The sequence below is a fragment of the Salvelinus sp. IW2-2015 genome, linkage group LG20 (assembly GCF_002910315.2).
Source record: "Salvelinus sp. IW2-2015 linkage group LG20, ASM291031v2, whole genome shotgun sequence".
Lineage (NCBI taxonomy): Eukaryota > Metazoa > Chordata > Actinopteri > Salmoniformes > Salmonidae > Salvelinus > Salvelinus sp. IW2-2015.
The window spans coordinates 59934546-60005594 of NC_036860.1; the positions used below are offsets into that span (position 1 = coordinate 59934546).

At 43.0% G+C, this 71049-nt stretch overlaps 6 protein-coding genes across 14 annotated transcripts in view; 2 read left to right on the forward strand and 4 right to left on the reverse strand.

Annotated features, from left to right (window-relative positions):
• Positions 1-5091: 5091 nt before the first annotated feature.
• On the reverse strand, positions 5092-6875 carry LOC111981233 (hydroxycarboxylic acid receptor 2-like). The gene has a single exon (XM_024012410.2). The coding sequence runs from the start codon at positions 6610-6612 to the stop codon at positions 5602-5604; it is 1011 nt and encodes a 336-aa protein (XP_023868178.1). The 5' UTR covers positions 6613-6875; the 3' UTR covers positions 5092-5601.
• A 400-nt stretch (positions 6876-7275) lies between these two features.
• Positions 7276-18052, reverse strand: LOC111981234 (density-regulated protein). 6 transcript variants are annotated; one of them, XM_070449533.1, is made up of 7 exons: positions 17956-18052; positions 15258-15376; positions 15013-15119; positions 14821-14908; positions 8157-8273; positions 7906-8045; positions 7276-7593 (listed from the first exon to the last, which is right to left on the reverse strand). In XM_070449533.1, exons 2-7 carry the CDS (start codon positions 15364-15366, stop codon positions 7549-7551), a joined length of 606 nt encoding a protein of 201 aa, XP_070305634.1. In that variant the 5' UTR covers positions 15367-15376; positions 17956-18052; the 3' UTR covers positions 7276-7548. The 6 variants fall into 6 exon arrangements, with proteins under 6 accessions (XP_070305634.1, XP_070305633.1, XP_023868183.1 ...); XM_070449532.1 differs by lacking the exon at positions 17956-18052 and adding an exon at positions 17582-17665; XM_024012415.2 differs by lacking the exon at positions 17956-18052 and adding an exon at positions 17449-17626 and having other exon boundaries at positions 14821-14901; positions 15015-15119.
• A 15564-nt stretch (positions 18053-33616) lies between these two features.
• LOC111980796 (RILP-like protein 1) lies at positions 33617-51597 on the forward strand. The gene is given in 11 exon segments (XM_024011785.2): positions 33617-34243; positions 40007-40051; positions 40053-40155; positions 42866-42984; positions 43384-43482; positions 43588-43734; positions 45123-45284; positions 47898-47948; positions 48037-48191; positions 48383-48490; positions 49786-51597. Coding segments are annotated over 11 exon segments (1410 nt in total). The 5' UTR covers positions 33617-33955; the 3' UTR covers positions 49919-51597.
• Positions 51598-51628: 31 nt separating this feature from the next.
• Positions 51629-52971, reverse strand: snrnp35 (small nuclear ribonucleoprotein 35 (U11/U12)). The gene is made up of 2 exons (XM_024010711.2): positions 52865-52971; positions 51629-52771 (listed from the first exon to the last, which is right to left on the reverse strand). Exon 2 carries the CDS (start codon positions 52738-52740, stop codon positions 51850-51852), a length of 891 nt encoding a protein of 296 aa, XP_023866479.1. The 5' UTR covers positions 52741-52771; positions 52865-52971; the 3' UTR covers positions 51629-51849.
• Positions 52972-54062: 1091 nt separating this feature from the next.
• Positions 54063-60150, reverse strand: LOC111981803 (N-lysine methyltransferase KMT5A-A). Of its 2 annotated transcripts, none has more exons than XM_024013247.2 (7): positions 59907-60150; positions 58052-58208; positions 57332-57611; positions 56558-56645; positions 55571-55630; positions 55184-55374; positions 54063-54994 (listed from the first exon to the last, which is right to left on the reverse strand). In XM_024013247.2, exons 1-7 carry the CDS (start codon positions 59913-59915, stop codon positions 54784-54786), a joined length of 996 nt encoding a protein of 331 aa, XP_023869015.1. In that variant the 5' UTR covers positions 59916-60150; the 3' UTR covers positions 54063-54783. The 2 variants fall into 2 exon arrangements, with proteins under 2 accessions (XP_023869015.1, XP_023869014.1); XM_024013246.2 differs by having other exon boundaries at positions 57332-57614; positions 59907-60117.
• Positions 60151-62111: 1961 nt separating this feature from the next.
• The window catches only part of LOC111980152 (protein strawberry notch homolog 1), a 27900-nt gene continuing 18962 nt past the window's right edge, over positions 62112-71049 (forward strand). Inside the window, exons 1-9 of one of the 3 annotated variants that reach the window (XM_024010807.2) lie at positions 62112-62500; positions 64001-64117; positions 64494-64580; positions 64939-65175; positions 65391-65529; positions 66006-66044; positions 66350-66447; positions 66607-66703; positions 66897-67057. In XM_024010807.2, coding sequence (XP_023866575.1) covers positions 62468-62500; positions 64001-64117; positions 64494-64580; positions 64939-65175; positions 65391-65529; positions 66006-66044; positions 66350-66447; positions 66607-66703; positions 66897-67057 — 1008 coding nt within the window. In that variant the 5' untranslated portion in view covers positions 62112-62467. The remainder of the gene's footprint in view (positions 62501-64000; positions 64118-64493; positions 64581-64938; positions 65176-65390; positions 65530-66005; positions 66045-66349; positions 66448-66606; positions 66704-66896; positions 67058-71049) is intronic. The other 2 variants (XM_024010808.2, XM_024010809.2) reach the window with 2 other exon arrangements.

Here is a 71049-nt window from a genome sequence, read left to right on the forward strand (position 1 = left end):
TTTAACCATGTTTTTGAGGCATATAGTGTTGTTTAAATTCACCGGTAGACAGTGTCCTTCGCTCCCGCCTGCTGAACACCTGCTCTCACCGTCGTTAACAGAACTGCTCAAACATCCTTACATCCTTAAACACGAGTGGGCGACATCATGTGATCGTTACTAGCTTGTTAGTGACAAGCTAGCATACGTGTCGCCCCCACCCTCCGCCTGCTGTGTAAACTGTGCCCAACAGGTGGGGGCAAAGGACACTGTTACCGATCGACACCGTGTGTTAGCTTGAGCTAACTAGCTAGCTTGCTCGCCTGCTATGTACTGTACTAAACTCACGTCCTCTCACTGTCAACTGCGTTTATTTTCAGCAAACTTAACATGTGTAAATATGTGTAAAACATAACAAGATTCAACAACTGAGACATAAACTGAACAAGTTCCACAGACATGTGACTAACAGAAATTGAATAATGTGTCCCTGAACAAAAGGGGGTCAAAATCAAAAGTAACAGTCAGCATCTGGTGTGGCCACCAGCTGCATTAAGTACTGCAGTGCATTTCCTCCTCCTCCCAGATGTGCCAGTTCTTGCTGTGAGATGTTACCCCACTCTTCCACCATGGCACCTGCAAGTTCCCGGACATTTCTGGGGGGAATGGCCCTAGCCCTCACCCTCCGATCCAACAGGTCCCAGACGTGCTCAATGGGATTGAGATTCGGGCTCTTTGCTGGCAGAACACTGACATTCCTGTCTTGCAGAAAATCACGCACAGAACGAGCAGTACGGCTGGTGGCATTGTCATGCTGGAGGGTCATGTCAGGATGAGCCTGCAAGAAGGGTACCACATGAGGGAGGAGGATGTCTTCCCTGTAATGCACAGTGTTGAGATTGCCTGCAATGACAACAAGCTCAGTCCGATGATGCTGTAACACACCGCCCCAGACCATGACGGACCCTCCACCTCCAAATCAATCCCGCTCCAGAGTACAGGCCTCGGTGTAATGCTCATTCCTTCGACGATAAACGCGAATCCGACCATCACCCCTGGTGAGACAAAACTGCGACTCGTCAGTGAAGAGCACTTTTTGCCAGTCCTGTCTGGTCCAGCGACAGTGCCCATAGGCGAGATTGTTGCCGGTGATGTCTGGTGAGGACCTGCCTTACAACAGGCCTACAAGCCCTCAGTCCAGCCTCTCTCAGCCTATTGCGGACAGTCTGAGCACTGATGGAGGGATTGTGCGTTGCTGGTGTAACTCGGGCAGTTGTTGTTGCCATCCTGTACCTGTCCCCGCAGGTGTGATGTTCGGATGTACCGATCCTGTGCAGGTGTTGTTACATGTGGTCTACCACTGTGAGGACAATCAGCTGTCCATCCATCCTGTCTCCCTGTAGTGCTGCCTTAGGCGTCTCACAGTATGGACATTGCAATTTATTGCCCTTGCCACATCTGCAGTCCTCATGCGTCCTTGCAGCACGCATAAGGCACGTTCACGCAGATGAGCAGGCACCCTGGGCATCTTTCTGTTGGTGTTTTTCCAGAGTCAGTAGAAAGGCCTCTTTATTCCTAAATTTTCATAACTGTGACCTTAATTGCCTACCGTCTGTAAGCTGTTAGTGTCCTAACGACCATTCCACAGGTGCATGTTCATTAATTGTTTATGGTTCATTGAACAAGCATGGGAAACAGTGTTTAAACCCTTTACAATCAAGATCTGTGAAGATATTTGGAATTTTACGAATTATCTTTGAAAGACAGGGTCCTGAAAAAGGGCGGTTTCTTTTTTTGCTGAGTTTACCTGGCTAAACTCCCTCCTGCCGAACATCTGCCCTCGCCGTTGTTAATAGAACTGCGGAAAAACAGTGCCTGACAGGCAGGGACGAAGGACACTGTCTACCGCTGTACGGCTAGCTAGCTACCGTTGTCGCCCCCGCCCTGTGTGGGGTTTATCTGCGGCTGGCATCCAACGTTATTGTGCATTAACGCCACCTAATGTACTGGAGCTCTCCCGTCCTAGCTTAAAAATCGACCAATAGAAGTATAAAGAGGGGTTTGTGTAGATGCTGGAATGTAGGAACGCCCGGAATTGCAGGCTGCAATTGCACGGTTCTCCCTGCATGGTGATGTAGACAGGGACGCTCCTCCCCCTCGGTGTTAGAACAAAACAATTCCAGTATGATGCTGTCAAATAGAGCTGTTATTGTCTCTGGCTGCTATTAACTCTCTGTATAACCACTCTCCAGATCGTAATACACGTATTATAACACATGAATATTGACACAACGCCAAGTTAACCGTTACTTTTAAGCTTATCTGCTGATAAGAAAAAGTAACAAAATGTAGGCACTCACTACTGTAAGTCGCTCTGGATAAGAGCGTCTGCTAAATGACTAAAATGTAAAATGATGATCTTACCATAGCATAGGTGTGTCTAAGTAAAATAGATAGACAGTGGTTCAAGTAATGATTGAGGAATGGTTTGCTTTTGCTAGTCAAATATCTAGCTAGCTGACCAAAGCATCAGTTACAGTACAGCTTTACTGAGGATGGATACAAGTTGCCTTTGCTGACCTCAATTTAGTCAGTCTCTCCAAGCAGGTGCATCTCTCTTCATCCCAGTCAACACCCGCACTCACTGCAACTTTCCATAATGGCTATAAGTTATCTAGCTATATGGCTCTTGAGTGATGATATTGATAGATATTAGATAGGTTACTTTTAATAGTTTATGTTAGCTGGGTATTTACTACTAGCCACCAGCTGGTTAGAACATAGGAATGATGGCATATCCGGGTCTGAATGTGACTGACGCCTGCTTGGCTAGCTGACAAACCTAGCGCGAGCTGCAACCTTATTGAGCAATTTTGCTTTATTGAAAGTACGTTATATGCTTTCATCCACTTATGTATTGTATTAGAGAATAATCACTTGCGGAGATAACTAGCTAGCTAACCCGCTACGCACTTCTGCTTTGGACCAGTGGATTTAATTCCCGATGCCTTCGCTTCTTTCCCTCCCTGTCGGAATTTCAGTGGCTAGCTAGGCAGCTTTCCATTGCATAAAAAGAAAAACAATGGGGATATGCGTGTTATGTAAAAACATCTATTGCTTACCTGAAGCGTTGTCGATAAATCACTGTTTGTTTTGATCGAAACGATTAAGATAACCAGGTAGATGCTGCAGTAAGCCCGACAATACCCAAACCCTGCGCCGCAAGTTTTCTTCAGCAGCCAGCCCTTCCCCCGACTGACGTCAGTCGAAGCATCCTCGTCTGAACTTTCTCCCTCCATCCCCATCCACTGTGTTATTTCCACAGGCATAATAAACATAGCCCAAATATAATCAAAGGGTGTGTTAATTAAATGTAGAGTGATCGCTAAAATCATATTGTAAATATTATAAAACAACAAGCAATGAAATGTGCTTTTATGCAAACTCTTAAATATTCCACATTATCTGTGATCTTTTTTACAACACGCATTCATGCATTGCTGAGCACTTATAAAACCCTAGACAGCCTCACAAAACACATTTGTATCACTTGGAAAGTCATTGTATTCGACAAGTAAGACTTTCATTGTAAATAATCCCTCTCGAAATATTTTGTGGAAATGACAATTCATTCACAAAGAATTTACTTTAATCATAAGCATATAAAAAAACGAATCAAAGACTAACTATTGTAAATATGAAATACTACATGAATGATTGCCGTGTTATACAGCATGCAAATTGTTAATTGTTCAAACCTATTTATTTGTACTTTCAGCTATCGAACATCAACATAACATTTGGTTGTTGGCTATATACAGCAACCAATATACAGCAACAAAAATGATTATCTTTAATGTTAAAATAGGCATTCTTCTCTGCAGACGCCTATCTCCACCCTCAGCTTCCTTCACGTCTGGTTCGAGATTCTTCACTGACCATGTTTACATGCACACCAATATCCCTTTATTATTCGGGATACTCAAGTATTCTGTTTTTGAGTTGATGCATGCCTGGGATATGCTGATATAAGATGGGATACTGTGACACGCAAACATTTTATCCCGTTTACTGTTGTTTTTGCGGTCTACTCAGGCTCAGTTTCGCATATCATGGGGTGTTGTGTGATGATGTTTTCATCTGATTGTCAAACAAATCACTTCAAAATGTAGACTACCTGCGCAGTTCGAGCCACGATAATTACGTAATAATTTTGCCTATAATTAATTTACTATAATTTACTACTGGCTACTTTCACCCCTAATTTAGACACGTTTCTGCTTATCATTTTCGACATTTGGTAAGCCATATTATAATTCCCGACATTTGGTAGGACATTGTCAATAGTTTGATACATGTAGCTTCTCTTCTGTCATAACCTTTTGCCCCAGAAGACTAAATAAAGGAGTGCTCACCAGAATAATGTCTCACATCGATAGAATGAATGCATTAGTAATCTAGTTAACACCGGTAAGGTTGTCTGTCTGTTTCGTTTAGGGACTGGGGAGAAAACTCCTAAAAAGTGGTACGATTGGTCCTGTGCAAAATGTCCAAATGTCATCAGTTTGACCGTTTTTAAGGAAATGATAAGCTGAGAAAAACTACAAAACATGTTTCTGATAAGACTTCAGTTCGTCTTGGCTGCATATTTTATTTTGTTGAAACACTATCTGCTTGCATAACAGTGTCAAAGATAACACATTACAAGCACATTAACATTTTATCAATAGATGCTGAAATAAATAAATCATATTTCTCACTTCTGTTCCCTAGACAAAATGTACATATAATATAATTATAATTTCACTGCAAGATATGCATATTTCTGCAGGGGTTAATATTATATTACTCTACATGTGAGAGGTTACAGGCTTACAGTCCGTGTCCATATTTCCATATTTCAGATACTATTCCATTTAACCCATATACTTAAATTAGGAATATTATGTTTATTCATGTTTAAACGGATACACATGACTGGGATATCAAAGGTGCATGTAAACAGCTTATCCCGAATAAGACCTTAATCGGGATATGAGCTACTGTCTGGAATACTGTGCGCATGTAAACGTGGTCACTGACAGATAACAATATTCCACTAGAACAGGAACATCAATTAGATTGAGCCGCAGGCAGATTTATTCTTGAGCATGGTCAGGGGGCCAGAACATAACTATAAATAAAACAATCATTTCAAACCTTGCTTACATTTATTTACATATGATCACATATATATTGTATTTGTCTTTTATGTGTGGGAATTCTTTGGAACAGATATCCATAATTAAAATCACTTGATTTATTTTTGCTGGTGTTTTTACAATATTTTATGTCCAACAACAATAACTTCAAAAATTTTAAATATAGATTTGTTTTGCTCAGAAAACTTGGGGGTACAAATAAATTCACCTGTGGGCCACCAGTTGGGGAACCTTGCACTAGGAGTAGAAATAACCACAGTCAGATACTTCTGGGTCCATATTCACAAAGGGTCTCAACGTATGAGTGCTGATCTAGGATCAGTTTTGTATTTTAGACCACAATGAATAAGACTTACTCTGAGACACTTTGCGAGTACATGCCCAGGCCCAGATCAGTGGTTAGAAGTGACTAACTACCACTTCAGATCCTCCCTGATACTGTGTTCGGACTGCCGATCCCGGTCCCATTCACAGGCGAGGCTGACTGTTCCTCCTCCTCTTTCCTCCCCAGCAGTCTGTTGAACAGCTTTAGGAAGGTCCCGTTGAAGGCCGGGCTGGAAAAGTAGTATACGATGGGGTTCAGCACACTGTTGAAGTAGGTGAAACACACAGAGGTGTAGAATGCCAGATTGGCCTCTTGGAAATACCGGCATTCGTTGTACCAGGCCTTGAGGATCCACACAGCGATCCGAGACACCGTACTGGGGAAGAAGCAAATGATGAAGATGAGTGCCACGGCCATGACGAACTGCACCGCCCGCTTGATCTTCCCTCCGGTGTCAATCGTCTTGCTCTTCAGCTGCCAGGTTATGCAGACGGTGCAGAAGGTGACGATGGTGGTTGGCAGGAAGAACTGGATTACGTAGAAGGTGTTGTGCCACGTAGACAGCGGGCTGAAGCCCATGCAGATGTTGAAGCTCTCGCACTGCGTCCGGTTGTTGCGGTAGAAGAAGTGTTCATTGGCCAGCAGGTACCCGGTTGCAGCGATGATCAGGCCCCACAGGCCCAGAGACACCCACAGAGCATAGTTCAGGCCCATCCGGTTGATCTTGTTCATAGGGTGAACGATCTTGAAGTAACGGTCTACGGCCACCGCAGTAAGGAAGAAGATGCCAGCGGCACGGTTGGCCGCCAACAGGAACAGCATAAGCCGGCACAGGACATCACCATGGATCCAGTGTTTGCCACGTCTGTAGTAGTCGGCTCTGAAGGGCAGACAGAACAGGACGATGGAGTCAGCCACGGCAAGGTGTGTGAGGTAGACAGAGTTGGGCTTCCAGGTGTCCATGTGGAAGATAAACATCCACAAAGCCACAATGTTCCCCATCAGCCCAAACATGAACTCCAGCACTAGGATAGGAGGCAGGACCAGGTCCAGAATGGGAGATTCGAAGGCGCAGCAGTTGTCATCCATAGTAGTGAAGTTCGCCATGGGTCAAACGATACGCTACGGACTAGAGAGCGTCTGTGTGCAACTTTTCCCCCCTCTGAAGAGTCAACCTGCAGATAGGGTGTACTACGCACCTCCTGGGATCAGGGATTTTATTGTTTGTGCTCATGCAAACGATCTTCCAGTGCCAACAACTTGGAGTGTGTTCTCTCTTGTGGGGTGCTATTTGTCCATAGGGAAATGGCTCTGCGTGTGTATACTAACAGCCCAGGGATTATGGCTTCATTATAAAACTATTATGCTGGTGGAAATATTATACTCATGGGTATATAAGGGACATCAAGGGTTCCCAGAAAACAATAAAGGTCACAAAACAGGGTCATGTTCAGTAGGCACGAAACGGAAAACACTCCGAATGATGATGTTTCAAAGTGAGCTACTCTCAGACCTTGACCCGTACCAATGTATTTTTTATCATTGTTTTAGGACAATGGATTATTGGAGAAGACTCATTAGACCATAGCCTTACTGGTAAAATGCACGAGTGGATGACCCTGCCCCTTGCCCACAGAATGACCACAGATGTGTGGAAGATGTGTCTTATGAAATTAAATTACACAAAGGCAGGATGAACACAGTGCAGACAGTAGAGTGAGACGTGTACATACACATAGTGATATGATGAAGGACTAAAGCGTGAACAAGTGATTGAGACCGACATTTATTACCCTACAAGCTTGCCGAGTGAAAAGCGTTTTGGAAGGATTCAGATCATCAGACCAGACCTTTGGCAAACAAGAGAGCAGCTATCAAAAACTGAAAAATGCCAAGTGGGGTGGCCGAGTCAACAGTTTCTATACAGTAAATAAAATAGATATAAAAGACTCCTTTTTTAATGTTAATGTGTACATTTGGCCAGGTTATTGTTGTTGTTGTAACAGGTCACATCCATTCTCACTAAAAGCACACGTCGGGTCTTCACTTCTTGACTTCTCCAAGATCATCAATACTGTCGTCATCCACCTACAACGGACAGAAAGACAGATGGCTAGAGCGTGTGTAGGGCTGTGATGTCTCATTGAGGTTTTGCACTAGTTACCACAGCCACAAAATTAAAACAATGAGCTTTTTGGGTTTAAGGTTAGGCATAAAGTTAGCAGTGGGGTTAAGTTTAAAATCACATTTTAAGAAAATAAATTGTAGAAATGGGCAGGGTTTATGACTGTGGCAACTAGTGACGGCCCTCATTGAGGTACACACAGGCTAATCTTTCTATTTACTGTAACTATTTTCCATCATCTATGTGACGTGGGAGAGTAAATGCAGCTTTCTTACCTCAGGCCACTTCTCCTGAATGACATCAATGATGTCATCTGTAAAATCTCCCTGAATGATGATTTCATCCTCCGCCGTCACAGAGGCGCCGCAGGAGAACTTCTGAGCAAAGAATCTCTGAGCCTCTTTAAGGTCAATGTCTGCAGAGAGGACATCCACAGTCACAAGCAAAAAAAACAAGGTTACTGGTCTGTCCATGTCTTTAAAGAGGTGGTTACAGTAAAGGTGTGTGTGACAGTCAGTAGTCTTACCAAATGTGTTCATTCCACAGACCCGTGTGACGTATTTCTTCTTGGCGCGGGGGATTTTAGCTATTGTTATTTTCTGAGGCACAGTCTTCTTTTTCTGTTTGATCTGTCCTCTGCCACCTGGACAGTCAGAACAAACAGATTAGAACAGGAGTCTCCAAAACCAGTCCTCAGACACCCTTAGCCGTTGCACGTTTGTTCTATACCAGCACTAACACACCGGACTCAACCAATGAACAGTGGTGTGTAGTCATGGATGCCAAGGGAAGCCAGGACTCCTAAAAATTTGACCAATAAAACAATTATAAAAAAACAAAAATATTGTCTCATCAGAGCGAGGGAAACAGCACCTCTCTGTCTCAGTAGGTGTAGCCCATGTATCTGATACTGTCTGGCCAAAAAGCATATGACATATTTTATTAGGATGCCCCATAGCTGACGCCAATGGCAACAGCTAGTCTTGCTGGAGTCCGACCAATGATGTATATTGACCCTGTATTGCTGACGCTACGTACTGGCCATTGAGAGGCTTTGAAGCCACCAGTCGGCAATATTGGCACACTCTAGTAGGAGCAGTCCGCCATAGGAATGAATGTAATTCTATACTATTTCAGTTAAAATGTGTCAAGGACAAAATTACATGTATTTAAGTATTTTGTTGTTGTAGTGGGGACAGTAACATTAGTATTCTCAGCAACAAAAAAAAGAAAAACTTAGTATTTTCTTTCTATTTATGTTTAACTCACATAATTTAAAAAGTTGCGCATTAAGGTGTCTGTAATACAATAAATGTGTCAAAAACGTATATAGACATTAGGGTTGAAGATTTTGGGGAATATTCAGAGGTGGACATTTTCCGTGGGAATTAACGCAAATATGGGAATTAACGGAAATGTATGCAAATCAATATTAATACCCTTTAAATGTAGATGTTTTTTGTATTGGATATATTTACCATATCAAATGGAGACAGAAACATAAACCTTTTACCTTATCATAAGTAGACATAATTGCAAATGATTAAATCTTTCCAATAGAAATAAAAAAACTATTTAGTTACGAATTGAACTTTAATTAAATGAGTTGACTCTTCACATGGGATGATTTCACTGAACAACAAAAGAAAGGGAATATTGAATGATCCATCGCATCTCCCAAAAACGTTTCCAACATACATCTGTAAAATGATGGTCATCTTCCTCTCAGGCTTCCATGTCTTCTCCCTGGACCTCCTCAATGTCCACCTCTTGAACATCAGACTCTGAGGCCTCATCTTCACTGTCACTTTCCAACCTTGTTGAGGATGGCTCGTTGTCAGGCTCAAAAAAACTCAAATTTGCCCGGACAGCCACCAATTTTTCAACCTTTGTATTGATCAGCCTGTTGCGTGCTTTGGTGTGTGTGTTCCCAAACAAGGACCAGTTGCGCTCTGACACGGCTGATGTTGGTGGGATTTGGAGGATGATGGAGGCAACAGTGAAAAGAGCCTCCGATCCACAAAGTCCATTTCCAATAGGTGGCTGATGAGATATGTTGGCACGACTGCCATATTGCATCTCCATCCCAAAGCCCTTGCTTGGAAGTGTACTTCGCCAGACTGCAAGAATCTTGCCCTCATCCAGGCCAAGGTGGCGAGACACAGTAATGATGACACCATAGGCCTTGTTGATCTCTGCACCAGACAGGATGCTCTTGCCAGCATACTTGGGTCCAACATGTACGCTGGGGCGTGTATGGGCTTCAGGCAGAAGTCTTCACGGTTTTTAATGTATTTCAGAACTGCAGTTTCCTCTGATTGGAGCAACAGTGAAGTGGGCAGGGCAGTATGGATTTATTCTTTTACATCTGCAAGCAGAGTCTGAACATCAGACAGGATGGCATTGTCTCCCTCAATCCGTGCAATGGCTACTGTTATAGGTTTCAGGAGTTTCAGGCTGCTTCCCACTCTCTCCCAAAATACATCATCCAGGAGGATCCTCTTGATGGGGCAGTCTATATCGGCAGACTGTGATACAGCCATTTCTTGGAGAGACTCCTTCCCCTGAACCTTCACATACCTAACCATTTCCTTGGCTCTCTTGTAGAGTGTATCCATTGTTTTCAGTGCCATGATGTCTTTGAGGAGCAGATTCAATGCATGAGCAGCACAGTCAATGGGTGTGATGTGAGGGTAGGACTCCTCCACTTCAGACCAAGCAGCCTTCATGTTCGCAGCATTGTCTGTCACCAGTGCAAATACCTTCTGTGGTCCAAGGTCACTGATGACTACCTTCAGCTCATCTGCAATGTCTGTTGTCCCTTGTGTCTGTGCTCTTGTAGAATGCTGGTTGAGGGGTGGAGATGTAGTTAATTATTCCTTGCCCACAAACATTTGACCACCCATCAGAGAAGATTGCAATACAGTCTGCTTTCTCTATGATTTGCTTGACCTTCACATGAACTCTGTTGAACTCAGCATCCAGCAAATTAGTAGATAAAGCATGTCTGGTTGGAGGGGTGTATGCTGGGCGAAAAACGTTCAGAAATCTCTTCCAATACACATTGCCTGTGAGCATGAGGTGAACCAGTTTCATACACAGCTCGAGCAAGACATTCATCCGCATTTCTCTAACTACGTTCCTCCATTGAGTCAAAAAACACTTCTGATTCCAGGAGGACCATGAGCTGTTGCTATCGATAAGGTGTCTGATTCATCATTTTCACCTCGAATAGAAGTAGAAGGACTTTTGTCAGAGGTTGCTTGTTGTGAGCGCTGAGGGAACTTTATCTACTTGGCCACATCATTCTGCATCTTTGTTGCATTCTTCACATATGATTTGGCAGAGTATTTACAAATGTACACAGATTTTCCATCTACATCAGCTGCAGTGAAATGTCTCTACACATCAGATAGTGCCCGTGGCATTTTCCTGTTAAGATTAGAAAAAAGGAGTAAAAAAAACAAACAAATACAATTCCATGTACAGATAAATAGTTCGATTAAACAACTCCTTTGTAAGATGCATGTTTTAAAATGAAACATGTATGGAAACAGGTGAATTAACACTCCTCAGTTAGCAGGCTCAAGCAAGCTAAAACCCACATGGTARCAAAAACTAACTAGCAGAAATTGTTAACAAGTTAGAAATGATTTAAACACACTTTGTTGTAGGCTACTATTTACTAGTTAACAGAAAATTATGTCATAACAAATACATTCACCCCACCCAGTATTGTAATCAAAACTTACCAGAAAGCATGTAGTCCTTGGCTCAGACAGTGTAGTAGTGTGGGTTCAATAGCATCTCATTAGTGTGCAAGATTTTGAGAATCAGCTGTACATGTGCTGGAAGAGTGCACTGCACATGTGATGGAAGAAGAGGGTTGCAATTCCATTGAATTGGGGATAGTTTAACCAAAATATGCCACAAGACCTAGAATTGCCCAATGTACATCCCACAAAAAAAGGTTCACTGTTACAAGCTAACTTTTTTGACGAATTTAATAAAAATTCCCCAAATTCCAGGACTTAACTTCCCATGAAACATTTCCGACCTTTTGCAAACCTAGTAGACATTAATAAATGGATTTCTATAGCTTCCAAAATATTTTTTTACAATGGAGGAGGAGTGCCAAGATGGCTGTGCGGTGGCTTCAATACAACGCCCCCAAATCAGTCATCCAGGGTTTATACACATCATCGGGTACGACAAACAATGAAAAAAGACATTACAGACAAAAGACTCCAATTTACACACATTTAAAAGATCAACGTAGTGTGCATGCATCTATCAGTTACACATACATGTCAGTACATACACAGACAAATAAGTTCAAATGGGGGAGAGGCATTGTGCCATAAGGTGTTGCTTTATTTGTTTTTTGAAACCAGGTTTGCTGTTCACTTGCGCTATATGAGATGGAAGGGAGTTGGCTCTGTATAATACTGTACGTTTCTTGCATTTGTTCTGGACCTGGGGACTATGAAAAGACCCCTGGTGGCAAATCTGGTGGGGTACGTGTGTGTTTCAGTGCTGTGTGTAAGTTGACTATGCAAAAAATTTCCAACACATTGTTTCTCATAAAAATAAGAAGTGATGCAGTCAGTCTTTCCTCAACTCTTAGCCAAGTTAGCGGAGAACATCACGAAAATGTTGCGCACGCTTCAATGGGGCAGAAGTACATGTGTTGTTGTGATTCTGGATGGCCAGAAAGCGAGCAACAATGACAGGAAACTGCCATGTGGGGAATCGTAAGTGGCTCATTTCAGCTAGTTTTAGTTTGTTCTTGATACCATGTCGAGGTGTTGACTGATGTCACGTCAATATGTCTAAAATTCGCTAGCTAGCTAACCAACAACTGTAACAACAGATTTGACAGACAAGTGCTCATTGTGCAACTTAATGCATTCAATGAACATTGGAAACTAAATATAGTTTACATGTTGTCAACAATCTAATCCAACCCAGTATATTTTGGCCTATAGTTTCGCACGCATCGGTTTTGTTGCTAAACAACCAACTCGTCTATTGAATTCAATACAACGGTATGAAAGTCCTGCCTACTTCCTGAATCATGTCCCAGGCTGTTTCGGAATGGCCTTCAATATTATATAATCAAATTCATGAACACACGGTCATATGTAAAATTGTATTCGTGAAATAATTTACTTCTAAATGATGCCTTTCATGAAGGTTTTCGTTTGCATTTTATTTTTATAAAACCTTCATAGGGTAGAATTTAATTAATCCACAAATAAAAATAGAATTTTACATATTACATATAACTGTGTTTTCATGAATTTGATTATATAATCTTGAAGGCCATTAAAAAATCCTGAAGGACATGATCCAGGAAGTTGGCGGGACTTTCATACCGTATAGCAAGGGAAGCCTACAAAAAATAGCCAATCAGGGTTTAGCTAAACCAGGTCCTAGCACACCCCCAAAAAGTTAAGGGAGGCCAAGCTTCACACCAATCAAATCACATAAAAGCAAAACGTCATTGACAGAAAAAAAACATATTGCTTCGTTGTCCTCCAGTGGCTAGTTAGCTAGAATATCGGCCCTTTCCTAAATGGAGATGGGGATTTGGACTTGTGGTTTTATTTGATTATAACAGTGATTCTGATCAAACCATTAAACATATATTTTGCCCCTGGCCTGAGTGGATGGAAGTTCAATATGTAACTAGATGTAAGAAGGCTAACGTTAACTAGCTGGCTCATCGTTGCCCATGAGAGAAAGTTGGCTGGCAAACATTTTACCCAGGTAGCCTAGTCTAGGACAACAAAAACTAAAAGTGTGTACTGTATGACAGTCAGACCATTTTGGAAACATGAAAGAGGGTAGGATGGCATTAGCATGTCAACAAGTTTTCGACATGCACGCACACACAAAACAGTACCATGGACAGCCACATTATATTTAGCTTACGTTGATTGGACTAAATTGTTTTTGGTTTCTTTAACTTCATTAGACTAAGCATAGGCTATAGTTGATTTGATGATGATGAAATGATGCTAGAATAGCGGAGGCAGCTCCTATTTCCTTTGCGACTTGCGGTAACTCTCCATGGTTCTAAATCAATAATTGTTTAGTAGTTGTAAAATGTAGGAAACATGAACTTGATTGACCATGTTGAGGGTCAGGGATGGGCAGCTTTGATGGGGGTGGGGGCCCAAAAAATCTGAACTCATCATGAGGGGCCACAGTGGCTCGCTGTCTGCATACCCACAGCCCTACACTTTTGTGAGCCCTAAAATGTAAGTTTTAGAGTTAATTTCCTGCAATTCTAGACATTTTGCCATGGAGCATAGAGAAAAGGTTGCAGTTAAAAAGCAAGTTGACTGCAATTCTACACATTTTGCCTTAGGGTGGAGAGAAGATTTAGCAATTTTATAACTGATTTCATGAGATTCGACTCATTTTGCCATGGGGCAAAGGGGAAAAAATGTCCGTTTACAGCTAATTTCCTGCAATTCTACACATTCTTCCATAGGGTGGAGAGAAATGTTTGCAGTTTTTAATGATATCTGAGTGAGCGTGACTTACAAAATCAATGGGGACCACCCCGGTCAGTAACTCGACCATGACTACTACAAGTTTAGATCGCTGGCTGCTAGACTAACTTATCAATAAAAAAATGTTTTGCTGACATTGAGTGGCTAATTGAGTGACTGTCAGTGACTGACAAACATAAGAGAAAAACTGCTGAGGCAGAACCAAATTTCAAAATTACACAGTTCCTACAAAAGGGGGGCTGTGGGTCGTAAATTGCCCATCCCTGCTGTAGGTCATGTAACTATTTGTTACATGCAATATTTGCATTGTGGACATCATCGGAAAGATGCTACTCTCCGGTTTTGTTAGGAAACAAAAGTGTGGTTAAATGTATTCAGCCACTGTGTGACTTGTCTTTGCCTAACGGGTTACAGAGCAAACAATGCAATTATCACTACACATAGGTTGTAATATGTATTTTTCCTGGCTTGGCTACCCCAGTAATTTTACACATGCACCGCAACTGCCAATTAAGAGCTTGATGACTAGAACAATAGTCTGGAATATAACAAGTATGTAGACCGGCTAGAGGGTCCCTGAAGAGTGTGCAGGGAAACACTGGGTTAGGATTTGAGGAGGAAGGAAGCATTTTTTAAGAATCTAAAACTAAAGAGTTGAACTCAGACCTCTCTTCTGCTTCTTCCTCTCCTCCTCCTCTCCAACAGGTGGCGCCTCTTCACAGCCGGTGTCCTGCTTGGGAGCATTTCCTACCGGACCAGTAAGGCAGAAGAAAAAAAATAAAGTATTTTAATATAACAGCACCCATCTTCCTGATAGGAAAAATAAGGGAGGGAGTGGGAGACTGTCTGATGGAACTCACCTACACTCATTCTGGCAAACACATCTGGGAAGTTCTTCTCCAGCCACTGCCTGCATTTGGCTGGCTCAGGCATGTACTCACAATACTCTGTTGGCAAGGAGCACACTGCAAAAAAAAAGTACATGGAGAAGTGTTAGACCTTGACAATAATGTGACATTACAAAACAATGTTTTAGGAATTGGCCATGATCATCTATAGATCACTAGAATAGCGTGCCATTTTGGACGCAATCATACACTTACCTCCACAGTACTGGACTTTCGTTGGGTGCTTTGTGTTCGGGTAAGCACTCCCATGATGGTCTCCTTTGTTTTCTGGTAAACTTGTCTCTGCATTCTCAGTAGTAGCCATGATCGATTATCTGAACAGAGGGGAAAAAGGTTAATTAGGTAAAGTATGCCTTCAAATCGAACGAACAGTGAGAATCATCGACAATCAGTATTTTACCACTAACAACATGGCTTAGTCATGATCCTGGACCCTCAACAATGGATTGGTCTGATGACAGCAAACATACATTGTCAAAGCACTGAAAACAGATGCCTGTCAGTCATGGCCTGCCATGTCAGTCAACATGGATGCATAACACCAAACTTCACCACATAAACTGCTGCAATATATTTTTGACAGAATAGTGCTGCTGCTGCTATTGCAGTGACATTGCAACTCAATAAATTAACCAACACCCCCATCTTCAGCTAAGCAGCTACATGATGTCATACATTATATATACAGACGTATGTGGACTCCCCTTCAAATTAGTGGATTCGGCTAGTTCAGCCACACCAGTTGCTGACAGGTGTATAAAATTGAGCACACCGCCATGCAATCTCCATAGACAAACATTGGCAGCAGAATGGCCTTAATGAAGAGCTCAGTGACTTTCAACATGGAAACATCATAGAATGCCACCTTTCCAACAAGTCAGTTAGTCAAATTTCTATCCTGGTAGAGCTGCAACTGTAAGTGCTGTTATTGTGAAGTGGAAACGTCTAGGAGCAACAACGGTTCAGCTGCGAAATGGTAGGCCACACAAGCTCACAGAACGGGACCGCTGAGTGCTGATGCATGTAAAAAATAGTCTGTCCTCACTTGCAACACTCACTACAGAGTTCCAAACTGCCTCTGGAAGCAACATCAGCACAATAACTGTTCGTCGGGACTTTCATGAAATGGGTTTCCATGGCCGAGCAGTCGCACACAAGCCTAAGCTCACCATGCGCAATGCCAAGCGTTGGCTGGAGTGGTGTAAAGCTCGTCGCCATTGGACTCTGGCGCAGTGGAAACGCGTTATCTGTAGTGATGAATCACGCTTCACCATCTGGCAGTCCGATGTACGAATCTGGGTTTGGCGGATGCCAGGAGAACGCTACCTGCCCGAATGCATAGTGCCAACTGTAAAGTTTGGTGGAGGAAGAATAATGGTCTGGGGCTGTTTTTTCATGGTTTGGGCCCCTTAGTTCAAGTGAAGGGAAATCTTAACAATACAGCATACAATGACATTCTAGATGATTCTGTGCTTCCAACATTCTGGAAACAGTTTGGGGAAGGCCATTTCATGATTCAGCATGGCAATGCCCATGTGCACAAAGCGAGGTCCATACAGAACTGGCTGGTCAAGATCTGTGTGGAAAAACTTAACCGGCCTGCACAGAGCCCTACAAGCAACCCCATCGAACACCTTTGGGATGAATTGGATCGCCGACTGCGAGCCAGGCCTAATCGCTCAACATCAGTGCCCAACCTCACTAATGCTCGTGTGGCTGAATGGAAGCAAATCCCTGCAGCAATGTTTCAAGAATCTAGTGGAAAGCCTACCAGAAGAGTGGAGGCTGTTATAGCAGCAAAATGGGGGAGACAAACTCCATATTAATGCCCATGACTTTGAAATGATATGTTCAAAGAGTAGGTATCCACATATGTTTGGTCATGTAGTGTACCTCGGTCTTAGCTAGCTAACAGGCTGAGGATCAATCTCTAGCAACAAAGATGATTGATATTAATTCACAAAGTCAAAGATAGGTAGAATTGTATGACAATTTCCATACATCTGCTGTTGAAACTCAGTCTGTCAGACATAATTAGCCAGCAATTGCGTTAAATTGCTAACTTGCATGATGCCTATATTCTGGTGCCTTTGCCAGACAAAATTGGAAGGTAACATTTTATTGTAAACGGTGACCAATCATACAGACAATCATAGCTAGGATATATCCAAGACTAGCTACAAGTTAGATCGCTATGGTAACTGGCGAGCTAGCTTCAAGAGCTGGTGAGCTAGCTAATATTTTTGACAACTGCCTAGATTCTTGGCTGAGACTTCATTCATAGCTGGCTAGGTACCTAGCTATACTAACTAACGGCGCAGTCAATGTTACACAGCAGTAGCTAGCTAGCATTACCTCCAAGTCAATCAACGGAAAGACAACATACCCCTCGAAAACGACCTTATTATTGTTGACTGTTTAACAAAACCGTAAGCATTATTAAGTAAAGTTAAAACAAATCGTTTAATTAGAATAATGCTTAGTTATAACCACTAGTTTTAACAGCTTGAGGCTCACACCTAATGCCTGATTTGGCTAGGGGTCCTATCAATGCCTCTTGGAACGCACGCACGTCTACGGCAATAAATAGTAGGCGTTGTCTTAGTTGCCTGCATTATCACTTCTAAAAAGACAAACAATTTGTCAAAGAAATAGCTATAAATTGCATTTAATATAACATTACAATGCAATGAAAAATAAAGTAAAAAATATCTAACATATGTAACTCCTATTATGGTTTTATATTGACGTTATACGACAGGCATTCACATGTATGCCTTGACAATCGTCCGCACCCATCACAAGTTTATTTTTTATTGCGTTACACCAGCGTTTCTTAAAGTATGGGTCGCGGACCTGTTAATGGTGGGTCGCGACGTAAATGTATAATTACTTCATTAATTAGTGGAATTGATTTGGCCAAGTGAACTGCGCTCTCCGTTCAGTGCGTTCTCTGCTTAGCAGTGGTGTCTGCTCAGTTTGGCTGCTGCGCGAGTGGTAGAGGGAGATGCCCGTGTGCTTCGCGGTTTACCGGATCTTTTTTCTGCAGTTTACTTGAAGATCACTCCGCGACCCACACACTGCAGCGCAGTCGTTCAAGCCACTGACTTGTTATTCCCGCTCGCCATCACTCACCGCTTCCATGAAATGGACTCAAGCTAGCCACAAGTTCTGACTGAGCCCAATCGTCATGAAACGCAAATACAGTGATGACTTTCTGTCTCTTTCATACACATTTTGAGAAATAACGAGGAGCGCCCACAATGTGTTTTGTGTGGGGAAGTGCTTAGTAATGAGTCTCTCAAAACGAACAAATTAATAAAACGACACGTCCTGGCCAAATATCCAGGCACGATATGACGGTAAACCAAGTGAGTTCTTTCAGAACGGGGCAGAACGCTTCAGGAAACAGTGCTTCGAAAGTGGAAAAATAAGTAAACTACCAAGGCATTGTTGTCATTTTATAACAGGTGATGATAAGCAGAAATAAGGGAGTCCTATCGGAGTAGATGTGAGTTTATCTTTCAAGCAAACCCCCGTTAGCCAAAGCAAGTTAGCTAGCTACTGATCGTGCACCCCTAAGAAACAGTACAGATGAAGATGAAAATTATCAGGCCTACTGTACATTTTACAGTAGAAATTATTGTTGAAAACAAGTCTAGGTTGGAACTGTTTGCTGTTGAAAATACAAGTAATCATTTTTATTCTGAACTGGAATAAACTGATTGAAGCAAGATGCTTTTTGAGGCGAACACTCACAGTTCTGGGTTGCTCATCTACAGTAGGAAGCAATCTCCTGTCTGACTGAGAAAGCAGTAGATGTTCTGATCCAGTTTGGCACCACATACCTATGCAAGTCAGGGTTCTCAAGTACAGAAACAGTGTCAAAAACTGAGCCCAGAATAGACATGCTTGTTGAAAACTTCAACCAGCCACACACCTCTCATTAGGACTGTGTGTATATGTGTTTTCTGGGCTACATCTATGTGATGTGATCAATCAGTTTATTCCAGTTCAGAATTAAATTATTTATTGTATTTTAACAGCAACAGTTCCAACCTAGACAGGTATACTACCGTTCAAAAGTTTGGGGTCACTTAGAAATGTCCTTGTTTTGAAAGAAAATCACTTTTTTTCATCCATTAAAATAACATTAAATTGATCAGAAATACAGTGTAGACATTGTTAATGTTGTAAATGACTATTGTAGCTGGAAACTGCTGATTTTTAATGGAATATCTACATAGGTGTACAGAGGCCCATTATCATCAACCATCACTCCTGTGTTCCAATGGCACGTTGTGTTAGCTAATCCAAGTTTATAATTTTAAAGGGCTAATTGATCATTAGAAACCCCTTTTGCAATTAGGTTAGCACAGCTGAAAACTGTTGTCCTGATAAAAGAAGCAATAAAACTGGCCTTTAGACTAGTTGAATATCTGGAGCATCAGCATGTGTGGGTTCGATTACAGGCTCAAAATGACTAGAAACAAATACCTTTTTTCTGAAACTCATCAGTCTATTCTTGTTCTGAGAAATGAAGGCTATTCCAATGTGAGAAATTGCCAAGAAACTGAAGATCTCCTACAACGCTGTGTACTACTCCCTTCACAGAACAGCACAAACAGTCTCTAACCAGAATAGAAAGAGGAGGGGGAAGCCCGGTGCACAACTGAGCAAGAGGACAAGTACATTAGAGTGTCTAGTTTGAGAAACAGACGCCTCACAAGTTCTCAACTGGCAGCTTAATTAAGTAGTACCCGCAAAACACCAGTCTCAACGTCAACAGTGAAGAGACGACTCCAGGATGCTGGCCTTCTAGGCATAGTTCCGAAACAGATATGATGGCTGGTTACACAAATAAAGGGAGTTGGGTTTGAATGAAAGAGCGGGAAAACTGAGGAACAAAAGGATTGGGTCTCTATCGGACCTTATAAAGCTATGCTATCATAAATACAGAATCTTATGCATTCTAAATAACCGCCCATTCGGAAAAGGAGAATGCAAGAAATATATTTACTCTGAGTTGCACTTTGATAGATTGGTCGAAGATGGAGGGCTGGGTTGCCCAGCTGAGATCTCCCTTGTCCTTTGAAGAATATTTCTGGGCGGATACGTTGTAGTCTGTCGTTGTGTGGTAGAACGGATACGTTGTAGTACCCTGTCGTTCTGAAGAGATTGTCCGTCCTTTCCTAGGCCATGCACGTTTACAGCTGCTGCTGATAACTCAACGTCTAGGATGTATCATTCCTTAGTGAATAAAAGTTCAATGTTCATACAAGTTGCCATACTCAACTCATGCTATTTCTTGGTGTAGTCAAAATTCATCCTTCCAGCGTGGCGATTCTTCACCTCCACGTTGAAATTAGCCCTTTTAAATGTATGGACATCAGTCCTCACTCATCGGGAACACAATTTTAATTTTGTTAGGTTGTAGTCGTTCAACAATTAGCAACCACAGCTCACGCTGGGGTTGACTTAGTCTGCCATGAATTGGGTCACGGGGGCTCTTATAGAAATGTAGAAAAGGCGTTGGTTCATATTTTCCAACCAATGCCTATTCACTTGGGCCACTGCGTGGCATATTTTTACTTATGAAAACAATTCTCTCATTTTAAAAACCAAAATTACATTTAATCTTTCACAAATAGTTTCATATTTAAACATTTAAATTGCACAACAATTTAATGTGAATCCAATAACTAGAATGTGTAGACTTTCCAAGATACAATTTAGTCGTCCTATCATCAGTAATAATGTCTCGGACAACAACTGATCTGACATCATATTCTTTAAGTACCAACAGATACTTTCAACTGGTTGGATTACAGAAATATTAGTTTCCGTCCCAACCTTTTGATGTTACCATACTCTCTCTATGTTAACAAAGGGCTTTCCAAGAGTCCATTCTGTAGAGTAGAGAGAGAAAAGGGGGAAAGGTATTTATGGGGGGGTCATAAACCTCACCAACAGGGCAACGTCATGACACCACCTGGGGTCGGCCTGTCAGGAAGTCCAGGATCCAGTTGCAGAGGGAGGTGTTCAGACCTAGAGTCCTAAGCTTGGTGATGAGCTTGGAAGCGACAATGGTGTTGAACGCTGAGCGGTAGTCAACAGCATTCTCACATAGGTATTCCTCTTATCTAGGTGGGTGAGGGCAGTGTGGAGAGCAATTGAGGTTGAGTCATCTATGGATCTGTTGGGGTGGTATGCAAATTGGAGTGGGTGTAGGGTGTCTGGGATGGTGGAGTTAATGTGTGCCTTAACCAGCCTCTAAAAGCACTTCATGATTACAGAAGTGAATGCTACAGGGTGGTAGTCATGATGGCATGAAGCCTTAGAGTTATTGGGGACAGGAATGTTGGTGGTCATGTTAAAACGTGTGGATTAAAGATTGGGACAAGGAGAGGTTGAAAATGACAGTGAACATGCCTGCCAGCTGTTCTGCGCATGCTCTGAGAACACGCCCTGGAATACTGTCGAGCCCCGTGGCCTTGCGGGTGTTAACCTGATCAAAGACCTTTCTTACGTTGGCCTCAGAGAGCGAGATCACCCAATCCACTGGGTCAGTGACGGCCCTCACACCCGGCACAATGTTGTTGTCAAAGCGTGAATAAATTGCATTGAGTTCGTCTGGTAGAGAGGCATCGTTGGGCAGATCACTGTTGGGTCTTCCTTTGTAATCTGTAATGGACTGTAGCCCCTGCCACATGCGGCAGGCATCAGAGCCTGTGTAATATGATTCCACCTTATTCGTATATTGTCCTTTTGCTCCTTTGATGACTCTGTGGAGGTCATAACGGGAATCCTTGTACTTATTCCTGTCCTCAGGGTTGTTTGCGGTAGCCCTGTCCTTTAGTTTAGCGCCAACCTCTGTGTTAATCCAGGGTTTTTGATTGGGGAAGCAGCGAACTCTCACCTTGGGGACAATGTTGCCGATACATGAAGCCGGTGACGGAGGTGGTTAGCTCGACAATGTTATCAGCGGAGTCTCTAAACATATTCCAATCAGCGATAGCAAAGCAGTCCTGTAGCATAATTTCTGATTCTGGTGATCATTTCTCAACGGAGCAAGTCACGGGTACTTCCTGTTTGTGTTTCTGCTTGTAAACAGGAAGCAGTAGTATAGAGTCATTATCTGATTTGCCGAATGGGAGATGAGGGAGGGCCTTGTATGCTTGCTAGTGGGTAGAATAAGAGTGGTCTAGGACTTTATCGCCCTTAGTGGCATTGGAGACGTGTTGATGGAAGTTGGGCATCACGTGACTTAGTGACGTGGAATTTAAATAGCCGGAAACCAGAAAAGCAGCCTCTGGATGTAGGTTTTCTTGCTTATTTATAGCCTTGTACAGTTCATTAAGTGCCAGCTTGTTATTTTCCTTGTCCTGAGGTGGAATGTATACAACAGTCACGATAACAGCTGAAAATTCCCTCGGGAGGTAGAAGGGTCAGCATTTGACCATCAGGTATTCCAAGATGGGTGAACAGTGGGTCGACACTTCCACCGCGCTGGAGTTAGCACACCAGTTGGTGTTGATGTAGAGGCAAACTCCTCCCCTCCTCGATTTCCCAGACTCCACTGTCCTGTCTGCCCTGTGAATGGAGAATCCATCGAGTTGGATAGTCATGGGCGGTATCTTGTCCGAGAGTTATGTTTCAGAAAAGCAAAGAATATTGCAGTTTCAAGAGTCCCGTTGGTAGCAAATTCGCGATTGGAGGTCCTCCATCTTATTATCGAGTGACTGTACATTGACTGTACCCCCCCCCAAAAAAAGTTATTGTCGGTTGTATGAAATAATAGTGGATACATTTAACAATTGAGTGTTTTCAATTAAAATTCTTAGCAAAGAGCAATTTCGAAAGCAATCATTTTGTCACCAGGCAGGCCAAAACTCCATCCCACCACAACAGGCTGAAATTTGAGACGGTCTTTTCAAACAGCTCTTACACTAAAAGGGTGGTATCATCATTTCCACAATTTCACAGTATTATTCCAACCTCATAGTGTGGAAATACACTGAGTGTACAAAACATTAAGGACCCCTGCTTTTTCCGTGATATAGAATGCCCAGGTGAATCCAGGTAAAAGCTATGATCCCTTATTGATGTCACTTGTCAAATCCACTTCAATCAGTGTAGATGAAGGGGAGGAGACAGGTTAAAGAATAATTTTTAAACCTTGACATGGATTGTGAATGTGTGCCATTCAGAGGGTGAATGGACAAGACAAAAGATTTAAGTGCCTTTGAACGGGGTATGGTAGTAGGTGTCAGGCACACTGGTTTGTGTTAAGAACTGCAATGCTGCTGGGTTTTTCACGCTCATCAGTTTTCTGTGTGTATCAAGAATGGTCCTCCACCCAAAGACATCCAGCCAATTTGGCACAACTGTGGGAAGCATTGTAGTCAACATGGGCCAGCATCCCTGTGGAACGCTTTCAACACCTTGTAGACTCCATTACCCAACGAAATAACATACTATACTATACTAACATCAAGGCGGTGACCCGTTCCTGTAGGTTCATGCTCTACAACATTCGCAGAGTACGACCCTGCCTCACGCAGGAAGCGGCGCAGGTCCTAATCCAGGCACTTGTCATCTCCCGTCTGGATTACTGCAACTCGCTGTTGGCTGGGCTCCCTGCCTGTGCCATTAAACCCCTACAACTCATCCAGAACGCCGCAGCCCGTCTGGTGTTCAACTTTCCCAAGTTCTCTCACGTCACCCCGCTCCTCCGCTCTCTCCACTGGCTTCCAGTTGAAGCTCGCATCCGCTACAAGACCATGGTGCTTGCCTACGGAGCTGTGAGGGGAACGGCACCTCCGTACCTTCAGGCTCTGATCAGGCCCTACACCCAAACAAGGGCACTGCGTTCATCCACCTCTGGCCTGCTCGCCTCCCTACCTCTGAGGAAGTACAGTTCCCGCTCAGCCCAGTCAAAACTGTTCGCTGCTCTGGCACCCCAATGGTGGAACAAACTCCCTCACGACGCCAGGTCAGCGGAGTCAATCACCACCTTCCGGAGACACCTGAAACCCCACCTCTTTAAGGAATACCTAGGATAGGATAAAGTAATCCTTYTAACCCCCCCCCCCCCCTTAAAAGAGTTAGATGCACTATTGTAAAGTGGTTGTTCCACTGGATATCATAAGGTGAATGCACCAATTTGTAAGTCGCTCTGGATAAGAGCGTCTGCTAAATGATTTAAATGTAAATGTAATGTAAATGAAATGAGGCTGTTCAATTCTCCCAATCAAGTTAGCTTTAGCGACAGAGTCTCGAACTACAGCCACCAGGGAACTTCAGGAAAAGAAGGTAGAGGGACACAGAGTCAGAGTGGAGTTAGCGGGAATTTTGGTGGTAATAACAGCGGGAATGTGGGTTCGCTGAGTCACACTTCTGGTAAAGTTAGCAGTAAGGACAGAGTATCGCACTACAGCCATCAGGGATCGTCAGGAAAATAATGCAGGGAAGCGTTGTGTGAGGGGGGAATCAGTACGAATGCCAGTTCTCTGGTGGAGAGGATGGAGTCCCCTGAATATGGGTGTAACAGTAGGATTAAGGGACAGACAGGACCTGGCTCCTATAATACAGCTAGTTGTGGCTGTGGTAGTATGGCTGACGGACAGGCAGGTGTAATGGGTGTCGTCGTCGGATGAAGAGGAATCATTGGACCAAAGCGCAGCGTGGTAAGTGTTCATGACTTTTTATTAAAACTGAACACTAAACAAAAACAACAAAGTGAATAACCGAAACAGTCCTGTCAGGTGCAAAACACTAAACAGAAAACAACTACCCACAAAACACAGGTGGGAAAAAGCTACCTAAGTATGATTCTCAATCAGCGACAACGATAGACAGCTGCCTCTGATTGAGAACCACACCCGGCCAAACACAAAGAAATACAAAACATAGAAAATGAACATAGAATGCCCACCCAAATCACACCCTGACCAAACCAAAATAGAGACATAAAAAGCTCTCTGCGGTCAGGGTGTGACAGCAGGGCAAAGCTGTGGCTGTGGTAGTATGACTGACGGACAGGCAGGGCAAAGCTGTGGCTGTGGTAGTATGAGTGATGGACAGGCAAGGCAGAGCTGTGGCTGTGGTAGTATGACTGACGGACAGGCAGGGCAAAGCTGTGGCTGTGGTAGTATGACTGACGGACAGGCAAGGCAGAGCTGTAGGTGTAGTTGTACATCTGAAGGCCAGGAACAGAGTGAACCTACCCCATCTGAAGTAGACAACTCTCCGACAGGGACAGGGATAGAGCTCCTAGTTGTGTTTAATGGAGGACACCTCCATACTGGTGGTGTACATCAGCCCCAGAGCTCTGAAAGACTCAGAACACCTGGTAGGGAAAGACTATACTGAGAAAGAATGGTACACTCTTTTATGTTGACCTCACATTTCTCTCAGGGATAGCAATTGGTTGATTGATTGGCTGATTAAATGATTGACTGACTGCTTTCCCAGCCAAGGTGATCTCACCTGTGTGTACATGGATATCCCCTCCGCTTCTTCTCGGAGTAGGAGGAGCCCCAGTCCTGCCAATGACTCCGCCTCTCCACCAACCGCCTGTCAACAAGGTGTTGTCAATGGCAACCTGGGAAGCCTTTCTACAGCTGTAGATGATGTGAGTGGACCACGTAACCTGACAGGAAAAACTCCTGGCCTTCATAATAACTATGCATCATGGACATAAACAATTCGGTCTTAAACTTCATTATCTTTTGTCTGTATTCCTAGGAGGACGAGTGTTCTTCCACCAATCGTCTACAGAGGCTGCTAGCTGAGTCGCATCAGATGGTGGCTAGCTCAGAACGTACAACCCTACAATCTCTAAGCCCCTTCCAGAGCCTAGCTTCTAACTGTGACGCTGTCATTAGCCTCAGCATCAGCCACGATAGTGGAAACAATAACAAAGGAAACCTCAGTTGGAACCGTGACAGACATAATCAAAGCAATCCCAATCACTACCTCAACCAGAGCTCCACCCACACCCAACTTTTTTGATTGGCTCCAATTGTATGTGCGTTTTTTGTGTTTTATAGATACAATCATTATTCTGTCCAAAATACTACTGATAATTGTTATAATTGCAGACCTATGACTTTAAAACATTTTATAATGCTATGGAGGTGTGGGTGAAACCTTGGAGTATGGTGTAGTCCAGGGTGTGAACTGGTAGTGATTTACAGTGCTCCTCCCATCTCCTGTATTCTCCCAGCAGGATCGTGATACTCCACACAGGAACACTATTTTTAATTTCACCTTTGACCTAAAGTGTTACTGTAACTTCCTGGGGGGGGGGGGCATACCATGCATACCTTGAGGAACCTGAATACAGCTAGCCGCACCTGACCTTTGTTTGACTGGGAGGGCTGAGGACTATTCTATTGTTTCTACTGTAGCCATTGAGACTGGAGTCTATCATTGGTATGGCTTCCCAACCCAATATCGTAATCCAGGAAGTTCCAGTGACACTTGGGGTCAAAGGTGAAATCTCCTCCAATCAGAACCAGGGACACGGCAATGGGCAATGAATGAATTAAAATCATTTTTTAGAAAACCAAAGGACTTCTATTTCTTATGGTCAAAGGTACTTTTTGACACATTGTACCAGTCAAGTTTGAACACACCTAGTCATTCTGTAATGAATACTCAGGGAGAAAAAGGTGTAGATTCACGTGCAGAGCGCGGCAGGTGTTTTATTTCGCAGAAGGCAGCAATCGTGGTCACAGGCAGGCAATGGTCATACACAGCTGGCAAACAGGCAGGTGAATCAAAACTAGAACTGAAGGCTATAACTGGTTCTCACAAACAAGCTAGGAAAAGGCTTAGTAGAGTCAAAACGATCAATACCTCACAAAGGCACAAACAGAATGAACTGAACTAAATAAGGAGCTGATGAGACCAGGTGAGTAACTAACACAGGTGAAATCAATGAACAAAAATTAAAGACAGGACTACGTTCAAGAACACAATGAAACAAAACACAAGGTTGACTAAGAAAATAAATACAGAACCTTACACATTCCAGGGTTTTTCTTTATTTTTACTATTTTCTACATTGTAGAATAATAGTGAACACCTCAAAACTATGAAATAAAACATATGGAATCATGTAGTAACCAAAAAAAGGTTAAACATAGTCCCGGACTTGAACCCGATCGAACATCTCTGGAGAGACCTGAAAATAGCTATCCCCATCCAACCTGACAGAGCTTGAGAGGATCTGCAGAGAAGAATGGGAGAAACTTCCCAAATACAGGTGTGCCAAGCTTGTAGCGTTATACCCAAAAAGACTTGAGGCTGTAATTGCTGCCAAAGGTGCTTCAACAAAGTACTGAGTAAAGGGTCTGAATACTTATGTAAATTTGACATTTCTATTTTAACATTTTAATACATTTGCAAAAATGTCTAAAAACATGTTTTTGCTTTGTCATTATGGGTATTGTGTGTAGATTGATGAGGAAAAAATAATTTCAGCAATTTTAGAATAAGGCTGTAACCTAACAAAATTTTGAAAAAGTCAAGGGGTCTAAATACTTTCCGAAGGCACTGTACACCACCTAGTGTATCCTTGCCTTCAATGTCCTATTATGTTAACTTAGCTTATGTAACATGTTACATCAAAATACTTTCTCCTGTAGACACACCTTTCTGGTATGAATAAGTACATAGATTATTTCCTCCCCAGCACAAGGTTATTCCAGGTGACCTGGAGGCCACAGACGAGACGGTGGAGAAAGAGGCAGGGATTGACGTCAACAAAATGTGAGTTTCTGTCCCCTCTGCCAAAACAGTCATTAGCAGCATACTGTACCCCCAAACTCCTATAATATTATGGATGCAAATGTCTTTCTCAACACCAAATCGGGGGTTGTCGAGTTGTTTCTGAGGTGAGCTACGTTTGCAGGTGTTAAGTGTTCTCTGTAACACTATAAGGGGTTCTCTTCTCTATAGATTTGATATTACTCAGGAGCTGCTAGATTACTTGGATGCTACCTCTGTCCCAGCACGAATCCTTTCCCCTTCCAAATAACCCAGTAGAACTCACCAAGCCACCCTCCACTTCAAGGAAACCTTCCATCTTCCACAAAACAGGAACCCTGTTCAGTAAGGTAAGAATCATAATTAACTGTTGTAGCTAGTATTAATCAGCCTCATTGTCACAGGCATTAAGGTTATCAGTATATGAACAGGTCAAGGACCTAAGGCCTAAGGATGGGAGTGAGTGATTGTGTTGGAGCCAGGTTGAATACCCACAGGGATTGAATTGTGATGTCATTGGTGATTTGTTTTTCCTCTGTTTGTTGCAGTTCCGAAAGACGTGGAACAGAGGAATCCTGACTCCGAAATGTTAGAATCCTGACTTTGGAGTGAGAAGATTCTACCAGTCTGGATACCTTATCATACCTGTAACATCACCTGTGTACATAATGGTTAATAATAATATTATGATTAATTACTAAAATAATTCTCAAAATGTGCTAACTTATATGACTTTACTCGCTTTAATCTAAGAATGTGTATTATCTTTCTACTTGAAAGAGCAGTCATCTCTTGACCACTGCAGTGCTTTAATGATGAATGGTGTCTAAACCAACATCCCAATGCCTTGTCCAAATGCCTTCAAACTGCTTGAATAGGTAACATGATAAACGACCAATCAATGTACAGCTGACTATTAGACAGAAACTTTACATAGTTCCTTGTATGTGAGTAGACTTACTTTACATAGATTTTGATATTTGTAACATGTATTTAGATAAACAGACATTTTAATGTCCTGAAGTGTAGATTTAGTCTTTGTGATTGACAGGAGAAATGACCAGTGGGGCTTTATTGCGACTGTGATTGATCCCCTGGGCTGAAGTATGGATTGAGTGTGTCAGCAAAGTTTGTATTTGTATTTATTATGGTTTTATTTGTCACGCCCTGATCCGTTTCACCTGTCTTTGTGCTTGTCTCCACCCCCCTCCAGGTGTCACCTATCTTCCCCATTATCCCCTGTGTATTTATACCTGTGTTTTCTGTTTGTCTGTTGCCAGTTCGTCTTATTTGTCAACCTTACCAGCGTTCGTCCTGTCAGCGCCTGTCTTTTTCCCTGCATCTCTTTTTCTCATCCTCCTGGTTTTTGACCCTTGCCTGTCCTGACCTTGTACCTGCCCACCTGACCACTCTGCCCGTCCCGGACCCCGAGCCTACCTTTGCTCCACCTCTGGTTTACTGAACTCTGCCTGTCCCTGACCCTGAGCCTGCCTGCCGTCCGGTACCTTTGCTCCACCTCTGGTTTACTGAACTCTGCCTGTCCCTGACCCTGAGCCTGCCTTGACCTGTCGTTTGCCTGCCCCTGGTGTTACAATAAACATTGTTACTTCACACAGTCTGCACTTGGGTCTCACCTTGATTCCAGATATTATTATGCCAAGGCAGCAGCTACTCTTCCTGGGGTCTCACAAAATTAAGGCTGTTATACAATTTGATGCCTTCAAGTTGTAGCCCATGAAGAAGTAGATATGGCATTGAGCTCCCACATCATAAAAGGATACCCACCCTTGTTCGTAGTCTACGTACACCCCGACCCTGGGGTCAAGGAGAGAGGAACAGGAGAGTCACCAAGAGCTTTGTATGTGCTCCCATCTCTCAGCTATATCAACTAGTATTCATTCTCAGGGTTTAGTAAAACACTGCCCTTCCTGTTTATGGACTCTCTCGCCACTCCTAATGTCCAGTCAGTCTTCCCCTTCACCATTACTTTGTAATAACACCTCCCTGTGGAAAAGCCCTCCTTTCCCAGGACACTGACGCTCAGATTAAATTATGCTGAGTAGTCTGGAAAATTCTTTCTTTGCTCTCCTCTTCTCGGGTCTCTCCGTGTCACTTGTTTCCCGTCTGCAGACAGGATGAGAGAGAGAGAGATGAGCCGTATCAGGATCCAGAATCACATCCACTGTGGAGAATCAAGAAAGACAGAGTTGCCCGCTGAGCAAAGTGTACATAGTGAATACAGTGTTTTTTTGTAGTTTTATAAAATGAGTGGTTCGAGCCCTGAATGCTGATTGGCTGACAGCCGTGGTATATCAGACCATGTACCACGGGTATGTCAAAACATGTATTTTTAAACAGTTTATAATACCAATAAGGCACCTTGAGGGTTTGTGGAATATGGCCAATATACCACACCCCCTCGTGCCTTATTGCTTAATTATACAACGTGTGGGTCTAATCCTGAATGCTGATTGTGTACAGTGATGAATGTATTGTACTGGTTCATTCCAGTATGTTAGGTACAGTATGGTTAGGTACAGTAGGTATGGTGGGAATGTGCCTGCACTTTTCTGCATCTTCTGCAACTCTGAAAAATGCTCAACATACAAAAAACACTATATGAATAAATGCTATATTTGAAGAAGTAAAAAAATATCCACAGAAACAAACTCAGACTAGCACAATACACAGACTACACATCTCAAAGCATTACTTCCTTACCTGTTGTAAACCATCACATTTTATTGTTGAATGCCTTCATCTTTCCACTGTTGTACCAGTCTGGAGATTCCCTGGGGTAAGGAACAGCTGCAGGAAGAGAGGCTTTGCCACCAGACCGCTTTGGGGCCTCGAGCCTCTCCTCTAATGCAACAGGAACAGCACCAATGTTGATATCTGAGAAACTATGATGAGTTCTAGGAATGTTATCTCATCTGATGTTGTACAGTAAAAAATGACAGTATGACAACACTCCTGCTATTCCAGTTTACAGAGCAAATCATAAACTCAGCAAAAAATGAAACATCCCTTTTTCAGGACCCTGTCTTTCAAAGATAATTTGTAAAAATCCAAATAACTTCACAGATCTTCATTGTCAAGGGTTTAAACACTGTTTCCCATGCTTGTTCAATGAACCATCAACAATTAATGAACATGCACCTGTGGAACGGTCGTTAAGACACGAACAGCTTACAGACAATAGGTAATTAAGGTCACAGTTATGAAAACGTAGGACACTAAAGAGGCCTTTCTACTGACTCTGAAAAACACCAAAAGAAAATGTCCAGGGTCCCTGCTCATCTGCGTGAATGTGCCTTAGGCATGCTGCAAGGAGGCATGAGGACTGCAGATGTGGCCAGGGCAATACATTGCAATGTCCGTACTGTGAGACGCCTAAAACAGCGCTACAGGGAGACAGGACGGACAGCTGATTGTCCTAGCAGTGGCAGACCACGTGTAACAACACCTGCACAGGATCGGTACATCCGAACATCACACCTGCGGGACAGGTACAGGATGGCAACAACAACTGCCCGAGTTACACCAGGAACGCACAATCCATCAGTGCTCAGACTGTCCGCAATAGGCTGAGAGAGGCTGGACTGAGGGCTTGTAGGCCTGTTGTAAGGCATGTCCTCACCAGCAACAACGTCGCCTATGTAGATGTGTATAAGAGACAGGTTGTAAGGCATGTCCTCACCAGCAACAACGTCGCCTATGTGCACAAACCCACTGTCGCTGGACCAGACAGGACTGGCAAAAAGTGCTCTTCACTGACGAGTCGCGGTTTTGTCTCACCAGAGGTGATGGTCGGATTCGCGTTTATCGTCGAAGGAATGAGCGTTACACTCTGGAGCGGGATCGATTTGGAGGTGGAGGGTCCGTCATGGTCTGGGGCGGTGTGTCACAGCATCATCGGACTGAGCTTGTTGTCATTGCAGGCAATCTCAACGCTGTGGGTCACAGGGAAGACATCCTCCTCACTCGTGGTACCCTTTCTGCAGGTTCATCCTGACATGACCTTCCAGCATGACAATGCCACCAGCCATACTGCTCGTTCTGTGCGTGATTTTCTGCAAGACAGGAATGTCAGTGTTCTGCTATGGCCAGCGAAGAGCCCGGATCTCAATCCCATTGAGCAAGTCTGGGAGAGGGCTAGGGCCATTCCCCCCAGAAATGTCCGGGAACTTGCAGGTGCCTTGGTGGAAGAGTGGGGTAACATCTCACAGCAAGAACTGGCACATCTGGGAGGAGGAGGAAATGCACTGCAGTACTTAATGCAGCTGGTGGCCACACCAGATGCTGACTGTTACTTTTGATTTTGACCCCCCTTTTGTTCAGGGACACATTATTCAATTTCTGTTAGTCACTTGTTCAGTTTATGTCTCAGTTGTTGAATCTTGTTATGTTCATACAAATATTTACACATGTTAAATTTGCTGAAAATAAACGCAGTTGACAGTGAGGACATTTCTTTTTTTGCTGAGTTTATCTACACACTAAGTACACAAAGTACTGTACCTCAACACATTCGATAGCCTTAAACCATAAGTTCAAGTGCAGTATTAAATTATGCACTAATATCACACTTTGTGCTGTGTTTTATCTTCACAATCGGATTTTTGGTAAGATAAACTTAACTATCCATCAATGGTAACATAAAAACTAGAAAAGCCCATTGCATGTATTCTATTGTGTCTAGGTATTTCTGTCTTTCCACTTACCAGTATGGTGTTTTCAGGTCTAGTGAATCAGTACCAAGTTCCAGTGTATCATCATGTAAATCTCCTGTTTAGTTTCACCTCCCTACAGCTATGTCATAACCCCTCCCATTGCACCTTGCTTTGTTTGTTTCTCTCTCCTCCTTCTCCTCCCTGCTCTTCCTCCTCTTCCTCCTCCTCCTTCCTCCTCACCATCCTCTTCCTCCTCCTCCCCCTCTCGAGTGGCGCAGCGGTCTAAGGTACTGCATCTCAGTGCTAGAGACATCACTACAGACCCTGGTTTGATTCCAGGCTGTATCACAACAGGCTGTGATTGGGAGTCCCATAGGGCAGCGCACAATTGGCCCAGCGTTGTCCAGGTTTGGCCGGGGTAGGCCACCATTGTCAATAAGAATTTGTTCTCAACTGACTTGCCTAGTTAAATCAAATGTAAATAAATTCCTCCCCCTCCTCCTTCTCCCACAAAACTCACTCAATGAAAGAAAAGAAGCGTGGTTAGCCTAATTTTCGGAATAGTTTTTTCTGTCTGTATTTTTATAATTTTATCTGTGAATGTGTTAGGCCTTATAGTCTACTACTTGAAGTATGTGTTTACATATTGGACCAATGTATGTATTTTAATGATTACTATTTTAAGTTTATTATATTGTACATTTTTCATTTGACAGTATACTGTAGTGCAGGGTGGATTTCCATAGTCAATGTTATCCTTTCAATAATAAACACAATCCAGGCATTACACTGATCTGATTTCTAATATTGTGGGATTAATTATGATGCCTATGTCTAATCCTTCTCCCCTCATTAATTATGATCATAAAAGTGTTGTGGCTAAGAGTGTTGTGCCAGTAAACAAAAGGCTGAAGGTTCAAATCCCTTAGCCGACTAGGTGAAAAATATGGCGATGTGCCCTGTATTCTGTCACAACAACTGAATATTTTTTTGCCACTAGTGGGAAATAATATACCACTCAGACTGAGATGTCATGTTCTATTATTTTTCCCAAATTCAACCTAGCAGCGACCTCATGCGACTGATATTCCTGACATGCGCATTACAAACTGCAATCTGACCACAGAATCGGAAAAGAACGACAGCAAAGACAAGACCACAATGGGACAGCGCCGGGTGATTTCATCAAATTTATCAAAAATCCCTTACAAGACGTCCGACAGGAGTAGAAAAACGCAATCGATACGCATTTAAGGACTTATTGAAGTGGATCAGATACACACAGAACGAACCGAACGACGAAAAGTCAATAGTTTTTCCTAAGGGAGGAAGTTTATTGTGGCGAAGGAAATATAATAGACCGGGTAGGCAGGGTGGGTCTGCGGAAAACAGCCAGAGCGTGGTACAGTCAGAATACAAACTCACCCACCCAGCAAGCAAGCCATGGAGGAGTTCGGGTCAGCGTTGGAAAAGAATGTGACCGATTTAACGGTTATGGACGTGTATGACATAGCCGCGGTAGTGGGCCAAGAGTTTGAGAGGATCATTGATCAGTACGGCTGCGAGGCTCTGTCCAGGCTCATGCCCAAAGTAGTGCGGGTGCTGGAAATCGTGGAGGTGATGGTCAGTAGGAACAGCATCAGCCCGGAGACAGATGAGCTGAGGCTGGAGCTGGATAAACTACGGCTGGAGAGGATGGACCGGCTGGAGAAAGAGAAGAAACACAAGAAGGTCACAATTATCTTATACAGGATGAGATAAATAATAGGCCTGAGATTAATAATACGGGTAGTTGTTACCAAACGTAGCCTAATTTAAAACAGTAGGCCTAATAATAGGCATAATAGCCTAATAATTTATGGTGAAGATATGACAATACTGGTAACAAAAAATAGAAAAGAAAGAATGAAAACAAATAGAAAGAACAGAAAGAGAAGGCAACTAATTTGCCATCATGAGAATAATGCAATTACATTGTTATAACAATAACTTTGAAAAGTGTACTAGGCATTTTGAATAGTTGGCCGATACTATATATTAATATAATTGAAAATCTAACCACTGATATACCCCCTCTAAAATATGAATCTGACATTAATGACAACTTGATTGACTGTGGATAGGCTACATTGTTACATTTCACTTATTGTATTGCTATATGTGGGCTATTATGTCACAGAAATCAATTAGGATATGTTTGATATAGAAACATTATAGCATTATTGAGTTGGGGCAATAGCCAAGGTAGTCTATTAGGAAAAAGCACAACTCTTCACTTTTTTTTGTTGTTGATTTATTTCACCTTTATTTAACCAGGTAGGCCAGTTGAGAACAAGTTCTCATTTACAACTGCGACCTGGCCAAGATAAAGCAAAGCAGTGCGACACAAACAACAACACAAAGTTACACATGGGATAAACAAACGTACAGTCAATTACACAATATAAAATCTGTACACCGTGTGTGCAAATGAAGTAAGGAGGTAAGGCATTAAATAGGCCAAAGTGGCGAAGTAATTACAATTTAGCAATTGACACTGGAGTGATAGATGTGCAGGTGTTGGCTTTGGGGAGCGCGTGCTACGGGTGGGTGTTGCTATGGTGACCAGTGAGCTGAGATAAGGAGGAGCTTTACCTAGCAAAGACCTATAGATGACTTGGAGCGAGTGGGTTTGGCGACAAATATGTAGCGAGGACCAGCCGACAAGAGCATACAGGTCGCAATGGTGGGTAGAATTTGGGGCTTTGGTGACAAAACGGATGGCACTGTGATAGACTGCATCCAATTTGCTGACTAGTGTGTTACTGTGCACAAAAAAGCATAGTAGGTCTGTAACATGTCACATTTACATGAAGCCTATATCTCTATCCCTAGTTATGTTCCTCTGCCAAGGGCCGGTTTAATGCAGGTCCTTACAGGGGCCCCTGGGCCCAAGCCCGTAGGGGGCCCAGAGGCAGAATTCATATTATATATGTATAAAAAAAATACATTACTCGAACCACAGGAGCTGGGTCTCAAATGTTCAAAATAAACCAGAGAGCTTAATTTAGCCACAGAGGATTAAAAGCGTCTATATAAAAAAAAAAAATAGCTGTGGATTAAGTTTTATCACAAGCGCATACAGGTAACTGGAAAAATAAAGGAAACACCAACAGAAGAGCTTTAATGCGCCAATGAGTGGTCCTAAACCATGCCAGGAAAATGCACCTCACACCATAACATATACTTTTTACCCCTCCTTTACTCAAGTGTTCCCTTTATTTTGGCAGTAACCGGTATGCCTACAGGCGTGAAGGATACCATTTGGGCAACATGTGCACCAAATATAGAACAGTTTGTTGCTTTGTGGCCATACACATATAATCCTAAATACAATCGCGGGAAAAACGTACAGTTTGAGGGGTGCAACTCAAAATTAGGAGGGTGTTCCTAAGGTTTTGTACACAGTGTATTCTGTAGGCAGGTAGCCTAGCGGTTAAGAGCGTTGGGCCAGTAACCGAAAGGTTGCACCTGTAAATCGCTCTGGATAAGAGTGCCCGCAAAATGACTCAAATGTGCTAATAAAATCTTTAGGACTATTCCACAAAACGTACTTGTTGTTGATAAAAGTCAGTGCGTGATGTCTTTTTCGCTGAAGTTTTCATGTACCAAATAAAAATTGCCTTCGCATTTTCAACTATACCGGTAGTTTTGTCACAGAAACTGTTGTGTTAAATAGCAAATGTGCCTTATCTGTTCTTGGCACGGGTGCTCTAGCCAACAGCTCGCAGATACAGTGTGGGTAGGCTAGTCTACATAATAAGATTATTATGGATGAGAGTGAGAATATTTTTATTTGTCAAACGGCAGCCAAGCATCGATCATCATGTCTCCAGAATAAAACCCCCAATATTTATTGGAAAGGAGCATCAAGCTCATCACCTTGCACTTTCACCACCCTGTGAAGTTCATCATCATTTATTTAATCTGTAGCCTAATAAACTACACTACTCCAAGATTACTTCGATATGATGGTTAATATTTAAATATTTTGCGGATAAAGGCATTTCCACCACCATTTCTCGCATAATTAATTTTACCCACAAAAAGATCCCACCATGTCGAACGAACAAATTATCTGTTGGCATTTATACAATTGTATCGAAACTACCTGTTTCCATAACAGCTGTCGTGATTGTTTTTTTTTAATGTGGAATGACTTTACTTGCATAAAAACTGTGGATGGAAACGTGGTTAGCGAGTGACAAAACAAGAGAAAAACTGCTGATGGAAATCCACGTTTTTAAATTGCACCTAGTGTATTCTACTATTCTAACTCTCATCAGTAAATTGAGACCCCGACTTACAAAAATATACATATGTATTTATATTTTTTGAAAACATTATGGAGGCCCGTACCTCAGTGTCATCACAGTTACGGCACTGAGGGTATGTGCAGTAAAATAACATTGCCACTGCTGGTCTCGTGACACTGACATAGTTGGAGTTAAACTTTCCTGTCATTTTTTGACTGAAATGTGTCTCGTTCCTCAAATAAAGTGTGTCAACAACATCAGTGTCACTTAGGCACAGAGAGCCATCTATATGATTATGGACCCTGGAAATGCGTAGGACTATTGTGTTTAAACTTAAAATTCAGATACATGTTTTGGAAATGTTCAGTAGAAAGTTAATTAGGTCTCAGAAAGTAGGCTATATGCAAACAACAAGTAAAGCAGTAAAGGCAGAATATAGTCTATAACATAGAAATAGAACGAATAGAACAGGCATTCCGTTCAAGTCAATAATGGCATAATGGGTGGACTGGTGGCCATTGCGATTGTACCCATAGAAGCAACAAAGCAGGAAGTAAAAGCAGGAAGTAAAAACAGGAAGTGTACTCATCAATACGTGCTGTGACTTGTTGATTAAACTGAACTGATATTACAAAAAATACATTCCATTGCATGAGCCACATCAGTTCACATAATTTGAATTAACATTCTACGTTAACATGGAAATTATTACATCACAATACCAGGCAGCCATTGTGAGTGTACTCATAGTTTACCAGTCAAATTGCCAGGGTTAGAGGTTCCAAGCCCGTTCTATTCATTCTATTTATATGGTCTGTAAGTCCCACTATCTTTAAAAGCTCACGGGGTGAAGACATTCATTGACAGAAAGCAAAAAGCTATTTTAAAAGTTCAGGGTTAAAACAAAACTGATGCCTTTTGTATAGCCTACCAATGCACATGTTGTACTTTAATACTCTAACAAACCATGGCTCAGTGGTATGTCTGTGTCCAAGTCCTAATATTAGCCCAAATATTAGCCCCTGTGATGCGTTGTGCAGACCTCACTACCCTCTGGAGAGCCTTACGGTTGTGGGTGGAGCAGTTGATACAGCCCGACAGGATGCTCTCGATTGTGCATCTGTAAAGGTTTGTGAGTGTTTTCGGTGACAAGCCAAATTTCTTCAGCCTCCTGAGGTTGAAGAGGCGCTGTTGCTCCTTCTTCGCCACGCTGTCTGTGTGGGTGGACCATTTCAGTTTGTCCATGATGTGTACGCCAAGGAACTTAACTTTTGCCCTTCTCCACTACTGTCCTGTGGATGGGGGGGGGGGGGGTGTGTGCTCCCTCTGCTGTTTCCTGAAGTTCATGATCATCTCCTTTGTTTTGTTGATGTTGAGTCAGAGGTTATTTTCCTGACACCACCCTCTGAGGGCCCTCACCTCCTCCCTGTAGGCCGTCTGGTCGTTGTTGGTAACCAAGCCTACCGCTGTAGTGTTGTCTGCAAACTTGATGATTGAGTTCGAAGCGTGCATGGCCACGCAGTCATGGGTGAACAGGGAGTACAGGAGAAGGCTGAGAACGCACCCTTGTGGGGCCCCAGTGTTGAGGATCAGCGGGGTGGAGATGTTGTTTCCTACCTTCACCACCTGGGGGCGGCCCGTCAGAAATTCCAGGACACAGTTGCACAGGGCGGGGTCTAGACCCAGGGTCTCGAGCTTAATGACGAGTTTGGAGGGTACTATGGTATTAAATGCTGAGCTGTAGTCAATGAACAGCATTCTTACATAGGTATTCCTCTTGTCCAGATGGGATAGCGCAGTGTGCAGTGTGTTGGCGATTGCATCGTCAGTGGACCTATTGGGGCGGTATGCAAATTGGAGTGGGTATAGGGTATCAGGTATGGTGGAGACGATATGCTCCTTGACTAGTCTCTCAAAGCACTTCATGATGACAGAAGTGAGTGCAACAGGGCGATATTCATTTATTTCAGTTACCTTAGCTTTCTTGGGAACAGGAACAATGGTGGCTATCTTGAAGCATGTGGAGACAACAGACTGGGATAGGGATTGATTTAATATGTCCGTAAACACACCAGCCAGCTGGTCTGCGCATGCTCTGAGGACCCGGCTAGGGATGCCGTCTGGGCCGGCAGCCTTGCGAGGGTTAACACGTTTAAATGTTTTACTCACGTTGGCCACGGAGAAGGAGAGCCCACAGGCTTTGGTAGCGGGCCGTGTCAGTGGCACTGTATTGTCCTCAAAGCGAGCAAAGAAGTTGTTTAATTTGTTTGGGAGCAAGACGTCGATGTCCGCGATGGGGCTGGTTTTCTTTTTGTAATCCATGATTGACTATAGACCCTGCCACATACGTCTCGTGTTTGAGCCGTTGAATTGCGACTCTACTTTGTCTCTATACTGACGGTTTGCTTGTTTGATTGCCTTGCGGAGGGAATAACTGCACTGTTTGTATTCGGTCATGTTTCCAGTCGCCTTGCCATGATTAAAAGCGGTGGTTCGCGCTTTCATTGTTGCGCGAATGCTGCCATCAATCCACGGTTTCTGGTTGGAGAAGGATTTCAAATAGTCACAGTGGGTACGATATCTCTGATGCACTTGCTAATAAACTCGCTCACAGAGTCAGCGTATACATCAATGTTGTTGTCTGAGGCTATCTGGAACATATCTCAGTCCATGTGATCAAAGCAATTCTGATGAGTGGAATCCAATTGGTCAGACCAGTGTTGGACAGACCTGAGCACGGGCGTTTCCTGTTTTAGTTTCTGTCTATGGCTGGGAGCAACAAAATGGAGTCATGGTCAGATTTGCCGAAGCAGGGCGGGGGAGGGCTTTGTATGCATTGCGGAAGTTAGAGTAGCAATGATCCAGAATGCTATCAGCCTGTGTCGCGCATTCAATATGCTGATAGAGTTTAGGAAGTCTCGTTCTCAGGTTAGCTTTGTTAAAAATCCCCGGTTATAATAAATGCATCCTCAGGATGTATGTAAAGGCAGCCTCAGTATGTATGGTATCCAGTTTACATAGAGTCAAGTGAAGTTCTTTCAGGACCGACGAGGTATCTCTGTGTGTGTGTGTGTATATGTAACTCTATTGTGTGGTGTGTGGTGTGTGTGTGTGTGTGTGTGTGTGTGTGTGTGTGTGTGTGTGTGTGTGTGTGTGTGTGTGTGTGTGTGTGTGTGTGTGTGTGTGTGTGTGTGTGTAGGAGTTGGAAGCTGTAGAGGATGTATGGCGAGGGGAGGCCCAGGACCTTGTTGTCTCAGATCGCTCAGCTTCAGGAAGAGAACAAGACTCTTCTCACTAACATGTCCATCAAAGATCCCATGAGTGAAGAGGACCTACAGAGGCACGAAGGTCTCAACCCTAAACCCTCACTCTACACCCTGGACACTAAACCCACACATGCATTATTATTTTAAATGTTTATGTGGTACTGACTCAAAACTTAATGAGAATCACATCAACTCAAACTAACTTCTTAAAAATAAAAAAAAAATCTGTGTTTTGCATGTACATTGAGTGATTGATTGATTAATCGTATACTAAACTAATCCAAAAATTTAGTTAGATTTTTTGCACCCGTAACTGAAAATGTTGTTCCAGTTTATATGCCTTAGGTTGCCTGCTCACACTGCTCCTAAACCTGGCAGTCATTATGAATGCAGGTTTCGGGTGAATAAACATTGAAACTGTGGATATCCTAACTCCAGCTGGACACCAATAGGAATTACACATCACTTTGCAAGCCAGTATAATGTGATTGCAGCTGGGGTTGCTTAATTCTGGTACATTTCCCAACTTTTCCAGAAATCCGGTTGGATTATTTTTTAAATCTGGGAATTTCGATAAAGTTAGGAATTTTGTAGGCCTGATGTGGGCTGAACCATGAGTTTCAGGCCACTGTAGTAGGGTTGTAAGGCTTTCGTCCTCTTCGTCTGAGGAGGAGTACGAATATCGGACCAATGTGCAGCGTGGTAAGTGTCCATAATAGATTTTTAAATAAATCAAAATGAACACAGAACAAAAATAACAAAACACGAACAAACAACCGAAACAGTCCCGTATGGTGCAAACACTGAAACAGGAAACAACACCCACAAAACACAATAGAAAACAGGCTACCTAAATATGGCTCCCAATCAGAGACAACGACTGACACCTGCCTCTGATTGAGAACCATACTAGGCCAAACACATAGAAATATTAACAACAGAACAAAACAAGAAAAACAACATGGAATGCCCACCCCAACTCACGCCCTGACCAACTAAAATAAAGACATAAAAAAGGAACTAAGGTCAGAACGTGACAAGGGTAAAGCTTGGCCTCAAAGTAAGACTTTATGAGGTATAAATGTATTGTTATAAAGAGTTTAATTATAATGATAACATTCACCAGAACTCACTTGGACTGAAATGAACGAATTGAACAACCATGGCTCTGTCACTAACAAATACAGTCATGGGTGGTAACTACAATTCAATCGAAAAGGCAAGACACACTGGGAAATTATATTGGGAGACGTGGCTTAGTGGGGACGTTACTCAAACATTTTAAGCTGATACAACTTAAATCTGGACCCCACAGGGTCACAGTGACTCTATCAGTTTGAGTAGTGACTACAAAATCATATATTAAAAGATACAGTATATAAATGCAACAGGTTTCCTCAAAAGTTTTTAGTAATGGGGCACATTGGAGTTTACAGTGCACCACACATAACAATATTGAAAGAATGTGGGTTACACATACATACTATACAAACACCCTCAGAACAGCCTCAATTTGTCAGGGCATGGACTATACAAGGTGTCGAAAGCATTCCATGGGATGCGGCCCATGCTGACTCCAAAACATCCCACAGTTGTCCTTTGGGTGGTGTACCATCCTTGATACACACAGGAAACTGTTGAGCGTGAAAAACCAGGCAGCGTTGCAGTTCTTGACACACTCAAACCGGTGTGCCTGACACCTACTACCATACCCGTTCAAAGGCACTTCAATCTTTTGTCTTGCCCATTCACCCTCTGAATGACACACATACAAATCCATGTCTCAATTGTCTCAAGGCTTAAAAATCCTTCTTTAACCTGTCTCCTCCCCTTCATCTACATCTGATTGAATGAGTGGGATCGTAGCTTTCACCTGGATTCACCTGCTCAGTCTGTTATGGAAGAATAGGTGTTCCTAATGTTTTGTGCAATGTACACTGTCGCTCTCTCACTCTCACGTACACACACACACACCACACACACACACACACACACACACAACCACACACACACACACACACACAACACACACACACACACACACACACACACACACACACACACACACAACACACACACACAACACACACAAAGGAGGCCTTCTCTGTGTTTGAGGCTGAGCCAGTCTCATCACTGCATGAATGGCTCTGTTGTGATGTCACAGAGGGCAATACAGTTCCCCTGACACACACACACACACACACACACACACACACACACACACACACACACACACACACACACACACACACACACACACACACACACACAACACACACACACACACACACACACACACACACAGAGCGTGCACAGAGACAGACCACCCTCAGTGTTCCGTACACCTGCTAGACACACACACACTGCATAATCATGCTTCACGCACACGTAAGTCTCCACAAAGTCCCCCCAGTCCCCTCTCCACCTGCTCAGTGAGTCCTGACTGAAGTTTAAAAGTCTTGCTTCCTTCATCGCTTATATTCAGGGCTGTGTCAGCCAGGGGTACGCAGTATCTGTGTCAGAGAAATCAAGTGTGTGTGCTGTTTTCTATTTTTAACCTAGTCTGGCTCACAGACAGGAACTCCGCTGCTGTGCTCATAGTCACTTGATGTATTCTCCCATGCAGTTCAACATGTGTACACATAATACACACAGGGTATTCATGTTGTTCTAACTTGGCTCCTTTCTCCTTTGTCTTGGCTGCCAGGCCTTTATATTGTACCTCTATACTTACCCCTCTCTGCTCTGCATCTCAGGTTGCCAGATCTGATGTTGATTTGTTGCGTTGCCAGGTATGTCGGAGCGGGAGCGTCAGGTGATGAAGAAGCTGAAGGAGGTAGTGGACAAGCAGAGAGACGAGATCCGAGCCAAAGACCGCGAGCTCACGCTCAAGAATGAGGACGTTGAGGCAGTAAGGACGGCAGGATGTGTGCCTGCTTGGGGTAGAAGTTGTCCCTCCCTATACATAGACCTAAGATCAGCTAAACCCTTCCCCAATTCTAACCTTAGCCATTAGGAGGGAGAACACAAAGCTGACCTTAAGTCAGTGGTCAGGGGTCAGGGACTCTGTTTATTTATTCAAGTGTATTGATTTGATGGATCAATTAACTCTCTTCTCTCTCTTTCTCTTTTTCCCTCTTTATTACATCCTCCTGTACTTGTTCTCTCTCTGTGACCCGCTCTCTGTTCTGCCTGTCCCCTAACTCTCTCTCACACTTCTTCTCATTTCTCCCCCCTCTATCTCTATCTCCACCCCATCCATCCATATCCCTGCATCTCCCTTCCCCTCCATCCCTTCACCTCTCTCTAGCTCCAGCAGCAGCAGTCTCGTCTGATGAAGATCAACCATGACCTGCGCCATAAGATCTCTGTGGTGGAAGCTCAGGGGAAAGCCCTCATCGAGCAGAAGGTTCCAAGCCCTTAGGATGTGTAATACATATTGTTTTACCAACTGTATTTGCAAAACAAAAGAGTTCAGAATTATTTTTAAAATGTATTATATTTGTATGTTAAGGTGGAACTGGAGGCGGGAGCTCAGGCACGGGTACAGGAAATGGGAGCACTCCGGCAGGAAGTTACACGTTTAAGGGAGCGACTGCACGGAGACATGCCCCCTCAGGTTCCAGAGGTGCCTCCTCCCCAGCTCCCATCCCCTGCACAGGTAATAACAACACCTGCTCAGGTCGCACAACCCAGCCAGGGACAGCTACACAGTAAACACTCACCTGCACAGGTGATAACAACACCTGCTCAGGTCGCACAAACAAGCCAGGAACAGCTCACAGTAAACACTCACCTGCACAGGTAATAACAACACCTGCTCAGGTCACACAACCCAGCCAGGAACAGCTACACAGTAAACACTCACCTGCACAGGTAACGATACAGTTATTACAGGCAGACATGCTCCCAGCAGGTGATACATTATAACCCTGGCAGCCTCTGGCAGAGTCACACGCAGTGTGCTGGTATTCTCTTTTCTTTCCACATCTATGAGAGTATCTTTGCAGCCTGAGTTCATTTATAGCAGTCTGACTCACAGCCTGTAGAGCCTGGCTGTAGCTAGTGAGTCAGGGAGCATGGAGTCTCTGCCTCATCGGAAAACATGACCTAGCTATCATATGAGGGGAGGGAGGGGGCCAGGACAGAAATAGTCTTCCTCCCTTCTACCCCTCCACAGTCAGCCAACCAGCCAGCCAACCAACCAGCCAACCAGAGGGATATAAAAAGAGACAGAATGGCAGCCAGACAATTCAGGACAGCTAAAAGTGACCTGACAATGACCTGTATAGTCACCAAATGGGTTCACTGGTAGCCAAATTAAACACTGATTTTTCACAGACTTCATACAGCAAGTGTAACACATACACTGAGTGTACAAAACATTATGAACACCTGTCCTTTCCATGACATAGACTGACCAGGTGAATCCAGGTGAAAGCTATTATCCCTCATGGATGTAATTGTTAAATCACATTCAATCAGTGTAGATGAAGGGGAGGAGACAGGTTAAAGAAGGATTTTTAAGCCTTGAGACAATTGAGACATGGATTGTGTTTGTGTGCCATTCAGAGGGTGAATGGGCAAGACAAAAGATTGAAGTGCCTTTGAACAGGGTATGGTGGTAGGTGACAGGCGCACCGGTTTGTGTCAAGAACTACAACGCTGCCTGGTTTTTCACGCTCAACAGTTTTCCATGTGTATCAAGGATGGTCCACCACCCAAAGACATCCAGCCAACTTGACACAACTGTGGGAAGCATTGGAGTCAACATGGGCCAGCATCCCTGTGGAACGCTTTCGACACCTTGTAGAGTCCATGCTCTGACAAATTGAGGCTGTTCTGAGGGCAAAAGCGGGGGTGCTGTGCAACTCAATATTAGAAAGGTGTTCTTAATTGTACACTCATCACCCACAATACTCTGCAGCACGATTTATGTTTTCACCTTCCTTTTACAATGTCTGTAAGAATTTTCTAGAGAGATTTGATCTCAGTGAGAATAACCTGGATAAAAAAGGTACAATAACTCCCCTCCTCCCCTGCCCCCAGCCTGGTAGCCCCTCCTCAGAGGCGGGCGTTCAGGGTGTGGGCTGGCCCGAACCAGACAGACACTACCCCCCAGAGCTGCGGTTGAGGCATTACGATCCCGCCCCGCATCTCCCGTCCCTGGATGCTGATGAGGATGTAGAGGAAGAGGCAGTGTTGCTATGGGTAACACCGTAGTGCTAGCTAGCTAGCCGCCCCCAGAATGGTGTGTTTGTCGTGACCTCTAACCTTTGCACCGCCACTGTCCCCCTGAACAGTGTTCTATAGATGCTGGTTTAGCTAGAGAACAGAGTGCTGCCTGGGTGACCGGTATGTGTGTGGGATTGTGAAGTTTGATTGCATTTCAAGGACTGTGTTTTTGATCCAGCAAACCTTGGTAGTTCAGCATGTGAGTCAGTGAACCCTTTTCCCTAACTAAACTTTACCACATAAGTGTGTGTTTGAGAGTAAGAGGAAGAGTGAGCGATTGTGTATGGATACAGTATGTGTTGGAGTGTGCATATGCATACGTTACAGTCCGTGTGTGTGTCGGGGAGGGATATATACAGTATATATATACAGTACCAGTCAAAGGTTTGGACACACCTACTCATTCACAGGTTTTCCTTTATTTTTACTATTTTCTACAATGTAGAATAATAGTAAAGACATCAAAACTATGAAATAACACATATGTAATCATGTAGTAACTAAAAAAGTGTTAAACAAGTCTAAATATATTTTATATTTGAGATTCTTCAAAAGTAGCCACCCTTTGCCTTGATGACAGCTTTGCAAACTCTTGGCATTCTCTCAACCAGCTTCATGAGGTAGTCACCTGGAATGCTTTTCCAACAGTCTTGAAGGAATTCTCACATATGCTGAGCAATTGTTGGCTGCTTTTAATTCACTGTGCTGTCCAACTCATCCCAAACCACCTCAATTGGGTTGAGGTCGGGTGATTGTGAAGGCCAGGTAATCTAATGCAACACTTCATCACTCGCCTTCTTGGTCAAATAGCACTTACACAGGCTGGAAGTGTGTTTTGGGTCATCGTCCTGTTGAAAAACAAATGATAGTCTCACTAAGAGCAAACCAGATGGAATGGCATATCGCTGCAGAATGCTCTGGTAGCCATGCTGGTTAAGTGTACCTTGAATTCTAAATAAAGTGTGTCACCAGCAAAGCACCCCCACACCATCACACCTCCTCAGCCATGCTTCATGGTGGGAATCACACACGCGGAGATCATCCGTTCGCCCACTCTGCGTCTCACAAAGACACAGCAGTTGGAACCCAAAATCTCAAATTTGGACTCATCAGCCTAAAGGACAGATTTCCACCAGTCTAATGTCCATTGCTCGTGTTTCTTGGCCCAAGCAAGTCTCTTCTTCTTATTGGTGTCCTTTAGTAGTGGGTTCTTTGTATCAATCGACCATGAAGACCTGATTCACGCAGTCTCCTCTGAATAGTTGAGGATGAGATGTGTCTGTTACTTGAACTCTGTGAAGCATTTATTTGGGCTGCAATCTGAGGTGCAGTTAACTCTAATTAATGAACTTATCCTCTGCAGCAGAGGTAACTCTAACTTCCTTTCCTGTGGCGGTCCTCATATTTCATCATAGCGCATGATGGTTTTTGCGACTGCACTTGAAGAAACTTTCAAAGTTCTTGAAATATTCCGGATTGATTAACCTTCATGTCTTTAAAGTAACGAAGGGCTGTCGTTTCTCTTTGCTTATTTTAGTTTGTCTTGTCGTAATATGGACTTGGTATTTTACCAAATAGGGCTATCTTCTGTATACCAATTCCACAAATTAACTTTTAACAAGGCACACCTGTTAATTGAAATGCATTCTAGGTGACTACCTTGTGAAGCTGGTTGAGCAAAGCTGTCATCAAGGCAAAGGGTGGCTACTTTAAAGAATCTCAAATCTCAAATATATTTTGTTTGTTTAATACATTTTTGGTTACTACATTATTCCATATGTGTTATTTCATAGTTTTGATGTTTTCACTATTATTCTACAATATAGAAAATAGTAAAAATAAAGAAAAACCATTGAATGAGCAGGGGTGCAAACTTTTGGCAGCTACTGTACATGCACAGTGTGTATGTGGGAGTGTGTGTGTGCTCCTGCCTGCAGTTTTACTACCCCAGTGTGAACACCCTAAATGTTGATTTAGATGGCACAGAGCATGTGTGAATTAAGTGTCCCTCTACCAACTATGTCAGTGTGTGTGTGTGTGTGTGTGTGTGTGTGTGTGTGTGTGTGTGTGTGTGTGTGTGTGTGTGTGTGTGTGTGTGTGTGTGTGTGTGTGTGTGTGTGTGTGTGTGTGTGTGTGTGTGTGTGTGTGTGTGTGTGTGTGTGTGTGTGTGTGAGAGAGAGATAACTGGGTCAGACTGTCCCACTGCAGCTGTCACATCTAAACATAGACTTCTCTGACACCCCTGTAACAGAACATGGACTAGTCCAGTCCCTTCCCTTTCATCTGCAATGGCAAAGTATGTAGTTGGCACCAACAGAACTTAGAGCATTAGAACGTTAGTTTAGCCAGTCATGATAATAGCATGAGTGGTTGTTCATGCCTCTTTTTTTCACGCTTCATTTGCTACACAGTGACTTGCTAAAAGACTGTTTGCTGCATGACTGACCTCTGTTGGTTGCATGCAATGAGTTAGTCTGAAGCTCAGTATCTGAGGTAAGGATGGAAGGCAGGAAGGAGAGAAGGGTGCATTGCCTTAGTATTGTAACAGGGCCCAGGGTCTGACCTACAGTTCTCTTCCTGTGCCACCAGGAGGCGATGTGTGATCAGGACACACCTGCTCTGTTCCAACATTTTACCAAGGTATCCCTCCTTTCTTCTATTCCTTCCTTTCCTGCCCTCCTCTCTTCCTTTCATCATCCCATGGTGTAATGTGGCTGTTCCCCACTAGGAGGCACTATGTGATGAGGAGGTGGACGGCCTGGACCAGAAGGATCCCAACAGGCCCCGGTTCACACTGCAGGAGCTAAGAGACGTTCTGCATGAGAGGAACGAGCTCAAGTCCAAAGTGTTCATGCTGCAGGAGGAGGTCGCCTACTACAAAAGGCAGTCATCTTTATTTTTACCATACAAACAGAACATGTTTAGAAAAACATAAACAATCAGATGAGATTATCGCAGTTTGTCAGGTTTAATTTAAGAAGTTAAAAGTTAACAATATTGAAGTTAACAATATTGACAATGCTGATGATGATGATGATGATGGTAGTGGAGCGATGACTGTTCTTCCTCTCCAGTGAAGAGGTGGAGGACGAGACCGGCCCTCCCACTCCTTCCCCATCCCCCGAACAACTGAGGGCACGGCCCCGACACAACGCACAGCCTGAGTCAGGAATCAAACGCCTGTATGTACCAATCACACAGATACACTGGATACCTTTAATATATAGCATTTATGATGCGTACGTGCATTTATCTCCTGGTCAACTAAATCAGCATGTGTGGTTTAAAGTAACCACCATCTGGCAACAACACCAGTAACATGGCTACATCTCACAGCAGAAGAATATAAATGAAATGGGCTGTGGTTGATGTGGTCCCTCTTCCCTCTCTCTCTGCTTGCCTCTTTGTGAATGTCTGTGTGTGTATGTGCTTGTGCGGGTATACGCGTGTGTGTTTTATACTGTGTTTGTGTGTGTGTGTGTGTTGTGTGTGTGTTGTTGTGTGTGTGTGTGTGTGTGTGTGTGTGTGTGTGTGTTGTGTGTGTGTGTGTGTGTGTGTGTGTGTGTGTGTGTGTGTGTGGTGTGTGTGTGTGTGTGTACCTCTGTGTGACAGGATCTTCACAGCCATAATGCCGATGGTGGCAGCTGGGTTGATTTCAGATGACCCCACTTTACAGCCAATCAGACGTCTCATATCCCTTGTACGACCCCTGTCATTGGTTGGCCTCTGTGTCACTCACTGTCTTAGCTAACACCCCCCATCCAATGCTTTTATTCGTGTGGCCAGGAGTTTTTTCTTACCTTGTGATCTAACCAGTAAAAACTCTGGGCCCTGTTTATCGGACCTGCATGGACCCTCCCACCCCATGTAGGTGTTTGTATTCTGATTGGCTGATTGTGGGGATATCTAAATCACTGTCCAGTGTGAAGATGGTAGATCATTAGAATCAGCCAATCAGAATAGGATGTTTATTCACTCCCGTTTCCGATTCACTAACAGATTTGTATAAAACTTTTGCTTTTGCTCTGCTCCTGTTGCTTTGTGCTCTAACCCAGATGCACTTTCAGTCTCCACTCATAACTCACTAGGTAGAAATCACAGGAGGTTGGTGGCACCTTAAATGGGGAGGACGGGCTTATGGTAATGGCTGAAGCAGAATATGTGGAATGGCAGCAAATATATCAAACACATGGTTTCCATGTGTTTGATGCCATTCAATTAGTTCCTTTCCAGCCATTATTATGAGCAGTCCTCCCATCAGCAGCCTCCACTGGTAGAAATGCATCTCAGTTCTATGTATTTTAACAGTTATAACCAGGACTCTAAACAATATGTCTGGAGAACATAAAGGAACAATGACGCTGAGTAGTGAAGTCCACTTTTTTGTCTCTCTTTTTCTCTGGCCTTCTCTACTCTTCCCTCCTCTCTTCCTCGTGTTTTCCTCCTCTGTTCGTCCTTGCTTCCTCTTCTCTCCCAGGTTTAGCTTCTTCTCTCGTGACAAGAGGCGGAACTCCCAGCGGAATGCACAGTTTGATGACAGCTTCAGCTCGTGGGCGGGAAATGATGAGGTGTACACGGAACAGGCCCAGGAGGCTTTGCAGCACATGTAGTGATTGGACAGCATTTGATGATGTCACTCAGAACTCTTTCCCTGTAACGTTGCAATGCAATTAAAGGCCTCGTAAAGGTTAGCTTATTGCACAGTACACACACCTACAGCTCAGCACAGCCATCCACCTACTGAGATACATACTGACACTGAAATACCATCAGCTCTAAGTAACAGAGTCATTCACCCAGCATCTAGAGTAGTGAAACCTAACCACCCTGGCTTTGGCAGTAAACTCCTTGCCTTGCCTTGGGACTGTGCTTAGTGTGCCTGCTGCAGCATAATGGGATTGTATGACATTTTTGCTTCTAAGTGACAGGAATCACAGAGGGTTGAGGGTGAAGAGGAGCCTTTCTTTATCCCAAAGTGAAACCCACCAGAATTGATGGATGCTCAGAGCGGTTCCCTTTGTGTTAGAACAGGCAGGGATACACTAGGCGTGAGAGAGACACAGAGTCAGGCTTGGAAGGTTTGTGGAACGAGGTGACAGGAGAGCGAGATAGAGGAACCACACGAGACACTCCAGATAGAGAATCATGGGACACAGAAGAAGAAAGAGGAGGGTTAAATCCAGTAAAGAAACGTTGAAGACAAGTGGGCATGTTTTTTTAAATGATTCAAATAATGGTGGCAGTTCTGACCCAGATGTAGTAGGCTCTGAACCATCTGTATACTCCCCTGGCCCTGAGCTAGACCAGTCATGTCCTCAGAGGCAGCTAGAGGGCACTATGGCTAGGCCCACCTCACCAGCACTGGCTAAAAAGTGTGAACAAATGTGTTTTTTTTTACAGATTGACCTTGCACATAAATTAATACGTTACTGGGTGTTGAGATGGGATTGCCCAATTTAAAGAAAATGTTATGGATTTATATTTTGCCAGTGGTGAATGAAGCACAGAAGGTTGTAGTTTTACAATGTCTTATGGAAAGACAGTATTTTTGTTTTGGAATTATTTAACTAGATGCTGCTTGCTGCTGCTTTTTTGTTTTCAGGCTTTTTATGGTGCCTTCAGGACTAGCCAAGTGGTGTACATGTACATTTTGAATGGGCGCCATGTTGGAACCAAATGTGACAACACAAACTAAAAACACTCCATTGAGAATGCAAATTTGAATGTTGTTGTGGAATATTTGGTTTAAACATGGATGACAGTTTGCCAAACTCTGCTGTGGCTGCAAGATGGTTTGTGAGAAGTAAAATGGTTAGTGTGGATGAGGGAGGTTCTTGATAATGAGTAGTCCTGACTTCAGCAGTCAGACAGACATAACACCTCACCCTCACTATGCTAAGAGATCATTGATACTATTACTATGACTGGACAACTTTTCAATTATTTATTTTATGATGCAAGACACTTAATCAAGGTGCAAAACTAGGGCAACGCTTATTGTGACAAAAGGGATTGATAGTCGAGAAAAGTTATATCTTGTCTGGTGGCAACATCTACACCAAAATGTACACAAAGGGGAAATAAATAATACAGAATCTATCCAAATAAGGGAAGATGTCAATATATGCAAGACATCCCTCTTTTGCAACAAACTTTATGGACCTGCTTCACACCAGGTAGATTTCTATTGGAAGGATTTTAAATATGATAAATGTCTCAGTTTTCATACAGCTTGTTGCCTTTTATTCAGATATGCATACTCAATAAATATGGTGATCCCCAGAATGTTTCATGTATTATGTCAACTTTCTTCAAAAACAGACTGTAAAAGAAACTTTATTCAGTGCATAAAGAACAACAGGTAGATAATAACACCCTGCTGAGCCAGGCCAGCAGAAGGTTACAGTGAAGAAATGGGTGTGATGACATCACCTGTCCACACCAACCAGGTGGAGGAAAAAAAGACCAATGTAGTCAAAACGTTTTTGTAATACTTGCTCCACCCATGCATCCTTTCAGATGTCAGAGGGACCACTGAGTTTCATCTCCTGTCTCTGTGTCTGTACTTATCATCCCTGTGTCTTCTGTCATCCCTCTCTCTCCTGTCACATCTCTCTCTCGTCGACTCCCGCTCCCTCGTCGACTCCCGCTCCCTCGTCGACTCCCGCTCCCTCGTCGACTCCCGCTCCCTCGTCGACCCCCGCTCTCTCGTCGACTCCCGCTCCCTCGTCGACTCCCTCTCATAACTCCTATCCCTCCTCTCTCGGTGGTACTCCCTTTCTACACCTCTCTCTCTCCCTCTGTCATCTCTCCTCACCCTACTCCCCCAATCAGTCTCTCTCTCACGGCTCAGGGACCCATCTCTGTAGCGCTCCTCTCTCTCACACTCTCTGCCACCGCCACCCCATTCCTGGTTCATGGTGACAGGAAGGTTGATGGGTTTGCGAAAGGGTCTGTCCTTCCCACCAAACCGCAGCTGACCAGACTCCTTCTTGCCCCCCTGCCCTCCGCCCAGCCGACGAGGTACCCATCCCTTCAGGGTTCTCTCCTGCTCGAAGTCCACAAACAACTCACTTTGGTCCACCACTAGTTTGTTGGCGTCTCGCTTCGCCCTGACCACGGACCTCTCCTCTTTGTATTCAACGAAGGCATATCCCTTAGAGAACCCAGTCACTATGTCCCTCACCAGGCGCAGGCGGCGGATATCCCCGTAATTGGAGAACACTTCATTCAGCTTCTCCTCCGTTGTTTGAGGGTTCAAGCGGGCCACGAATAGAGTGAGGAGCGGGTCCCCCACCACGGCTTTGTTGGGTTTGTAGCGGGCGACCATGGCTCTCCAGACGGCCCGGTCATGGGGCTCCACGTCTGTGCCATCGATGCTGCCCGCCTTGAGAGGGTCGTAGACTTTAGCCACTGGATTCCAGTCGTTCATAACTCTCTTTCTCTGACACTAAACAATGTGGCTGAAAAAAACAAATAGTTTTAAAAACGGTACATAAAATGTACATTTGTTTGCGACATAGCTACTGATCATTTTTGGGTGGGTAATTACTTACAAGACGTCGCTGCAAGTCGGACACCAGTCGGAATCTAAAGAATTGTGCCTCACTCAAAACAGTCCGTGTAGGAAATGTTTTAATTCAGTACGTTCCGTTAAGAAATGTGTCTCAGTAAAGCCAGCTTTCTTCTTCTTCGATATCATGGCGGTTCGCAAACAAACGTTTAAAGTACATGCTGCCACCTACTGTGCTGAAATGTACGATCAGTCATGATCTGCCCAATTCTGTACTACCATGAAAAATACAAACAAAATAAATCTCTACTAACTTCTACCACAACCTCAAAATTCTCTGACATTGAAACTAAGGAATCCTATCTGTACTTTTCCTGGCAAAACTTTCTCAAACCTCAGCATCACTGATAAGCTTTTACTTATTTGACCCGCTTTCCTACTGATCAACCTTTTGGCCTTAGTCACTCTGTCTCCCTTAACATTTTCTTCAATATCATCTGTGGACATAGATATTGGGACCCCAGTGACGACTCACCTCAACCTAGCATAAGCTCCAGGTACATTGCTTTTAATCTTCCCATTAAGCTTTCTATTTGCAGAATATTCCCTTGCTGAGCCTGGCTCCGACAAAATATTAGCAACCTACCATTTCCAATGAACTGGGCTCTCTCTTTCTATACGGCATTAGTTAGACGGAGAGGTTGTAAATGAGTCCTAGTGATCTCATCAAACCATTCACTCGGACACATTATTACTCTTTTGTCCTACCTTGACCTTTTTGCTTTCTACACTAGACTCTCCACTGCTTTCAGTATGATCCCTCTTCTTCCTTTCTTTCCACTAGACCATTCAGATCCTTGACCCTCATCCTCCCACTCCATATCATCAGCACGGTCATCCATATTGATCACACTCCAGCACAGCTGTTGCTTCTACTACCTTTTCTCTATTTCTTCCATTTCGTCCACAATTCTCGCCATTTCCCTTCCCGACCATCACAGAACTTCTCTTGGTGACACCTATGAACAAGCCCACCCCGTAAAGCCAGTCCTTCTATAGACGTTGTTTTTAAATAGAAACAGGTGTTACTGTGCCTTTAAACCGTGTATTTATAAAACCTTTTATATCAATGTGTTTCAGGGAAGGACAACCTCATGCAATCATCACATCAAATAACAGAGGTGATCTGTCTGATGCTCTCAGGACAGTAGTAATACAAGTAATAAAATAGAGAAAAAATATACTTTGCATAAAACATGTTTATTCAACAATGCCTCCACCCCAGCATACATATGTATTTAAATACTTCCTTGTGGAGCATTTGTTTGTGGACATTTGTACAGTTTTGTGTGTTAAGATGGGTACAGATTTGTTCAAGTTTATAAAACAACTCTACTTAACATGGCATAAAATTTACATTTCAAATATTGTAAGTTTCAATGGTTGGAATCATATTCCAGTTTTTGGAAACTTTTCAAGAGGGCTCATAAGTTTGCATCTCATATTTCTGCATCAATCAGAAAGGGCTCTGGCACCATAAATATAATTATTGCTGAGCAACTAACTACTATACATCCGATTATGAAAAACTTTGTATAAAAATGCATTACACTAAACTACAACCTGCATGCCGTGGAAGCACTGGTCTACCAGTAATACAAAATATACAAAAAGAAATGTGCTGGAAAAATCTAGCATGTTTCATATAGACGGATAAATATATTAAAAAGTATTGATGTCGGCAAATTTTTTGAAGATGTATCTGGATCTAAATGTGTTTAAGTCACTATAACCTAACCAATCCTCTAAACTGCCTCCTCCTAGGTTGTGCGCACACACGCCCATTCCCCTCTCTGAAAAAAATGTGCTAACACATTCTGTTGCTAAGGCAATTTTTACATAAAAAAAACGATCTATTAAGAAACCATGGTGTTGTTAGCATTCTTCTTTGAGCTGTCTCCATCAATGTTTAAGCCAGGGGTGGGATGCGATGGAAGATTTGCTGCGGTCGCCGTAGTCGTAGAGCAGCTCCTCGCCCTCATCGACGTCTCGCGATGCCACCAGGATGAGGTGAGGTATCCCGTTGATGTCATGGAGTTTGGTTTGACAGTTGCCGTTCTTACTGTGGTTGATCAGACGGCCCATGCGACCCGTTTCTTTCGTGGCGTCCACACTAGAGGGAGAAGCAATTGAAAGAACGCTGGTATTAAGTTAATCTAACACGTTGGGTATGGTTGAAAAGTTATTGTATCATGAAACTAAAACAGACTGCATTAGTGCTGCAAACATTGAGAACACTGAAATTGCTATGCGCCTATGCCAGAGATGCCACACACATAAAAGAGGAAGTGTTTTGACCTACCAGTAGGTTTTGCAGATATACTGAAAGTAGTACATGTAGCAGCCGGTGGTAGGGTTGAGAGTGTATTCGGCCTCCCTTGTTTTGGCGTCGGTGATCTGCAGCAGGTCTCCATGGTACTCCACTACATACTGGCCCTTCTGGAAACACTGGGTGGCAAACACTCCTCGACCCTTCCCCTCAATATGCTGCACCTGAACCAGATATATTTCACTCAGATATTGGAATACAATATAGTCTAAAAGTCAATGACAAGCTAAAAAAAGGTAACAAACCATTTCTAAATAATCAGGGGAGGGGGGGACATTGCGTGTGAGATGCATTTCATGTCTGTAAATAAACATGCCAGTCTGATAGTGAAGTTTCAGAAGCTGTGATCAATGAGTGTACCTCCATTCCTTCCTCGACCCCATTTATGATCAGATCATCGATGTGTTTCTTTTGTTCACACTATGAGAAGACAAGCACAGAGGACATGTAATGATCACTGTCATAAGACTAATTGAAGAACACAAGTCCTTATAGTTGCTAATGCCATCATCTTATACATTTTATGAACCTTTTCCATTTAGGAAGAACAAAGTTACACTGCAAACATAAAAAAGTCAGCTTTGTTTAATATTTAGTTTGGTCAAAACATACCAAATCCTTGTTGATAAATAAACAAACAAAAAGCCCTCAAACCAGTGTTTCCTCTGAAAATCAGCTGGCGAGTGGCCTGAACACATTCTTTCACCCCGGGGGATGGGTTGCGGTTCAGAACAATTACATTGTGGGTCGAAAACATTTGAACACTTTAAAAACCCAGGAGCTTGTTGTGTTGCAAATTCCATTCTGTGAGCGGCGAGGCAGACATACAGTGGATTTGGAAAGTATTCAGACCCCTTCCCCTTTTCCACATTTTATTACGTTACAGCCTAATTCTAAAATGGCTAAATGACTGCAACAGAAACACTGCATCAAACAACTTAATGGCATGCAGGTGATGTGCGCAAACACAGACACGCTAAATTGTCATTGCGATCCTGGCTGATATGTTGATTTTTGTTTGATTAATCAAACATTTTTTAAATGAGCGTAAATAAATTACATTAACAGAAATGATTAAATTAATTTCCATGACTTTCCCAAAACTTTTCAGATTTGATCATTTTGCAGGGCTGGAAAATTACATTTTAAATTACATGACTTTTCCTAACCTTATGAACCCTGAGCGACTGATAAAACAGAATGACTGGTGTTCAAACAACTAGGTTCTCATTCCACACTAGCTTTGTTTATCTTTCAATACTCTTTACAGGACACTGCTTAATAACAACAGCATGATATTGGTCGATGTTTTAGTGTTACACGGTAATACATGCCCTTTACACTCACCTTCAGCTCTGATCTGCTTTTCCTGGAGCTTCTCCTTATAGGATAGTAGTCTGTTACTTTGCGGTTTTGGGAATTTCCGCTCTCTGCCCTGGAAAGGAAACGTATGAACTGACATTAACAATCAATACCATTTTTAAATCTATGGGTACATATGAGCCATGACCACGTTTTTGTGAAAGTGAATAAACAAGCACAATGTGTCCAACAGAAGCACAATGTGTCCAACAGAAGCACAATGTGTCCAACAGAAGCACAATGTGTCCAACAGAAGCACAATGTGTCCAACAGAAGCACAATGTGTCCAACAGAAGCACAATGTGTCCAACAGAAGCACAATGTGTCCAACAGAAGCACAACAGAGATTTGCAGCCCTTTCTGGTACATCAATTATAAAATTGAAAATCAAGATTTTAGACAGTAAGGTCACAAATAGATTGGTATATGGGTGCTAGCCTGTTTCTACTTCAGCAAATCTGTAACTTTCTTGCCAAACAGGTTTTGACTAATGGATTCTGTTTGGCAAGTCAACAAGGTAGGCATTGTTGAAAGCAGAAAAACACAAGTACCCAAGCTTCCACTACCTCAAGTTCAGTTTAGTGTACTCCAGATAGTTGGCACTTCTCCCATGTGTACCTATGTGCAGTTCACCAGTCTCAATCCAAATACACCCTTTTACTTAATGATCTACATGCTCCAGATTAGTGCATGCATTTACGACATCCCAAGGTATGAAAACACCAGATTTATTTTTGCTGATATCCAGTAGTAGCTTACATTCTAAGTGTTGACTTCTTTCCTTTGGCCTTGCGTCGGATGTCCCTCCTCTGGTTGGCGAGGTGAGCGGCGGTGTTGTTGGCGAGGAGGGTGTGGGTGATGTTACTGGGGGCAGGAGTGGAGGAGTGCTCGGATGGGGCGTGGAGGCAGGAGACTGGGGAGAAGTGGAGAAGCTGCTGGGGGGCCTGGTGCTCTTCTGTCCTGCAGGGCCGTTGGCTGTGGCTCTCCTCACGATCCGCCAGCTTCAGGACGAATGCCGCCTCTGAATTCAGTTTCCTGGCTGCTGGGTGGGGAAAGCAGAGAGGAGTCTGCTTAAGAACATCAATGTAAAATGAGGAGGGGAAACCACTTTAAACTGTTGAGATGCTGCTCAGACCAAATCCCCCAGCTCCTTCTTACTTGTGATAAGAAGGTGTGACTTATAAAGGAGGGGTGAAGTGATGGATCCTGATGAAGCCAACCTCTTAACAAACCTTTTAAGTTGACCTACTCAGCATTCACAATGCCAATAAATGCCTCTACAATGAATTAACACATTGATCTAGGCCTTTTCAATTCTATACAATACATTGATCAAACACTTGCAACTTGAGTGGATTAATCAACAAGATCTGTTGCACACTCAACAAGATAACTGATCAAGCAGAACAGCATAATAGAAAGAGTAGGACGTGAATGCACTGCAGTAGTTAAATGATCAGGCTACTACACACTACATACCGTCACCTTGCCTCTGTGCATCATTCTGTATAGAGCAGCGTCCAGTGTACTTTCCCTCCTGTATGAGTTTGATGGTCATCTCATCAAGGTCAGGTGATTTGGACTTGCTGTGGTTCTGGTTTCGGAGAGTGATGGAGTGGCTGTTTAGTAACATGTCCTGTCAAAGAAAGAGGTGGACGCCATCAATTATTTGTTGTTTTGTGTATGTGTGTGCGACTGTCAAATCAAAGTTTATTGGTTGTGTACACGGATTTGCAGATGTTATCACAGGTGCAGTACAATGCTTGTGTTTCTAGATCCAACTGTGCAGTAATATCTAGCAATACACACATATTACAAAAATAAATGAAGAAATATCAGAACGGGGCCTCCCCGAGTGGTGGAGCAGACTGAAGGCATTGCATCGCAGTGTTGCGGCGTCACTACAGCCTGGGGCCTGGGGTTTGATCCCAGGCTGTGTTATAACCGGCCGTGACCGGGAGTCCCATAGGGCGGCGCACAATTGGGCCAGCGTTGTCCGGATTAAGGGAGGGTTTCTTCCAACACATTGGTGCGGTTGGCTTCCTGGTTAAGCGAGCGGGTGTTAAGAAGCGAGGTTTGGCAGGTCATGTTTCAGAGGACACATGACTTGACCTTCGCCTCTCCCGAGCCTGTTGGGGAGTTGCAGCGATGAGACAAGATCGTAATATCACGAAATTGGGGAGAAAAGGGTGTAAATTTACAAAACAAGTTATAAAATAATAATATGAAAATGAACAATAACATTAAGAACACCTGCTCTTCCCATGACAGACTGACCAAGTGAAAGCTATGATCCCTTATTGACGTCACCTGCTAATGCCACTTCAATCAGTGTACATGAAGGAGAGGAGACAGGTTAAAGAAGGATTTAAACCTTTGGACATGGGATTGTGTATGTGTGCCATTCAGAGCGTGAATGGGCAAGACAAAATATTTAATTAAGTGTCTTTGAACGGGGTATGATAGTAGGTGCCAGGCGCACCGGTTTGAGTGTCAAGAACTGCAAACGCTGCTGGGTTTTTCACACTCAACCGTTTACTGTGTGTATCAAGAATGGTCCACCACCCAAAGGACATCCAGCCAACTTGACACAACTGTTGGAAGTATTGGAGTCAACATGGGCCAGCATCTTTAAGGAATGCTTTGACACCTTGTAGAGTCCATACCCAACGAATTGAGTCTGTTCTGAGGGCGAAAGGGGTGCAACTCAATATTAGGAAGGTATTCCTAATTATTTGTACGCTCAATGGTGTGTGTGTATATATATATATATACACACAGTATATTAATAGAAAGTGTGTACAGCTGTGGTTATATAGGATGAGCCTTGACTAGAATACAGTATATAGATATTGAGTGGGTAAAACAGTATGTAAACATGTTATAAAGTGACCAGCGTTCAATGACTATGGATATAGGGCAGCAGTCTCTAAGGTGCAGGGTAAGTACCGGGTGGTAGCTGGCTATTAACAGTGACTACGGTCAGGGTACTGGGCAGAGGCTGGCTAGTGGTGACTATTTAACATTCTGATGGCCTTGAGATAGAAGCTGATTTTCAGTCTCGGTCCCAGTTTTGATGCACCTATACGGGCTCCATAGTTGTTAGCTGAATCCCTTCACTTATCACATTAAATTGTGATAAGGCTGTTTTCGAGAACATGCAAAACGTGACTGGATAATTCAGTTACAAATTCTTGCCCACTGAAAGCGACTAACTTTTAATTTCGACCATTCGCTAATTCAACCGATAGAGTAGCTAGCTAGTGCCGGGTTAGGGAGGATAACATATACAGCTAGGTTAGCTGGCTAACCATGCTAGCTACAGCCAACGTACCCCGTTCATTTCTGTCTTATTTAGTTTTTTGTCTTTTTATGCGAAAGGCTTTCGGTCCACTCTTCTGTTGCAGTAAAAAAAAATATCCAACAGCCGTATGTCCCCTGCGTCACACAACAGTCATCTCTCCTCTGCCTTTGTACACTCTCCTCCGTCTCCACAAAGGATACTTTTTTGTATGTTTTGCTTTGAAATTATTCAGCCCATATAATTTCCACGGTTCCTTCCCTCCGCCATCTTTTATTGTAACTCATTCTCTTGAGGGTCCATGTGAACATTTGTGACTGTAGTTATAACATAAAGTCAGCAGGAGGCGCTGTCTGACAGTGTTTCGGGGAGTTGGCTTCCGAGAGCTTTCACACAAAGCATTTGTTTTTCTTAATCAACATTAATCATTATCATCAATCATCATTAAAAAAAATCTAAAGAGCGTTAAACCAAGGCCGTATACCTTTTAAAGGGTAAATAAATTATGTTATGATAAACTGTAAGGTCTCCTCTTCAGGAGACCTCTGTGTGTGTTTAAACCTGTTTTGAGTGTTGTGACCTTCAGACACTATCAGAAGGCGTCTACATTCAGACTCCTCCTGTCTGGATCCCACCGTGGTTATCTGGTTTTCTGAGAACACAAGGCTGCCACAGACCTGATGAAAATAGCCACCTGTCTGAAGATGCTTACACTCGTTCACCTTGTCATGACCCTATACTTGTGATGAAAGGTCAAGTTTCGGTCAAACCCACTTCTGAGTTTTTACTTGCTGATAAGATGGTTCCTGCTGTCAGGGGGAGGTTAGATTTATTAAAATGTTGTTGCCAGAGAAAGTTACGTAAGGGGATTTGGGAGGCTATATGAGTTAGAGGATGTCTTAGACATTTTGCAGAACTTAGGGAGAAAATATAATATACTGTTATACTGTACTCTTTACCAACTTCTACCTACAAATTATATTACTAAAGGAGTATTTTTTAATACTTAAACAAAGAGTCTGTGTTTCCTTTCCATTACTAATGTATGTTTGATCATTTGTTGAAGAAATTGACCAACAAATCCCCTAATGAAAATAATCATTTTACAGAATCTGACTAAACTGTGTAAATGCTCTACCTCAATTCAATTAAATTACAATTTAAGGGCTTTATTGGCATAGGAAATATATGTTTACATTGACAAAGCAAGTGAAATTGATAATAAACAAAAGTGAAATAAACAATAAAAAATGTACAGTAAACATTACACTGAAAAAGGTTCCAGAAGAATATTCATTTCAAAAGTCATATTATGTATATATACAGTGTTGTAATGATGTGCAAATAGTTAAAGAACAAAAGGGAAAATAAATAAACATAAATATAGGTAAAATTTACAATGGTGTTTGTTCTTCACTGGTTTCCCTTGTGGCAACAGGTCACAAATCTTGCTGCTGTGATGGCACACTGGTATTTCACCCAATAGATATGGGGTTTTATCTAAATTTGATTTGTTTTCGAATTCTTTGTGTGTCTGTGTAATCTGAGGGAAATATGTGTCTCTAATATGGTCATACATTTGGCAGGAGGTTAGGAAGTGCAGCTCAGTTTCCACCTCATTGTGGGCATGTTGTCTTCTCTTGAGAGCCAGGTCTGTACATAGTCAAATTCATAGTCATATCTCTCTCTTGCTCTCTGTATATTTGTGTTCAGGTGTGTCATGTTCTGTTTGTGGCTTTTATATTTTGTTTTCATTTTTTATTTCTAGGCAAACTTTTCACACTGCCAAATGTTTTTACTTAAAAGGTATTACATTTAATGATTGTGTAAAATATTATTTGATTATGAATCATATATATTTATCTGTTTATTATTGCTGCTAGTAAGAGCATGAATTGAAAAGCCTGAGCGGTCCCCATCTGAGTCTGGTTCCTCTCAAGGTTTGTACTTTCCAGGGAGATTTTCCTTGCTTTGTGCTGCTTCTCTCTCTCTCTGGTCTAGACTGGGTTACTATTGATTGATTTATGCAGTATAAAAACATACAGAGTAGACATTTGAATTGACTTTATGATTTGAAATCATGACACACAGACCTCTAATAAAGACCGGCTAACGTTTTGCCCTGACCTTACCAATGAGTTTTATTTATTTATATATATATATTGACCTTACCAACATGGGGGTTCCAAATTACATATGTTGCAAAACGTGTGCTAGACGTCACTTCCTTCAAAGACCTCACGTGGTCACGTGACACGGTTTTAGCGCTCTGTTTCTGGACTGTAAAGGTTAAAAAAATTATGCTTGAAATGCCAACATTATTTTCTTTATCGATTGGTGATCGCCAACGGACGCCCCGCGGCCATTTAGAAATACTTTTTTATCGACGGAGCAGAAAGAATTCTCGACTGAAAATTCCAGCGCTCGGGTTAAACGTCACGTGACCAATGCTCGACTGGCTGCTTGTTAAAGATGGCGGAAGGTGGTTAGAAAACAGAGGAGCGAAGAGGGTAATATCCCCCGTTAAGGCAGCGATTAACGAAACGCCCGTTCACTGATAAGTGAGTGTTGTTACCAGGCACAAATGTCTGAAAATGCTTGAGGATTTGCCGAGGATCACAGTAAAAGTGAGGCTGTGACATGTTGCTTTCGTGAAATTGTATTTTGGTGTCCTCTTTCAATTCATGGCAGTTACCTTTAGCTGTTAGCGTCTAACTTACTGTACAGTAGCTAGCTAACGTTAGTAACTGTGACTGAACATAACACCAAAACATCTTAATTTGATATTAGCTAGCTAACTAGGGTAACTTGAGCTAACTAACTTTGGGTAGCTAAATACTCTTGTAACATTACTAATAGCAGCTAGCGAACTATTTATTGTTATTGTAGATACATTAGCTATGGCTAATAATGCTAGCGACTGCGTTATATGGGGTTGTCTTTCAGTAACGTTACATTGATTTGCTGAGTGTAGTTTAAATTCATAGGGGTTAGCCGGCTAACTTGGTTATCCAGCAAGCTAGCTAACAGCCAAGCTAACGTTAGTTATGTTGCATGCAAACAAATGTTTCCCACAAAAACAGTTGCATATCGATGTTTGTTGATTCGATAGTAACTTTACTTATAAATTGTGGACAGTTACTATAACGTTAACTGTTATTAATGGTCAATTTAGTTGGAGGCATGCTAGCTAGTTAACTAACGTTAGTTAGCTAATATTGCCACACAGTGAGTCTACGAATATTGTAATGCTGGTAACTTTTTTTTAGAGGGTGTGGGTTTCCTAGCTGGCCTATTCATAATTTGACTGTCTTTGCCTAATAAGCTGTTTAGAACACGTTGTTCGATTTGACATTAGCGAGCAACCACGTCACACCAGGAAGTTGAGACTAGGGAGTCGGTCAGTGCAAACACGTGCCGGGGTCTGAGTCACTTTGTAACCAGGCAAGTTCTCAAGATCATACACCTGGATCTACACATTACATTTAAGTGTGTACACACAGAATATTCTTGCGGTCTACCTTGACCGAGTTGTTTTTGGAAACTGTCCAACATTTACAAACATCATTGCAGCATTCCGGCAGGTGCCACATGCCAGTCAAGACGCTCGTTCTCTCATCTGGATGGCATAATTTTTTTACATGGCCAACAAACATCTACAGCAGCAACCAACACTGTACTTTATTAGTGCACAGCTAGTGACTAGGTAGCTGAGTGAAGTTCTCTGGTCTGATGGTTTGATTAACTGTTAGATAAATAAGGTTAACACAGTCAGTGATCACACCTCTGCCACATGGTGCTGTGCATTAGATGGTCCTAATGTCTGAGAAATATCTGTTGCTAATTATTTATGAAAGTTGTTGATTCAAATCTCCCAACCTTTATTCAGTGTAGTTTGAATTATTTTCTTTGAGCTATTATGCTTCTATTTCCCTGTGTGAAAGTGTGTTGTAGCAGGGTGTGCTACAGACAGTAAACTGTTAATTCCAAGGTGTCAGAGAGCCCAATGTACAAAAGTCTTAACTAAAGACAGTTGTTTTGGTTAGATCACTAGCAGTGGATAGAGAGGCCTTGCCCTATCTGTCCCCTGCTGATGATGTCACTCACCAGTTTGTTGCTGTTTGCAGATGATGGATCCTGGACAGGACTTGCTCCTAGCAGCCCTGAGCGAGAGCGGCATCTGCCCTAACGACCTGTTTGACTTTGACCCTCAGGATGCTGCAATGCCCTCTCCCACCCCACAGGTAGGTGAAACTGAGGGAGGCATCTTCCCAGTAGTCCAAAGTGTCTTTTAGCTAGAGCTGTGACGGTCATTGATCAGCCAAATGACCACTGGCACCGTTATAACCATTTGACTAGCTTTTTTTATTTTCATGGATCTCCATCCATCTTCATCCATAACTGTTGGTTACACAGTAATTGTGCCACTTCTACTTCTAGTTCTTCTGAATGAAAAGCACTATATAGTTATTATCTCAATAGGTTATAGTGGCCTCCTCCCAGCATCTCAGTAGTAGCTTTTCCTCTGATATGCATGAATACATAACTAAAGGACAGCCTGGGCGCTGCTTTAGATGTGTAGTGTTCTCTGGTGCTGATGTGAATTTTGTTTCTCTCCAGTCCATCTCCATCAGTGCCCTGGGTGTTGACTCGGGGATGGAGCCAATGGGAGTCACAGCTCCACCCAATCCTACAGGCACAATCAGGGTAGGAACTCTATTTAACTAAATATTGTTTACAGTGTGCTGTTACTAAGAAACCTATTCAGTCAACTGGTAACCAGGGTTTTGAAATGGAGAAGCCAGCCACTGCCTAAACTTGCTCAGCAAGTTTGCTTTCCGTTTGAGAATGTTTTTACATGTTTGTTCCCATTTAAAAAGGACCCAGAATATTTGTGCGTTGTCTACACATTTCGAGAACGTAGACCATCAATTAAAAACTATTTGACCTATTTGCAAATTGTGTAATGACTCTAATTGTCTAGTGTTGTACTGTAGTATAATTTCTGTGTGGTAACATCTCACCCTCTTCCCCTGTCTCTTTACTCTGCTCACTGGTCCACCAGCACAAGCCTCAACCCTCAACCACCACATTTGTCTTAAATCAACTGAATCAGTTGCCATCGCTGGGAACAATCGTTGTGACCAAGCCCTCAACTGGAGGCACGGCCAGACATACCATCACAGTCACCAAGGTAGTCCATACCACTCCCTCAGCCCTGCGGGGGTCCACTTCCACACTCACCTCCTCCACGGCTCTCCCCTCCACAGTCTCCACAGTGGTTTCTTCCAGCACAGAGCAGGTCAGTGGAGGAAATGCTTTTGCCCTTAGACAAAAATGCTGCTGAAAAATATACAAATGTGTGTGTGCTCTCTGATTTGGTAGAGTTCATGAGGGCTGAGAGGTTCTTCACTTCCTGTGCTGCCTCTTGCAAAATAAAAAAAAATGTGGGGACTACTGAACTTTAGATAAAGAGCCTTCTGTGTTATAACATATATCTTTCCCTCTGTGTGTCAGATCCAGCTGAAGGACCTGTTGAGGACAGGCGGTCTGAAGGGCAGCACCATGAAGGGTAGTAGTCTGGTGGAACTCATGAGGCTCAAGCCACCGCCAGACATCGCCCAGCCGGTCGCCACAGCAATAGCCACAGGCACCAGTGAGTCACAGTACTAATTGAACCCTGACTGCATTCCAATGGCTCCAAAAATGGCTTTTCTTTTCCCAGCCTTTTGCTTTTTGAGAAAACAAGAACACTTGATGTCACTACCATATGGGTCTCACCTATTCTATACCATTCTAAGATCAGAGGTGACCTTGTCAAGGGATGGAAGCCATTGAAGGGCTGAAACTGCTCTTATTTAAAGGTGAAGATCTTCGGTTAGAAGAGGCGGTCTAGAATGATGACATGTAGACAAAGACATTTTCTGCCCATGTTATTTTGAGTACCAGTGTGCAATCCATTCATGCCATTCCCATGTCTATCTATTTTGCTCTTTTAAGTTTAGTTTGGGAAAGGCTGATCAGGATGTAACAGCCATGCCAAAACCCTTCACTGTACAGAGTATTAACTTGACTCACAGGATCATTAATGTGTACCAAACATCTCTTTGTTCAATGCACTCATTCTCGCAGAGATAATACTGGTCTCGACAAAGCTGATGCATAAACCAGGTATGGACAAGATGATCAGGAATCCTCTCAGAATCTAGTGTTATGTATCACAGGATGGGAAAGGGTTGTTGTAAAAGGGTCCAGTTTTCACACCTGTATGGCACTTCCACAGTTCTCACCCACTTTATTTAAGGTTGGTTTAGACTTAGGAAGCAGTGAGGTGACTTAAGAAGTGACCTTGCACATGGGCTGTTCAGTTCAAGTGAATCATGCCTAAGTGTGTGAATGTCTTTGTTTATAATGGACTTGGTCAGTTGGTGTCTGTTTTTACACTAATGATTCCTCTTTTCTTTCTGTTCTCACAGCGGAACTGAACAACGGGATAAAGGAGGTGTCAGGTAAAGACGCCGCTCGGATCTGGGTGAACGACGACGTGAAAGTGCGGAGCTTCTCACCTACACTAGTGAGTTTGTGGCATCGTCCAATCACTGACTCTTAACCAAAAGGCAGAGGTCGTGGTAGTCCTAATAAAATCTCTACCCGTTCCCCATGTTGAATGACAGAACCTGATTTTCTTTGAAATACTTCAGTCCGCTTTATAATCAGTGATATGTTTTTATAGAAACTCCCAGGAATGAAAGAGGAGGAGGAGGCTGAGGAAGAGGAGGATGAAGAGTTGGGTCATGCTGAGACATACGCCGAGTACATGCCCATGAAATGTAAGCTTTACTCGGAGTACTCCCAACTATTTAGTTTCCTTTCACCTTTACTGAAGCTATTGACTGATGAAAGATGGGTGGAGCCCATGCAGAGGTTCACACTGAGTCGCTTTGTTTTGGGGGAGCAGAGGAGTTGATTCAAAATGAAGGTTTCATTGATCAGTTGGTTGACTGATCATGTTGCTTGTTCCAGTGCGGATTGGGCTGCGTCACCCAGACCCGGTTGTGGAGACAAGCTCCCTGTCCAGTGTGAATCCTCCCAACGTGTGGTACAGAATGTCCATACCGGAGGAGACCATCGACCGCGGCTGGCTGTCTGCTCTGCAGCTGGAGGCCATCACATACGCTGCCCAGGTAAAGATCCTACACCTTTACACTATTGCTCACCTGGCCAGATATAGACCCTACTACAGCTTGGCACTACTTTATGATCACCTGGCCAGATATACAGACATGCCAACATGCACGCATTTTGTGTACCAACAACGTAATTCTCTGTCCATATACGCAAGTACGAGATCCGAGTAAAAATTATGCAGACATGAATAGGGCCTGATTTTTTTATTTATATATATATATATATATTTTTATAACATTTTAATAAAAAATATGTTGAGTAAATCTAACATCCCGATTCTCGAGCTGCAACACACAGACATGTACAGAGTTTGTCAACGGACATGGAGATGAATACATCATTATTGGACGTAGCTACCCCGTGTCTGCCCCTCCTGTTTGCTAACTGTCAGCAGTACGTAAACACATGGACAACTCCCTTTTCGACTCAGTGTGTTGTGGAAAGGTAAACACTAATTGTTTCAAGCTAACGTTAGCGAACATAAGCTGGACATTCAGTGGGCTCTAAAGTGCCAGCAGTTCACTCGCATTTGCTAGTGAGAGAAATTAAATGCAAATGCGAAAAATAACTGGTCGCATTTGTGCGAGTGTAATTTACATTTAATTCTGCATCCCATTAGTTGTATTTTCCATGTAACATTACAAGGATCACACAACCTGATAGACTGTAATTATGATCCACGTTACAAAAAGCATTACAAAAGTATAATAAAATAATACATCTTGGCATTAAATGGAGTGGGGAGTTTAGAAGACTGTGACTAAGAATGAATGAGTGTCCGCTATTAGCTATAGAGGCAATTCTTCTAAAATACCTTGGCACTAGATTTTAGATTTTATCAATATCGAAAATCTAAAATGATGTATGCGCTGTAAAGAAATACAATAGGATTTTACATCGGCTGAAACGGCAGACTCTTCTAGCGAACAGCGTTCAGATTCCCTTTGCGGTAGCCTACTGAACAGCGTTCAGATTCCCTTTGCGGTAGCCTACTGAACAGCGTTCGGATTCCCTTGGCGGTAGCCTACTGAACAGCGTTCGATTCCCTTTGCGGTAGCCTACTGAACAGCGTTCGGATTCCCCTTTGCGGTAGCCTACTGAACAGCGTTCGGATTCCCTTTGCGGTAGCCTACTGAACAGCGTTCGGATTCCCTTTGCGGTAGCCTACTGAACAGCGTTCGGATTCCCTTTGCGGTAGCCCTACTGAACAGCGTTCGGATTCCTTTGCGGTAGCCTACTGAACAGCGTTCGGATTCCCTTTGCGGTAGCCTACTGAACAGCGTTCGGATTCCCTTTGCGGTAGCCTACTGAACAGCGTTCGGATTCCCTTTGCGGTAGCCTACTGAACAGCGTTCGGATTCCCTTTGCGGTAAGCCTACTGAACAGCGTTCGGATTCCCTTTGCGGTAGCCTACTGAACAGCGTTCGGAATTCGCCTTTGCGGTAGCCTACTGAACAGCGTTCGGATTCCCTTTGCGGTAGCCTACTGAACAGCGTTCGGATTCCCTTTGCGGTAGCCTACTGAACTTTGTGTAGCCAGTTTGAGGTCGATGAGTGTCGATGCGATCATTTGTTTTTATGTTTTCAAAATGATTTACCTTATAGTTTTGACTAGGAAACGTGTCTAAAAAGCAATTAAAATATTTTTTTTTACCTTTTTATTTAACTAGGCAAGTCAGTTAAGAACAAATTCTTATTTACAATGACAGCCTAGGAACAGTGGGTTAACTGCCTTGTTCAGGGGCAGAACGACAGATTTTTACCTTGTCAGCTCGGGGACTCTATCTAGCAACTTTTCGGTTACTACTCCAACACTCTAACCACTAGGCTACCTGCCATCCCAATACTTGTGATCTGGCCCTAGTGATTGGCCCTGTTTGAGAGGTGACAAGCGTTCCTCTATTATAGAGACTAAACTTGGGGGCATGTGCTAAGAAAAACAATATAAATAATTATCTCCATTCTACATGTAATGGAATAAACATACAGACAATCTGTGCTAATTCCACAAAACATATTTATTTTGTATGTTCTGTACTTATCAGTATGAATTTAGTAAATACCAGGAGACTGAACTGAACCAGGTGTGATCCATAATGTTTGTCTAAGCACATGTGCTCATGAAAAACAAGTAAGCGTAGGTTACATGCAATAACAAAATGAGCAGCTAATTTGGCAAATCATTGTTACTGTAGCCAGTCAGTAAAGCGATGTCACACAATGAGAGTGAGGAGACTGAGAGAAACAGACAGAGCAGCAGCAGTAACCCCGAACCCCAAAAAAGCAGAGTACACACGCCTCAGACGTTCCTTCCTCGATACCAGGAGAAGTGGTCATGCTTGACGCAATCCAAGCTACCATATCATGCTTTTTGTACTTTGTGCAAGTATGATGTTGACATCAATCATCAAGAAAGCTCAGGTAAGTGCTTTCATATAAGGATGCTAAATGATTTGATCCTAAGATATATTGCATAATATTACTATTGCCTTTAAGTGACCCATATTACTTAATAATGACTTGAATAAATGGATCATGAAAATTTGAAAAGAATACTATGGCCATGTTATCCCCCCCCAATTTATTGTACAATGTGGTTCCTCTTTCACTTTTAGATTGTAAACGTCATGTGGATGGGGAAAAGCATCAGAAGCTACTGGCAGCTACAGCATCAACCCCAGCTATAACAACCTTTTCCCACCAAGCCAGTTATCTGAAACCCATCCGGGATGAAACTCTCTTTACTACATACACTGCCGTTCAAAAGTTTGGGGTCACTTAGAAATGTCCTTGTTTTGAAAGAAAAACACTTTTTGTCCATTTAAAATAACATAAAATTGATCAGAAATACAATGTAGACATTAATGTTGTAAATGACTTTTGTTGCTGGAAACAGCAGGTTTTTAATGGAATATCTACATAGGCGTAAAGAGGCCCATTTATCAGCAACCATCACTCCTGTGTTCCAATGGCACGTTGTGTTAGCTAATCCAAGTTTAGCATTTTAAAAAGCTAATTGATCACTAGAAAACCCTTTTGCAATTATGTTAGCACAGCTGAAAACTATTGTTCTGATTAAAGAAGCAATAAAACTGGCCTTCTTTAGACTAATTGAGTATCTGGAGCATCAGCATTTGTGGGTTCGATTACAGGCTCAAAATGGCCAGTAACAAAGACCTCTCTTCTGAAACGCCTCAGTCTATTCTTTTTCTGAGAAATGTAGGCTATTCCATGCGAGAAATTGGCAAGAAACTGAAGCTCTTGTACAATGCTGTGTACTACTCCCTTCAGAGAACAGCGCAAACTGTCTCTAACCAGAATAGAAAGAGGAGTGGGAGGCCCCGATGCACAACTGAGCAAGAGGACAAGTACATTAGTGTCTAGGTTGAGAAACAGACGGCTCACAAGTCCTCAACTGGCAGCCTCATTAATTAGTACCCGCAAAACACCAGTCTCAATGTCAACAGTGAAGAGGCGTCTCCGGGATGCTGGCCTTCTAGGCAGAGTTGCAAAGAAAAAGCCACATCTCAGAATGGCCAATAAAAATATTTAAGATGGGCAAAAGAACAGACACTGGACAGAGGAGTGGCCAGCACAGTCACCGGATCTCAACCCTATTGAGCTGTTGTGGGAGCAGCTTGACCGTATGGTATGTAAGAAGTGCCCATCAAGCCAATCCAACTTGTGGGAGGTGCTTCAGGAAGCATGGGTGAAATCTCTTCAGATTACCTCAACAAATTGAATACTAGAATGCCAAAGGTCTGCAAGGCTGTAATTGCTGCAAATGGAGGATTTTTTTGACGAAGGCAAAGTTTGAAGGACACTATTTCAATTAAAAATCATTATTTATAACCTTGTCAGCGTCTTGACTATATTTCCTATTCATTTTGCAACTCATTTCATGTATGTTTTCATGGAAAACAAGGACATTTCTATGTGACCCCAAACTTAAACGGTAGTGTATATTGTTGAACACAACCTGCCATTGG

Coding starts and splice junctions, on each gene's coding strand:
- LOC111981233 (XM_024012410.2), bottom strand. CDS start 6,612: ATGGCGAACTTCACTACTATGGATGACAACTGCTGCGCCTTCGAATCT.
- LOC111981234 (XM_070449533.1), bottom strand. CDS start 15,366: ATGGCTACTACTGAGAATGCAGAGACAAGTTTACCAGAAAACAAAGGA. Junction 15,120..15,257: donor GAAAGTCCAGTACTGTGGAG/GTAAGTGTATGA, acceptor TTTTTTTTGCAG/TGTGCTCCTTGCCAACAGAG. Junction 8,274..14,820: donor GAGGAAGAAGCAGAAGAGAG/GTCTGAGTTCAA, acceptor CTGACTGTCCAG/GTGGCAGAGGACAGATCAAA.
- snrnp35 (XM_024010711.2), bottom strand. CDS start 52,740: ATGAACGACTGGAATCCAGTGGCTAAAGTCTACGACCCTCTCAAGGCG.
- LOC111981803 (XM_024013246.2), bottom strand. Junction 57,615..58,051: donor TGCACAGAGGCAAGGTGACG/GTATGTAGTGTG, acceptor TTCCCCACCCAG/CAGCCAGGAAACTGAATTCA. Junction 56,646..57,331: donor AAGAAGTCAACACTTAGAAT/GTAAGCTACTAC, acceptor TTTCCTTTCCAG/GGCAGAGAGCGGAAATTCCC.